A 72,089-nucleotide genomic window follows, 5' to 3' on the forward strand; every position below is an offset into this window, starting at 1 on the left:
GTCATTCATCTGAAGCACGGGGCTGAGCCTCGGCAGGCTGTCAGCGGAGATACGGGTTTGAGCGTTATCTTCAAACATTCGGTCCGTGCTGACTCAGCACGTGCTGGTGGCGGGCACTGCTCAGGAGCTGAACACCGAGACAGACCCAGGTTCCCCACCCGCAGAGAGCTGCATCCTGGGGAGAGACACCAGTCTTCTATCCACATCGGCACCCCTGCTGGCTCAGCTGGTAAAGAATCCCCCTGCAATGCAGGAGACCTGGGTTCCATCCCTGGGTTGGGAAGAGTCCCTGGAGGAGGGCCTGGCAACCCACTCCTGTTATTCTTGCCTGGAGAATTAACAGAGGAGCCTGGCGGGCTCCAGTCCCTGGGATTGCACAGAGTCAGACAAGCCTGAGTGACTAAGCACAGCACACAAGAGTAAACCAAAACGCCCGTAAAGAGGGCAGAGCGGAATTCCCCGGGCTATAGAGCAGGTTTTTGCAGAAGACCATTCTCAATAAAAGAGCGTGTTTCTCAATCCCGATCTATCCCCCCATCCCTGCCTCCTTCACACTTTGGTAACCATAAATTCTTTCTCTAAATCTGCCAGTTTGTTTCTTTCTGCTTCTTATTTGAGTCTGTTTCTGAGTCTGTGTCTTATTTTATAGAAAGGAGTTCATTCGCATCACATTATAGATCCCTCATCCAAGCGACGCCATATGACGTTTATCTTTCTCTGCCAGATTTCCTTCACGTAGTACGATCATCTCCAATTCTGCTCAATATTCTATAATCACCTAAATGGGAAGAGGATTTGGAAAGGAACAGATTCAAGTGTGTGTATGACCGAACCACTTTGCTATATAAACTAACACAACATCATTAATCAACTACGCACCGAAATAAAATGAAATCGATTAAAACAAGATAAAGTAAGCTGCTGCTGCTAAGATTAAAATACAGTATGAAAAGGTACAGCAAACCGTGCTATAAAGTGTAAACCAAGCTTTGCTACCGTTTCATCCTCACCCTTCCTCCTTTCCCTTCCAACCTAGTGACGCCTTTCTCTCCACTACGCCGCCATGAGGACTTGACACTCATCTCCCAAGAAGGACCAGGAAATAATGCCAGCAGGAAACCTTAAGCTTTATGGAAAAAAAAAAAAATTAGTGATCAAGGTTTAGGAGGGAAAAGAAATACTAGGTCTTTTTTTTTTTTTTCTCCAAAGGAGAAAGAGAGTCAAGTAAAATTAAAATTAAAAATAATTTCGGAGGGCTAGAAGACAAAGAATGGAAGAAGGAAGCAAGAGCATCAGAGTCTACTGAGGGTCTCCTGAAAGAGCAAAAGCACTGGGTCTGGGGAGTGAATGGCAGGATGCCAGGAGAGAGGGAGCGACTCAGACAGGAGACTTGCCCTTTCCCCACGTGGGACCAGACCCGTGGAGAAAGTTCCGGATAACCCTGAACGCCAGCAGCAGGTGGTCTGAAGTGTGGGCCTGCCAAATGTCGACAGTTCGGACCTGACTCCATCCCTGGACAGTCCTATGGTCAACTCAGTGGCTCCAGGAGAGAGCAGAGACCACTGGAGACCAGCGGGCTGCACACCCACGGGTGGACACCAGTGACTGAGTTCCCTCAACAGCACTCAAGGCCTTGGCACGCCATCTCCCCAGCTTAGATGCATCCAAGGAGAAGGGGGCTTCCCAGGTGGTACTAGTGATAAAGAACCCGCCTTTCAATGCAGGAGACTAAAGAGACTTGGGTTGGATCCCTGGTTCGAGAAGATCCCCTGGAGGAGGGCATGGCAACCCACGCCAGTATTCTTTCCTGGAGAATCCCATGGGCAGAGGAGCCTGGCGGGCTGCAGCTCATAGCATCAGAGTCAGACGCAACTAAAGCAACTGGGCATAGCTCAAGGAGAAAGAGGCTCGCAGGAAAAGTGGAAATGATGGGGTTAAACTTGTATTTACTGAGTTTCCTCAAACTTAACAACTGCTAACATCTTCTGCAAGGAGATCCAACCAGTCAATCCTAAAGGAGGTCAGTCCTGGGTGTTCACTGGAGGGACTGATGTTGAAGCTGAAACTCCAATACTTTGGCCACCTCATGCGAAGAGCTGACTCACTGGAAAAGACCCTGATGCTGGGAAAGATTGAGGGCAGGAGGAGAAGGGGATGACAGGGTGAGATGGCTGGATGGCATCACCGACTCGATGGACATGGGTTTGGGTGGACTCTGGGAGTTGGTGATGGACAGGGAGGCCTGGCGTGCTGCAGTTCATGGGGTCATGAAGAGTCGGATACAACCGAGCAACTGAACTGAACTGAACTGAACATTTTCTGATATAAATTAAGTAGGGTCTCCAAACAGAGATTTGGTTAAATTATTTTTTTTCTTTTTTTTTTTTTTGGTTAAATTATAAAAATAAAGACCTATACATTTTTTATTCCTAAGCAATTCATTGGGTATATTGTCCATGTTACAAATATAAATCACTGGGTGACATCCAAGTGCATAAAATAGTATAATAAAAGTAGTATTTTTTTATTATTAAAGTTTAGAGAACTGAGTCAGAGGTCATTTATCAATGTTCATGCTTTGATTTGTTTTTAAACTTTACTCTTTTAACTATCTTCTCTTATTTCACTGACAAAAATCAGTGTGAATCATATATTTTTTAATTTCAAAATCAATAGTGTCAGAGAAATTTGCTTTATGGATAGTTCCTAGCAATATTTTAAATTTCCCACTTAGGGAAAGTTTATCACAGCTCTTTTTACATGACTGTGTATAGTCTTTGAATGTTTTAGCTAATAAAATATGTTCAATCCAATTTTTCTAATACTTCAATATATTTCTCATTGTGAAAAAACAGGGTATTTCAAGAGAAGAAAGAAAATGTGCATTTTATTTTCAACGTCTTTGAACTATACCTACTAACACCATGTGGAAATAAGATATTACTTATTAATAAAATAAATTATGCTTTGAAATAAAATCCTTTCACAGATTTAAAACAAGGGGGCGAGTCATAAATCTACAGACATTCAGGCGAGGTTAACCGAGAAACACCAATAAAAGTTCTACAGCAGATCGCTTGTACAGCCCAATGGCCAAAAGAATAAAAGTACTTCTGGGGTTTATATCTTTTGGCTCAGTGGGTAACATATTCAGGTACCACACACAAAAAATGTAACTTTGTGGTTTTCTTAAAAAGAAGTATTGAGTCACTTTAGATTAATAAAAGCAAAGAGGATTAACAGTGTTTTTAATCGGAAAGAGAATTCAGCTCTGCCAGAGCCTCTTTATTACAGAAAATTTAGATCACTTCAGACAGAACTGAACATGATTAAGAAGAAGTCCCTTATTCACCTCACTGCTGTTTCATAATGTCTTGTACCAAACAGATAAACAAGCACACACAAAACTAAAGTGCATGTTGTCCCCAGGCCAAGTAGCTCACGGCCAGTTTTAACAAACACGTGGTTTCGGTCATGATTTTCAGATCCTCTCCCTGCAGATGGTCCTGTGATGGAGGTCCTGTTTTGTGAGGCTGTTGGAGGGGGCAGCCCAGTGCGGGGCAGGCTGGCATCTCACGACGGGACAGAATGCACAAAAGCCGCCCTCGCCCCCGATGCTTCGTGCCTGCTGGTGCAATCTGAGTGGGGTTAGCTTGTTATGAAGTCAAATCACATTTTAGAGACTTCCTGCGGCAAAAAGAAAAGCCCATGTCTTTTCCACCTCTGCCTTGTCCATTGTGTCTGCTTGGGTCAAAATAAAGGACTATATGTTCATAAGCTCAGGTTGTTACATCTATCCAGAATTCTGCGAATTAAACATCAATTTCTGAGAGTACTTTGGAGGGTATTTGAGAGTCCTGAAGATGAAAGCGTAGTGCAGACAGCACTGGGGAAAGAACCCAGAGTTCCAGCCTGGCTCCATCAGGAGCAGGCTTGCTGGGTAAATCCCCTATCTCTCTGAGCACCACTGTCCTCATCCGGAGAACCAGGGGTTTGAACTGCATGGCTTTTAGCTGCAATGCGATTCTAATGTGGAATGCTTCCCTGAATTCCATCTTATTAATTTTGCACTACAATTTAAATCTATTTTTAAAGCTGGATATTTTTCATCTGCCTCTGCTTTGCTGAGTGTACCTTTATTTTCATCTATGTCAGTGATAAAAGTATTAAACGACAGAACCCAAAGCACGTCATAAGAAACCTAACTAGGGTGACAGGGATTCCGAGTGTGATACACTTTGGGAGTGGTTACTTGCTGTCCTATGGTAAGTTTATTATCATCCACTCAACGTTCACTTTTATCTGCAAGAGTTTCACGAGGAAACTTATGCCTTTTAGAAACCAATATGGCATCTGACAGCTAAGTTCAGAGTGCATCATTAGAACTCTGAAAGTTTACCTGAAGAAAATCGAGAGTTACCTTTTATTTGTCTCACGGCTAGAAAATAGTGGACTGGTGAGTCAGAGGTGCTGACTATTAGTTGTAAAATAAGCTGCAAGGATATATTGTACAACACGGGGAATATAGCAGGTACTGTATTTTATAATAACTATGCATGGAGATAAGCTTTAAAAATTGTGAGTCACTGTGTTATATGCCTGTAATTGTATAATCTTATACATCAACTGTACCTCAGTAACAAAGCAAAAAGATCTTGGAGAGACATATTCCACCACAAACACCCCCATCCCACTTCACCTAAAATACACGCACCCACACACGTCTGTTTATTCTTATTCATTTTTTTAACTAAAAAAAAAATTATTTTGAGCTTCACAATGTTGTATTGGTTCAGGTGTAAAGTTAATATTAATACATCCATTCTTTTTCCTGTCTTTTTCCACTGTGGCTTGTCATAGGATATTGGGAATAGTTCCCTGTGTTTCACAGTAGGTCCTCGCTGTTGGTCCAGCCTATGGATCATAGTTTACCTCTGCTAACCCCAAACTCCCAGTCCATCACTCCCCCAGCCTGCTCCCCCTTTGCAGCCTCGAGTTTGTTCTCTACGTTTGTGAGTCGGTTTCCATTTCACAGACAGGTTCATTTGTGTCGTGTTTTAGATTCCACATATATTGTGACACAGGAGATGTCTCTTTCTTTGGAAGACTCACTTCACTTAATATGGTCATCTCCAGGTCCATCCACGTGGCTGCGAATGGCATATTTCATTCAGTTTTATGGCTGAGCAATATTCTCTTATATTTTCGCGTCACAGCTTTATCTGTTTGATGTTGATGGACACTTAGGTTGCTTCTGTTGTTTACTCTTAGTGCTGATGTGGGCACAGGCGTGACCTAATGCAGTGAGCCAGTCGTGGGGAGAGGAAGGGATTGAGAGCGGGTGATACTGTCTCTCGCGAGGAGGACTCTGGGCCTGGTCAGAACCGAGCAAACTGGAAACCTGACCATGAGGTTGGCGACTCACTGGGCCCAGAGCCTGGATTCCCACCCACCGAGAATGGTTTAGCAGCTGCTGCTGCCCAGGGTTCAGTCTGGAAGCCACAGAACCAGTGCAAAGCCCTGACGCGACATCACCCAGAAGGGAGCCGGTGACTTGGTGGAAGGACTGCACTGGAGCTCTTCCACGCTGGAAGGGACGGTGCTTTATCTGGGCTGGCACTGACACATTTTCTAGTTCTGGGCAGCCTTTCGTGCCTGTAGAGCCTCTGCCAGCCCTGCTAAGGGCTTGTAGACTGATTCATCACCATGATTTACGACCCCAAAGTGGTCTGGGTGTCTGATTAGAGAGATTTCAACATCAGAAGTTCTGTGAAAGTAGAAGTATTTTAAATTTACTTCCAGTTTTGCAATTTCGATATCCTGTTAGTACATGTTTGAATGCTGTGAATATATGTATTTCTTCAGATGTGAGACGTGGTATCATCTTTCTGTGTCATGGTTTCTTACTCTTGCAACCTGACAGTGAGTTAGAGTAACTCCTTCTTTGTCTGACAGCCAGAGATAGCGGTGACTTACTCTAAGTTTCTATGTCTTGAATCAACTCTGCCAGCACCCCTACTCCACAAAGGTTTTGCTTCAGAGCCACACCCTAAAGTTGGTTTCTAAATCATATATCAAATCTTTGCTGCAAATATTGAGCCAAACAGAAGTGATAAGAGTTATAAAGCATTATGTTTGAAATTTCACCATATGTTATCAAAGATGTTTTCCAACTCTACCATAACCTGAAACCATAATGTGTTTGGATACTCTGATTTCAGCAGAATAAAATAATAAATTTGGTCGCAACAACTCTGTATTTATTAATGATGTAACAGGTTAGAAACCAGTTCAAATAAATGATTATGATGCAACTCGCTGATTCTAAACCCATCATCATGGGTGAAGGACAGAAATTTGAAAAATATATTCCATATTATGATTTTATTTTTTGAAAAAATTAAAATCCAAACTTCAACAAAACTCAAGAAAATACTTTGTAGGATAAATTCTCTGAGTACCTGCTGATAATTTTTATGACGTTGGGTATAAAGGCTTTATTTGTATTTGAGGGAGGTACAGATTATAAATGTTCAGAAACACTAGTACAAGCTAACTCTACTTTGCCCATGAATGACTACACTGTGGAATCATATTCTATTTTTTTTAATTGCAGTATAGTTAGTTGACAGTGTTTTGTTAGTTTCAGGTGTACAGTGATACAGCTATACACTTTCTGTTATAGGTTTTTTCCCATATAGGTTATTACAAGGTATTGTGTGTAGTTCCCTGTGCTCTCCAGCGAGTCCTTGTTTATCTGTTTTATATACAACAGTGTGTATCTGCTTATCCCAAGTCCCTCATGTAGCCCTCCACCCCTCTTTCCTCTTTGGTAACCAAGAGTTTGTTTTCTATGTCTATAATTCTATTTCTTTTTTGTAAATAAGTTTATTTGTATCATTTTTTTAGATTCCATATGTAAGCAAAATGATCTTTGTTCTTTCTTTTAGATTCCACATATAAGCAATATCTGGCAACCCAGGTGGCACTAGTGTTAAAGAAGCTGCCTCCCAAAGCAGGAGACGTAAGAGACGCCGGTTCAATCCCTGGGTCAGGAAGATCCCCTGGAGAAGGAATTAGCAACCCACTCCAGTATTCCTGTCTGGAGAATTCCACTGACTGATGGCCCATGGGGTGGCAAAGAGCCGGACACGACTGAGCGACTAACACTCACTTTCTCTATAAGCAATACAATACGTGTTTTTCTCTGTCTGACTTCACGCAGTATGATCATCTCTGGGTCCATCCATGTGGCTGCAAAGGGCGTTATTTCATTCTTTTTATGCCTGAGTAATATTCCATTGTATGTTTGTACCACATCTTCTGCATATTCTTGTTCTAGACTATATTATAGTGGCTTTCTCTTCAATTAGTATACACGTTTGGCTTCTCTAGTTCACAGGTTTCACTGTGCATCTTTTTAGAACATCCTTGGAGCAGCTCATTTACTAGGTCCTTCAACACTCGGAAACACGCTCTTGTGCTGTGAAAGAAACAGAAGCTCTGGCACCTGTCCTCCTTGCACACACGTGTTAGCTGAGCGGCAAAAAGGGCAAAAGATCGAGGCATAGTTCTCCGGTATCACAGCAGGTAGCCTCGTGTTTCCTGAGTGAGTGAAGCTTGTATTTGACCAGCTCTTTATCTGAGTGTAATAGAAAATAAATGCCATGAGCAGGAATCCTGCAGTAAGATGCCCACCCTTCCTGTCGACTCCCATTCCAAGCAATTTAACTCCATCAACCAAAGAGATGTTGGAACTCACGGATAACTGGCATAATTGGGGTCTGGCATCTGTTGAGATCACAGCACAAAGAACTGGGTCAGAGTCAGCTACTGGGGAAAGTGATTATTGCCTGGGGGAAAAGACCACAAAGAAGTAGGTACTAGGATAACCCTACCTTTTAGAGGTTCGTGTGCCTACAGGTAGAAGGTTGACATCGTTATATCTTCTGGACTTAGTCTACAATTCTCTCATTTTTTTCTCTCATGGTTCCTTTTTACATTTTGGGAACTTATAAAAAGAAGACTGAGATCGTTCTGAGTATGCAAGTGTGTCCCAGAACCCTGGAAGATCAAAGAGGAAATCCACGTGTCTTGAGGCTGGAATAGTTCAGTGAAGCTACTGAGTGAGAACCTTCCTCCAGGTGCTTTGGCAAAGGTATCCGTGCCTCTAGGCTGGGCACCAAGCTCTCGCTTTTCTTATCAATGGGAGTCTAATCGTTTAGGCAACCCTAACCTCTAGTCTTGAGATGCACGAAATAGCAAGGAAAAAATTACAACCTTTTCAAAGTTTCCCAGCAGCCGGGGAGACAATATCAGACAGAATAATGAGGGCACATTTGCAGTGAGTTAGAACTGCTGGTGGAGACAGATGAAAATCTGCAATAAGAGAACCATGTTCGGAGCACTCGATATTTAAATGTTTTCTCATTCTGCAGCAACAACAAAAAGAAATAAGACACAAACCATTACTTCACAGTAAGCAATATATTATCTAATTTGAAAAAGAAGATGGTTTGTATAGTAATCACAATAAGTGGTCTATGAGGTCAAGTACAAATATTATCTCAAATCACAATGCAAACATATATAGAGAGATGGCAATCATGAGAGAAAAGGTAAAGAATTTAAGGCAAGATCTGAAAGATGAAATATAAATGATAGAATTTCCAGAAGAAGAAAAAGAACAGAAAGTGAGGAGAGGCAGCAATTAAATAGACTTGATTAGAGAATTTTCCTGACAGGGAGAACGGATTGAGTTGGCAGAGTGAAATGACTTTCCTAGTTCTAAACCAAAGTGATGAATATGGAAATGCATCAAACACATCCTTGCAAAATTCTAAAGTCAAAGGGTTAAAAATACACAAGCCTCCAAGCAGAAATAAAAGTTTCCTACAAGTGGGGAAGTGTTTGGCACTGTTTTATTATCTAATTAATAATGATCGAAGCATCCAGAAAAGAGGAAAAAAAAAAAAGAGCTATAACTCAAGAATCCTGTAATCAGCTGGGATGTTATTTATTTGAAAATACACAAGATCCTGACGCTGGGAAAGACTGAGGGCGAGAGGAGAGTGGGGAGACAGAGGCTGTGTGCTTGCTAAGTCGCTCCAGTCGTGTCCGGCTCTCCGCGACCCTGTGGACTATAGCCAGCCAAGCTTCTCTAACCTGGGAGTCTCCAGACTGGAGTCGGTTTCCATTTCCTTCTCCAGAATGAACGTGAGTTTGAGCAAACTCTGGGAGAGTGTGAAGGACAGGGAAGCCTGACATGCTGCAGTCCATGGGGTTGCAAAGACACGTGTTAGCGGCTGAAAAATAGCAAGAAGAATTTAGAAAACATATCACCCAAGTACCTGCATGAAAAAATACTTGGAAAAAAAAAGTCTCTAACCAATCAAAAAAAATTCTGTAGAAAGGAAGATTAAGAGGAAAGAGGGTGGTGATCTATACACTTAACCATCCATCAGTCCATGTATCTCTTTATCAGTCCATAGCTTTATACCTTAATACATAAACATTTAGAAGTGAGTGATTTAGTGCTAGATAAAAAAAAAAGTCTTGAAACTGAAACAACATATTTCAAAGATGGTAAAGACCTGGTATAATTCTTCTAAAGTTTTAATATTTTTGTTGGTATTGTGAGTGATACAGGTGAAGGCAAAGAGCATTGAATACTGTGCTGGGTAAGAGTGCATCTGGACCAGGAAAATAGTTGGTTGTCTTTTTCACATAACGGTAGCGGCACAGGTATCTAAATAGATGAGCAGGGAAAAAATACATTTATTATAAGCTGAATGAAAAATGTGATTTAAATACAAACTGACAAAATAAAAATTGAAATAAGTAGCAATTTGATGAAATAAAAAAGAGAAAGGGGAAAAAAGACAATTTAAAGTGAGTAATAAACGTGAAATATATTGATCTTCATTCAAAATGTGAATGGAACATTAATTTTGCCAATAAAGGCAGATTTTTATAGTGTCTCAGTGGTAAAGGATATACAAAACAGGAGAAATGGGCTCAAACCCTGGGTCAGGAAGATCCCGTGGAGGAGAAAATGGCACTCCACTCCAGTTTTCTTGCCTGGAAAATCTCACGGACAGAGGAGCCTGGCAGGCTCCAGTTCATGGGGTCGCAAAGAGTCGGACACAACTTAGCAACTAAACAGCAACAACAAAATATATAATACCTGTGTACATCATATTTACATGAGACCCATCTAAAACAATTGACAGGGGAAGTTTGGAAGTAAAAATTTTGAGCCAAAAATAGGAAAAAAACACACTAAACAGCAGAAGACTCAATATTGGAAAAGGTGTCATTTGGGCTAAAGAAAGATATGATTCAAGGAGGAGTACCGTATAACGATAAAAGCTACTACATGCTGAAAAGTTTTACCATTAATCAAATGGTGAGTAAAGAATCCACCTGCAATGCAGGAGACATAGGGGATATAGGTTCGATCCCTGGGTCGGGAGGATCCCCTGGAGTAGGAAATGGCAACCCGCTCCAGTATTCTTGCCTAGAGAATGCCATGGACAGAGGAGCCTGTCTGGCTGCAGTCCATGGGGTCAGAAAGAGTCAGATAGTACTGAACGACTCACACCAAATATTGGGCATCAAAATTCTGTACCAGCATGAACCGAGAAGTAACAGTTCTGAAATAAGAAGAAGGATTACAGAGCAGCTCTAGGGCGTGGGCCAGACAGACTCCTGTCCTGGTGCAGTAGAAGCTCCAGTTGACTTGATGAGATGTTTAAGGCAGCAAGTTAGGTTATTTTAATTAATCTGCTCTGTAGCTGCATACAACCAAGGAAGGAAAACATGTTAGAATCATCTTTTTTATGCATGTCTGGTTGAAGCGTGCCCAAAGAAAATGTGTCCTAAAAGTCTAAGAAGAAGGACTGTTCGCTCATGCTAAGGGAAAATAGAACTGGCAAGGCTTCCTTCTGTCACTTCTTCCTTCTCTTGTTGCGTGCTCCTACCCACCCACCCCCGTTCTCCCACTCTGATGCTGAAAGCGACCAGCTCAGAGGGCACCTCCAAAAACTGCTCTGAAAATAACTGAGTCTTTATTCCAATGGTCAGAAACCTAGGAGGGAATGGAAACTCATCTGATTAATTAAGTCATAGTTTATGGTACTAATTTATCTTCATTCTTACAAGTACTTGGATAATACAGTTGGAGAGGTGGCATTAATTCACTCTGATTTACAGGTAACCGGACTAAAATAAGGGCTTCCCAGGTGGTGCCAGTGGTAAAGAACCTGCCTGCCAATGCAGGAGTCATAAGAGGCATGGGTTCATTCTGTGGGTTGGGAAGATCCCCCGGAGGAGGGCATGGCAACCCACTCCAGTATTCTTGTCTGGAGAATCCCACGGACAGAGAAGCCTGGCAGATTATGGTCGATGGGGTCGCACAGAGTCTGGCACAACCAAGATGAACTTAGCAGGACCACAGACCAAACTCAAATCCTCTGAACCCATTCATTTAGTTGCTTGATGTGATCCATGACATACTAATTGACTTTGGGTCATAATGAAGAAAACGGTGAAGATTAAAAAAGGGAGATGTAAAAAAAGAGAGAAAGGAAGAAAGAGAGGGAAGACAGAGGAAGAGAGGGAAGGAAAACTAAAAAGCAAGAGAAATGAAGAATCAACAGCCTCCGTGGTGGCTAATTTGTGAGACAGTGTGTTTATGTAAAGTGAATAAATTTCCTTTCATGTTAATTATTTAAAATCATATTTAAAGTATATCCGATTGCCAGATGCTTGAGAGGAGTTGATGGGAAGAAAGTTGTACATGTTATATGATTCAAGTCATTTTAATTATGAATTGCATTTGAAAACTTGAAGTGATATTTAAAAAAACACTATGGAAAAAGTGCTAATGCACATTGTATGTTTCTGAGATACTCACGTATTATAACTTGTAAATGAAATAGAAAAAATACAATGGATTTCCGGTGGATAGGAAGATGAATTTTTAGAGATATCAGAATGTACGTGTAATTGAAAGTCAGAATCAATCCAGACTACTGTCATCACCAGCATTATAATACTCCAGAGCTACTTTTCTAGAGGAAGTAAAGAAAAGATCAATGTCAGTAGAAGAGTTAAAATACATGCCGCTTTCATTATCAGGAGAAGTCAGGCAGCCAAGGGCAGCGGTCCTCTTTCTAGATGCCAGATGTATGGGTTCCGTTCCCTCTCTCCCTGTCAAATTGTGAAGTAGCCTTGAACGAGAAAATGCATCGACCTGAGCCTCAGTTTCTTCCACTGTTAAATGACAGGGTTGGACTGCAGAAAAGCTGTCATTCTTTCTAGTCCTAAAATAATCATGGTTACAGTATTATAGCTAAGTAGAGACATTGTACAGACTTTAATTATGGGTTGTCCTATCATACTCCAGCCATATGGAACTTCTGTAAGTGTTGCCATATCCACAATAGAACAATAGCCTGTCATTTAAAAGAGAAATATCTCCAATTTTTCCCATCTTTGCTATTCAATTTTTTTTCCCAAAATGAACCGGAACCCAGTTTCCATCATTTTATGAAGAACAAGCAACAAATTCCCTTCTCAAACATACACGCAGACAATATATACAATGCTCCCTATATGTACTTTTGAATTAATGATTGAACATAGCCTGATGTAATACAAGTTGAATCTGAAGTGTTTGTAGTTTAGAATTCGGTTCTACTACACTCATTGAACTTGATACTTTTGAAATATCTCCTTGTAACCCAAATGCCATGAAGTGAATTAGCATGATTCTTTAAATTTTGTGAGGAGAAGGAATGATTAGAGATGATTAACCAAAACTCAAGCAAATTCAATGGCTCTTCATTTTGATCTTCTTTTCAGTAAAACCTTTCATGCTTCATTTGGCAAGAGGGGAAAGAAGGATGCCAAAACCCTTATGGCTCCCTCTGCAGTCAGACATATATTTTCCTAGAATAACAAGTGTAGCTAAGAACTTTCCCTGAGTGGGGTAAAGGAGTCAGGTACTTGGTGTCAATCTTTTTTTATAGCTCTGTGCTACACTTTTCCTAAAAGATGCCATATATGATGTCTCAAAAGTGGCATGGCTTTACATAAATTCATATTTATGCATAAATCAGCCATACATATACTTCAGTTCAGTTCAGTTCAGTCACTCAGTCGTGTCCGACTCTCCGCGACCCCACGAATCACAGCACGCCAGGCCTCCCTGTCCATCACCAGCTCCCGGAGTTCACTCAAACTCATGTCCATTGAGTCGGTGATGCCTTCCAGCCATCTCATTCTCGGTCATCCCCTTCTCCTCCCACTCCCAATCCTTCCCAGCATCAGTCTTTTCCAGTGAGTCAGCAGCATCAGAGTCTTTTCCAGTGAGTCAGCTCTTCCCATGAGGTGGGCAAAGTACGTACACTTAGATCCCCTCTTTTGTGGACTTCCTCCCCATTCAGGTCACCACGGTGCCTTGAGTAGAATTCCCTGGGCTGTACGGTACGTTCTCGTTAGTTACCTATTCTGTACATAGTAATATATATACGTGGCGGTCTCAGTCTCCCAATTCCTCCCAGGCCCCTAGATTTTAAGATCCACATTCTAAGTAAATATGCAAAGAGAATCTGTTTCTAGTGATATTACAAGCAGAAGACTCTTACAGAAGCATAATAAATTCTAAATGTGAGATAATTAAATTTTCTGGGGGAAATGAGAACACAATATATGTAATAGAAACATAAATTATCATTTAGTCATATTTTAAAACAGTTAAAAAGTAATGCGATTCTTTTTTTTCAAATGACATTTATTGTCTGCCCACCAGCCACTTAATTTAAAAAATTATGTTAATCTTCAATAGGCCATGAAGTAATAAAAGTAGTAGAGCATTTGAATCAACATGCTTTCATAAGACCATGAACAATATAAGATGTAGCTGACAATTATGCAATTAAGTGGGAATGAGGTACTTTTGAAAGTTTATTTCATACACTTCTGTACCATTTGATTATTTTATATTTGTAGTAAAATACAGACAAAATTTAATGAAAAAATAACTTGAAAATAATTTGATAAAATAATTTCAAAATCATCATACAGCCTTTAATGTTTCTTCTACAAGTCGAAATGTAATCTTTTGTCATGCACTATTTTTTAAATCTTAAAATACTTGTGAATGCCGTAAATGCCAGCTTCAGATGCGGCATCACCGTGTGTTATCTCGGGAACGAGCCTCCATCTCTTCCTCTGCCCTACTCAGGCTGTCTCTGTCACTGTTTCCATATATACATCTGCGTATATGCACATCTAACGTACAGTAATGAAATGGTAGCCAAGCTTTGACTTCTTTCTCTGTGTCAGCCAACAGGTTAAATACTGAATATGTATTATCTCATTTACTACTCAAACAACCCTTAGGGACTGTATCAAATATTATGGTCTCGTTTCTGCTGATGGGCAATCAACTTGGAGAGTTTGAGCCGTCGCCTAAGTGACCCAGCAAAGGCAAGAGAAGGCGGGAATAATGCTTCACTCATTCCTTCTGAACACTTGCTTGATTCCAGGCCTTGCGTCTGTGATTAACTGGCCGTGACTGATGACGAATACTTACCCACGTACACAAGGGTGACAGCGTAAAGGAAAATTAAGCAGGGTGAGCCCCTGAGCAATGGCTGGGTGATGGCACCTATGTTAGGGTTGAAAGTGAAAAGTGAAACTGTTAGCCCCTCAGTCATGTCCAGTTCTTTGCAAACCCATGGACCGCAGCCCTCCAGGCTCCTCTGTCCATGGAATTCTCCAGGCAAGAATTCTGAAGCGGGTAGCCTTCTCTGGGGTAGCTTCCCAACCCAGGGACTGAACCTGGGTCTCCTGAATTGCAGCCAGCCCTACATTAGGGTTCAGTTCAGTTCAGCTCAGTCATGTCCAACTCTGCAACCCCATGAATCACAGCATACCAGGCCTCCCTGTCCATCATCAACTCCTGGAGTTTACCCAAACTCGTGTCCATTGAGTCGGTGATGCCATCCAGTCATCTCATCCTCTGTTGTCCCCTTCTCCTCCTGCCCACATTCCTTCCCAGCATCAGGGTTTTTTCCAATGAGTAAGCTCTTCACATGAGGTGGCCAAAGTATTGGAGTTTCAGCTTTAGCATCAGTCCTTCCAATGAACACCCAGGATTGATCTCCTCTAGAATGGACTGGTTGGATCTCCTTGCAGTCCAAGGGACTCTCAAGAGTCTTCTCCAACACCACAGTTCAAAAGCATCAATTCTTCGGCACTCAGCTTTCTTCACAGTCCAACTCTCACATCCATACATGACCACTGGGAAAACCATAGCCTTGACTAGACGGACATTAGGATTGGTGACCCACAAAGACTTTTCTGAGGAGATGACATTGAAGCTAAGATTCACATGTCAAGAAAGAAATAAGCACAAGAAGATAATGTGGAGGAGAATCTTTGGATATTCAGGGACCAGAAGGTAGGCCATTGTAACCACTGCATGCCTAAATGGGGAAGAAACATAGGAAATGAGATGAGAAAGACCAGGGAGGGACCAGTCATATGAGATAAATTTAGATTTATTCACAGTGTTGTGCAGAGATATTGGAGTATTTTAAGTAGAAGAATTGTGAAATCTGAACTTTATTTTAAATGGATATCTCTAGCTGTTATTTAGGAAAAATGAATTGTAGGAGAAGAAAGCATATGAAATCTATATTCATAAGAATTATATGTGGATACAGATATGTGTAGAGTCACAGACAACTATAAGCATATTGGCTTTAAGCTATTTACTTTTTAAAGGATGCATTTTATTATAATGATAATCCTGAAATTATCACCTTGTGGAAAAGCACAAAATTAGGGTATATCATTTTAAACTCTCCCATTCAGTGTAAAACTGTTAAATTGTTGAAAACTGTAAGATATTTTATAAGTATTTTAGCAAACACCATTATGAAAAGCATATTTACAGTAATATAGAATTTAATGTGCTCTTTTAAATATCACGTTATGACTTTTTGACAATAGAATTTCCTATTCTATAGGATGCATGCTTTAAAGTAATTTTCCAAAATGACAACACAAATTCTTGCAAGCGAAGACGCTTTTGATGTAGACCGATTTGATGACAGTTTCTGAATGCTAATGGCATGTTTCATGCTAGACAGAGGCGCATTAAGGAATAAAGCACCAGTTTGTTGTGAGGCTTTTCTTTCTTTTGTTTATCTTCAGGGATTTTTGAGATGAGGAGTCCCACTTTGAAATCTCTGATCATCAACGGTCACTTTCATCCCGACGTTAATGCTTCAGGTTCGTATGTAAAATGAATTTGCTGTGATACGAGTCCTTCCTGGTTTACATGGTGCAGATCTGAAAACATTCTTCTGTTGAACCAGAGTCCCGCAAAGGATTAATTTTAAATTGCAGAGTGTTTAGAACACTGTTCTGAATCTCAGTTACATTTAAACAGGTTTTAGAACAGTTTAATACCTCTAGATACACTGGCACTTGCTACTGTTAGGGAATTAGCCAATTAGTGTAGAATACGGATATCATAATCACACATTCTTACTACGGGCAGAGCTGACACAGGAAATTACATTCCCAGCAGAATACATACCTGAATCCTTCTCGTGCTATAATAGTACTACCATATGTAATATTAAACATTATTACAATTTCTTTAATATTTAGCAATTCTAATAAAAGCATAGTTATCTTTCATGAAAAAATTGATGGTCCACAAAGCATACAGACAAGCCAGACTCTCTTCATGTCAAATAGAATGTTTGTTTCACATCACCTTCTACTTCTACACAATTTTTGAAGAATTGAAAAGAATTAAATGATTAATCAATATTTTTGCGTTTGCTAATTGACATCACCCTTTAGATACAGACGAGAGTTTTGAGTAGGGCAGATAAAAACTTCATTATCAATAGAAAACTGAAAAACCATACACCATGAGGAAGTGAAGCTAAACTGCTTCACCTTTATTTTAATACTTAGTACTTTGCAAAAACTTTTAGGAAAACTGTTATCATTAGTGTGAACATTAGTTTCTAAATATCCACATGCTGTCTCCAATACCATACATTTCCACCTCTTCTGAAAACTTAATATATTGCACAGTGCAAAGCAGTTTGAGAAGATTTAGAAAATATAAATGATGGAAATTTAAGTCTATTTCTCTGCAATATTTTCTGGCCCAATCAGATACCCACTGAACTATGTCTTTCTTTGTGAAACAGAAAGTTAAGTATTTTAATATTCCCAGTACCTAAACTTTGAGGCTGTTATTTTCTAAAGTTTTATTAATTTATTAAAATATGTATTAATCTACTGACATAGGCAAGGCAATGTTCTAGGTTTCTTAACACTTTAGATGAATCAAACACAAATTCTGCCTTTTGAAAAGTTATGGCCTAAAAGAGAAGACACACATCCAAAATAAAAATATGAAGGATCCATCCCATTGCAGCAGGTCCAATCACATGGTGCTGGGGTTAAGAAATGGGAGAGATTGCTTTCTCAGACACGAGAGTATTTCTCAAGGTAAGTGGGGCTGAGCTATAAGATATGGTGGAATTAAAATTCCTGATCATATAGAGAAAGACTTTTCAGGCCTGAGGACGTGTATTAGTCTTCTGTTGCTGGGTAAGAAATCACCACTGATTTGCAGCTTACAGCATCACGCCTTATCTCATGGTTCACTTCTTTGGGTCTCGAATCTGGGACTGGCTTAGTTGAGTCTTCTGTTTAGTGTGTCACGAGATTTCTGTCTCAGATTCTGCCAGGGCTGCAGTGTCATCTGAGATTCAACTGGGGAAGAGTCTACTTGAATTGGCAGAATTCACTTCCTTGTTTTGAAGGACTGAATGCTTCCATTTCTTATCAGCCTTCAGCCTAAAGGGGACACCTCTGTTCCTTCCCATTTGGACCACCCAGCATCTTCCATGCCTGCAGCGTGGCCACAGAAGTCTTTAGATTCAGTTGGAGAAAGATGGGGGTCTGGCAAACTATGGACACTGTCTTCACATGTCATCACAGATGTGTTGTCAGAGACCTCTTGTGCCCAGTGCTGCATCCTATTAGAAAAAAATCTTGAGTCATAACTATGTTCTTGGGGACAGTCCTAGGCTAGGCTGGGAACATCCGGAGATGGGATTTCGAGAAGCCACTTTAGAATCTGTCTTCCACAAGTTGGGAGGTGGAAATTTTGCTTTGGTGTAAAGTATGACACATAACACCAGTACAGTCAGGCTGGAAAAGAAGTCTGGATTCAGACCATGGGGTGGGGAGTGAATGGCCTGCTCTGAAGTTGGACATTATTTTATGTGCAAGAGGAGAGCATGGTGTTACATTTGAACAGGGCAGAAAGATTAATGGAACTAGGCTTCAGAAAATGTAATTGGGAAATGGCTTCTAAAATGAATAAGGAGAGAAAAGAGTAGGCTTAAGGAAAATGTGTATAATTTATTAACTTGTTGAAAGAATGAATTAAATAATGAGTATTAGTGGAGAATATGTGGAAAAATCTGAAAGATGTGGGAACACCAGATCACCTGACCTGCCTCTTGAGAAATCTGTATGCAGGTCAGGAAGCAACAGTTAGAACTGGACATGGAATAACAGACTGGTTCCAAATAGGAAAAGGAGTACGTCAAGGCTATATTTTCACCCTGCTTATTTAACTTATATGCAGAGTACATCATGAGAAATGCTGGGCTGGATGAAGCACAAGCTGGAATCAAGATTGCCGGGAGAAATATAAAAAACCTCAGATATGCAGATGACACCACCCTTATGGCAGAAAGTGAAGAACTAAAGAACATCTTGATGAAAGTGAAAGAGGAGAGTGAAAAAGTTGACTTAAACTCAACATTCAGAAAATGAACATCATGGCATCTAGTCCCATCACTTCATGGGAAATAGATGGGGAAACAGTGGAAACAGTGTCAGACATTATTTTTTGGGCTCCAAAATCACTGCAGATGGTGACTGCAGCCATGAAACTAAAATATGCTTGCTCCTTGGAAGGAAAGTTATGACCAACCCATCAGCTCAGTTCAGTTCAGTTCAGTCACTCAGTCGGGTCCGACTCTTTGTGACCCCATGAATCACAGCATGCCAGGCCTCCCTGTCCATCACCAACTCCCAGAGTTTACCCAAACTCATGTCCATTGAGTCGGTGATGCCATCCAGCCATCTCATTCTCTGTTGTCCCCTTCTCCTCCTGCCCCCAATCCCTCCTAGCATCAGGGTCCTTTCCAATGAGTCAACTCTTCGCATGAGGTGGCCAAAGTATTGGAGTTCAAGCTTCAACATCAGTCCTTCCAATGAACACCCAGGACTGATCTCCTTTAGGATGGACTGGTTGGATCTCCTTGCAGTGCAAGGGACTCTCAAGAGTCTTTTCCAACACCACAATTCAAAAGCATCAATTATTTGGTGCTCAGCTTTCTTCACAGTCCAACTCTCACATCCATACATGACCACGGGAAAAACCATAGCCTTGACTAGATGGACCTTGGTTGGCAAAGTAATGTCTCTGCTTTTTAATATGCTATCTAGGTTGGTCATAACTTTCCTTGCAAGGAGTAAGCGTCTTTTAATTTCCTGGCTGCAATCAGCATCTGCAGTGATTTTGGAGCCCAAAAAAGTAAAGTCTGACACTGTTTCCACTGTTTCCCCATCTATTTGCCATGAAGTAATGGGACCAGATGTCATGATCTTAGTTTTCTGAATGTCGAGCTTTAAGCCAACTTTTTCACTCTCCTCTTTCACTTTCATCAAGAGGCTCTTTAGTTCCTCTACAGCTTATTAAAAAGCAGATACATTACTTTGCCAACAAAGGTCCACCTAGTCAAGGCTATGGTTTTTCCAGTGGTCATGTATGGATGTGAGAGTTGGACTGTGAAGAAAGCTGAGCGCTGAAGAACTGATGCTTTTGAACTGTGGTGCTGAAGAAGACTCTTGAGACTCCTTTGGACTGCAAGGAGATCCAATCAGTCCATCCTAAAGGAGATCAGGCCTGTGTGTTCATTGGAAGGACTGATGTTGAAGCTTGAACTCTAATACTTTGGCCACTTGATGGGAACAGCTGACTCATTTGAAAAGGCCCTGATACTGTGAAAGACTGAAGGTGGGAGGAGAAGGGAACAGCAGAGGGCGAGATGGTTGGATGTTATCACAGACTCGATGGATATGAGTTTGAGTGAACACCAAGAGTTGGTGACGGATGGGAGGCCTTGCGTGCTGCAGTCCGTGGGATTGCAAAGAGTTGGACACGACTGAGAGACTGAACTGAACTGAACTGAATGGGACCACAGATTCAGAATTTTAAACTTTAGTCTGTTAAAAAGGAGACATGGGCTCTGAGAAGCTCAGGGGTGGGAGTGAGCCCCCGTGATACTTGACTGGGAATGGAAGATAGACTGTGCACATATTAATTAGAATCTTCCAGAGCTATACACTTTAAAGGATTGGTAGGAGCTTATCTCTGCTCAGTACTCCCAGTTGAGAAATGGGAACCTAAATGGGAAAAAATTGGAAAGAAAATAGATACATCTATAACTGAATCACTTTGCTATAAAAATGAAACTAACACAGCATTGTTAATCAACTCTACTCCAAGACAAAATAAAAGTTAAAAATAAATAATTAGAAAAATAAAAAATATTGGTAGTAGTTGGTCTAGAAAAATATTGGGTAATGTATTATTTCGTAGAGAATTTGAACTTTCATTTGGTAACTACTGACAAAGGACACTATCAAAATAGGATAAAAATAAGGAAATAAGTCCATAAAGAAATGCTGTTTTGTATGTGCATCGTATAAAGGAAATGCAATTCTGGATAAAGAAGAGTAAGATGCGGAAATAAACAGACTTTAACAACAAAGGGACATCAGAGAAAGAAAAATAATCGATATTTTAATCCCGGGTGATTAAGAGATTAGCAATAGATAGAAGAAAAGGGGGTATTGGAAGGGGGCTAGGTTTTAAGGCTAAATGGGAAAAAAAGATAGCTTACATGTATTGAATTTAGAGGATATTTAGAACTGAGAGTGAAGATGTGAAGCGCACGGCAAAGCCCGTGGACCAGCAGACTCTGCAGAGTCACCAGGTCAAGGTGGCCACTGCGTGTGCAAGACAGGGCGGGGTGCCCAGGGAGTGGTGTGAGGTGGAGACTGGTGTTCACACGCATCTTTACAAAGAATGTGCAGTTCAGAGATGTCACAGGACAGCAGAACTGGAAGAACTTGAGAGAGAAGGAGCACAGTGGTCATGAAGTTAATTAAAAGAGCAAAGCAACAGCAACACCCAAACCTGGAAAGGTACCTCGAAGGAGATACAGTTCAAATAAGAATTGCAATCACAAACCAGTTGAAAATACAGGAAAATAATCTTGGAAGCAAGTCACATGTAAAGTAATAAGGAATGGCGCCAGAGCATGATGAAATAGGGGTGCCCTGTATCAAGTCATGAACTTGAAAAAAGACATTATGTAAAACAGTGTCCATGGAGAAAATGCCCTTGAAACCTTAATTTCATCTACAGGATGCCACTTCGTGATCTCTGGTCAAAAATAAGAAATGATTCAGAGAGGAGAATGATGAAGGATTTGAAGACTATCATTGGTTTAAAAACACTTATTGGAACAGAGGCATTTTGCAGTGTTGTGTTAGTTTCTGTTGTACAGTGAAGTGAATGAGCTGTGCAAATACATATGTCCCTTCTTCTCGGATCTCCTTCCCATTTAGGTCCCCGCAGAGCGCTGCACAGAGCTCCCCGTGTTGCACAGCAGGCGCTCATCAGCTACCTACCTTGTACACAGTGTCAACAGTGAATATATGCCAATCTCCGTCTCCCGACTCTTCCCACCCCACTTTTCATGCCTTGAGGTCCACATATTTTTTTTTCTCTAGCATATCACTGATTTCAAAATTAAGAGGTCATTGGTTATCTTAGATATAGTCCATTGATTGGTGAAGGCAGAAACCAAAGTATAAGACTTAAGGAGAAAATAGATGGTCAGGAAGCAAAATCTTTGTCCTATTTTGTCAGCAACTTAAGACTGGGGGAAAACTGCTTCAAGGAGTTGCAAGGGCAGCCAGGAGGAAGGTCGTAGCTGGTTACGGGCCACAGGGGAGTGACAAGACTAATTGACAGTGTCCCAGTTAGGGACAACACAGAGCTGTGTGAGGCCGACCCTAATCAGAACTCTGAACTGGAAACTCCTGCTCTGAACTGGCAGCGGTTCCCGAGGAGGAGAGTGCAGCCAAGCCTAGGGGCTGGCATCTTGCTGTTTCACGGGAGATGGCAAAAGATGCCCTCCATCTGCCTTGCTGGTCTCCCCGGGGCTTTAAACACCACTCAGGGTTTTTAAAGTCCGTTTTTATGGGGGTACAGTCTCTTTGCAGTGTTACAGTAGTTTCTACTGTACAGCAAAGAGGATCAGTTGTAGAGACACATGCGTCTCTTTCTGAATTTCCCGCGAGGTCACCGCAGAGCACTGAGAGTTCCCCACTATCCAGGAGGCTCTCACCGGGTGTCTCTTTCACACGTACTATCAATAGTGCACATACGTCAACCTCAGGCTTGCGAGTCATCCCACCCCCTCTCCCGCTTGGTGTCCACGGGCTTGTCCGCTCCGTCTGTGTCCCTATTTCTGCTCTGCACATAGGGTTATATTTACCGCTGTTTCTAGATTCCACATGTACGTGTTAATATACGATATTAGCTTTTCTCTTTCTGACTCACTTCACTCTGTATGTCAGTCTCTAGGTCCATCCGTGCCTCTACACGTGACCTGGTTTCATTCCTTTTATGGCTGAGCAGTATTCCATTGCACATAGGCCTCACATCTTCTTTATCCATCCCTCTACTGACGGGCACATAGGTTGCTTCCGCGTCCTGGCTATTGTGAAGAGTGCTGCCGTGGACTTAGATTTTCAATGAACTACTAACCTTTGAAAGGTGGAGGAAGTTTGTTCAATGGGTTACAGTTTGATCAACTGTCTGAGCGCCCGGGTGTCTGGGTTTGTATTTTTAGGAGACATGCGTCATGCACGGTTGTCTTCTGAATGACAGCGGCCTTGGTGAAGGAGCTGCGTTACAAAAACAAGAGGGATCTTGAGAGAATTTGGGCCATGTACAGGATGGAGGGGCTGGAACCAGGGTCACAGGAGAAGGGATCAGCTTTGGAGACCACGCACTTCTTTTTCTAATTCTGGAGGGAAAGGGGAAAGTGGGCCTGGGGATGGAGACACGTCTGGAGTGGAGCAGAGACGGATCGACCAGGCTGTTACCGAAAACCTCTGGGCTCCCAGCATCAGGATAATCACATAAAATCTTGGAAATGGGTGGACCACAAACTGTCTGTGCACGCCCCTGTTGGTTTTGCAATTTTGCCCCGATGAAAGACGTGCGGTTGCACTGAGAGAGAACAGGGACGTTCACCCGGATGTTTTCATGCTCTTCGCTTAGATTCAGTCATTCAACAAAGATTGATGGAGGTCCTGCGGTACTCCACACGGCACATTTACTTTTATCTTGATTTTTATGACCGGAAAAGTGATGTTCGCTCCTTGTGAAACTGAAACAGAAGAAAATGACCACTGTATTATTTAATCAGCAAGTCTTTCTTGAGTTTGAGGCCCTCCACTGCAGCTAGCTTCACAGGCGAACATGCTAAGTCACTTCAGTCGTGTCCAACTCTTTGCAACCCCATGGACTGCAGCCCACCAAGCTCCTCTGTCCATGGGATTCTCCAGGGAAGAATACTGGAGCAGGTTGCCATGCCCTCCTCCAGGGGCTCTTTCCCACCCAGGAATCAAGCCTGCATCTCTTATGACTTCTGCATTGGCAGGTGGATTCCTTACCCCTAGCGCCACCATGGAGGCAAGCAAACAGACATGACTCTTGCCATGAAATTTATAATCTAGTTGGAGAGATTAAATTCTTCCCACATTTTCTCCATCAACCCTCTAACCCAGGTAAACACTCCATAGTTCTGTGTGTGTTTTTCCAACTGTTTTTCAGATTTAACACACCGGAGAAGGCAATGGCAAGCCACTCCAATACTCTTGCCTAGAAAATCCCATGGATGGAGGAGCCTGGTAGGCTGCAGTCCGTGGGGTCGCTAAGGGTCGGACTCGACTGAGCGACTTCACTTTCACTTTTCACACATTGGAGAAAGAAATGGCAACCCACTCCAGTGTTCTTGCCTGGAGAATCCCAGGGACGGGGGAGCCTGGTGGGCTTCCGTCTGTGGGGTCACACAGAGTCGGACAAGACTGAAGTGACTTAGCAGCAGCAGCAGCAGCAGCAGCAGTAGCAGCAGGAATAGTTTTATCACAGTCTGACAGCTACATTTTTCTTCTTTACTAAGTAGAGATTAGGTTTGTTTCAGGCTGTATTTAGAGACTGATTTTGAGTTTTTAGACAAGATGACCCAAAAAGGGTGGCAGAGAAGGATCTTAGTGCTACAGTGGATTTCAAAGGTGATCTCTCTCCTTACAATCCCTCCTTAAAATTTTCTCACTCAGAGCTGTATAATCGAAAAGGTGGGTTTACATGAGGTAAACATATTCATTAATTTATTCCATCACATTTTGAGAGCCTACTTTGAGCAAGATGATATTCTAACTACAGTTCACTCACCAAAGCAAATTTCCATGAAAACCTAATTTTTCAGGAACAAACAAAACCTGCAGAGAAAAGCTAATAATAAAGAGTATTGTGAAATCAGTGTATTCCAGGTTAAAAAGAGAAAATTAGAATTCAGGAAGGGAAAAGGAGGCGAAGCAGAAAGGACACAGCGGCTGATCTGAAGGGTGGGCAGGTTCTCCATCTCTTCTGGCTGTGGGCAGATACTAACTCCTGGGCTTTATTCTCATATATCGATCGGGACGGTGACTGTCTTAGTGGAACATCAGTAGTTACAGTCTGCCGTTGATCTCTGTGGGGAGAAAGGGACTTGTAAGTTGGAGTGCATAAGTAATGGTTGCAAGAGGATAGAGTTTTACAAATGTGTTTATTTTCAGTTGCTGTAACCCTTTTATTCTTTATTCTCATTCAACTCCCTTGAATGTTTTTTAAGTCCCAGCTATAGGAATCTGCTCAGAGAATGTGTCATGGGTGATTTTACTTACTGTTCTATAGAGGGATGTAAGAAATAACCACAGAGGAGGTCGCTATAATTTTTGATGAGGCAGTAATAATAACCTAAAGATGCAGAATAGAACTCAGCTACCCAAAGTTCAATAGAGAATGAGCTAGGAGTACACCCTTTTTTAATGATTTTTTTTAATGTTGATTGTTTTCTGTAAAGTCCTTATAGCATTTGTCACAATACTGCTTCTGGTTTATATGGTTTGGTTTTTTGGCCACAAGGCAGGTGGGGTCTCAGCTCCCCAACCAGGGCTTGAACCTGCACCCCTGCATTGGAAGGGGATGTCTCAACCACTGGACTGCCAGGCCAGTCCCAGGTGTACACCATTGTGTGGGTATTTCTATCTCCAGTGCTCAAACAGGGATTGCCTCTGCAACCGTCTCCATTGTTTTACTTCCTCGGACTGCCGTGTATACTACAGAATAAAACAGAACGTGTGCACTTCCTGGGCTGCCCAGGTGACACTCGTGGAAAGAACTTGCCTGCCAGTGCAGAAGACACAAGAGACACAGGTTTGATGGATCCCTGGGTCGGGAAGATCCCCTGGAGAAGGAAATGGCAACCCACTCCAGTTTTCTTGCCTGGAGAATCCCATGGACAGAGGGGCCTGGAGGGCTGCAGACCATGGGCTCGCCAAGACTCGGACACGGCTGAGTGACTGAGCAGAGCAGTGTGCACTGCTTTCGCAGTTCGCTGCTATGAGACCAGGGTTCCGAGGCCATCAAGGTTTAGTGCTTAAATACTCAATCCACAAGAGCTCAGCAAACGTGCATTGAGTGCCCAGTGTTAGGGCTGTAACTCAGGAAGTTCTCCCGGTAGGTGCTCTACGAGGTAGATTAAACACAGAAAGACAGAAGGGGCTGCCTCTTTGCTGGGCGGGGCTGTTTGATGTCGAATAATTTCTTTACCCGGTGCTCAAAAGCCTCTTTGACTTCTGCCATCCTTCTGAAAGAACATCAAGAGTGAAAAACTAAGACAAAAAGGGCCAAAGAAACACGTGACTTGAGAAACGTTGCCCTGTGGTCAGGCTCACACCGCCATGAGTCAGTAAATAGAGCTAAGTGTTTGCTTGTGTCTGTTGCCGGTGGAGAGTGCCATAGGCCGTGGGGAGTTTTACCCCAGGGTGTTCTCCGAAGGAATCTGGGGACCTTTGTGTGTGCTCCCCCATTTCTCCAGGGGACACGCTGAGTTGTTCCTGTATCGATGGATCACAGGCACGGAGAACATACCATTTCAGGGCCCCCACTCCCAACACGACTGTGGTGTTCTCAGGCCAAGGGGAGACTTGGTATGCCTTCAGGAGTGTCCCACAAAATAGCGTCTCACCCTGTTGGTGTTTGAAGAGCGCTGTCTCGGGGACAGCGAGATGTGGTTCCCTCACCTGGCTGTCCACAAATTCACACTGACGTGTATGAGGCTTTTGGGAGGACAGCAAGGTGTGCAGGAAAACAGGGGAGGAAGGGGTGTGTGTGTGTGAGCTTGTGTCTGTGTGTTCCCAGAGACAGACTTGCAAATGAGTCAGCAGCATATGCAGTGTTTCAGGGGCAGACATGGCACACTGGGAAGACAGCAGCAGGCCCTCGTGCTCTGTCACAGCCGGAACATGAGGTGTAAGTGGCAGAGTCTGCAGTGAGGGGTGAGGCCACCAGGGAGGATGCAAACCTCGCTACACAAACACAGCTAACGTGGCAGATGTGCGCAGACGTGAGGGGGCTGGGATCCATGAGACTGTGGGCTTTTCAAGAAAAGCTTTATTGGCATACCGCTGCTTTACAATGCTGTGGGTTGGTTTCCGCTGTAGAGCCAGTGAATCAGCTATATAAATAAATATGTATACATATATCCCCTCTTACTTGGATTTCCTTCCCATCTAGGTCTTTGCAGAGCATTGAGTAGAGCTCCCTGTGCTGTGCAGCAGGCCCTCCTTTGTTATCTATTTATCGTAGTGTCAATAGAGTATACCTTTCAATCCCAAGCTCCCAGTTCTTTCCACTCCCCTCCCCACACTTGGTGTCCGTAGTTTGTTTTCCACAACTGCTTTGCAAATATAGCCAAGGCATGGAAGCCACCTAGCTATCCATGAACAGAAGAATGGATAAAGTCTACACAATGGAATATTACTCGGCCATGAAAGGGAGTGAACTTGTGCCATTTGCAGAAATGTGGATCAACCTAGAGGCCACCATACAGAGTGAAGTTAAGTCAGAAAGAGCAAAACAAAGATTGTATTTTAACACATATATATGGAATAGAAAAATGGTACAGATGAACCTATTTGCAAAGTACAGATCGTGGTTTTGAAACTCAGTCCAGCCTACAGTGGGGGTTGAAAGTCTATAGAAAGACGGCTCTGCTTCTGACCGTGGTTCTACCCCTGGCCATGTATGTGACATTTAGAAAGTTCCTGCAGCTCAGTCTCCTGATCTTTAAACTGGAGACAACAATGCAGATGAGAGAGGACGTGGCCTATCTTGCCTCCTATGTAAATACTGTATCTTATGACCATTACACTTTAAGTTCTGGAGAAGGGAATGGAAACTCACTCCAGTATTCTTGCCCGGAGAATTCCATAGGCAGAGAAGCCTGGTGGGGTCCATGGGGTCACAAAGAGTCAGACACGACTGAGCTGCTAACACACAAACATGTACTTTGAGTTGGTAGCAAAAATGTGAAAAGAGAAAAATAAATCCTTCTGACTCTGAGATACCCTGATTATCTCTCATACCATGGGGAAGAGTTTACTCTTTAAAAAAAAAAAATTCCCTTCTCCTCCTGCCTTCTATCTTTCCCAGAAAAAAGGCTCTCTTGTTTTGTTTATTTAAGTTTTTTAGTGACTGAGTTTGATGATTTCAAATGTATTTTTTTAAAAAAATATTACTCGTAAGCAATTCTATGACTCTATATTTATATTAATACCATAGATTAACTGATTAGACTATGGCCTTCTTGTCTAATACCCATTTAGGCTAAGGTATCATTGTCTAAATTCAACAAGTTACTACTTATTTTTGTAGATTCTATTATGTGTATTCTCTGAGATGATAATACAGTTATTTAGGATAAATTTAAAAGGTGGCATTTTTTATACATTAAATTACTTTATTCTGAATGCAAGCTTACCCTGTCACCCAGCAATTCCACTCCTAGGTATAAGTTGAACAGAAATGCATATGTTTATTGTCCTGGAATGTTTATAGCATCATTATAATAAAAGATAGAAACTGAAAGCAAAAAAAAAATAATAATAATAATAAATTACTTGATGCTAAAAAAAAAAGGGTTCACCAAGACCCTCTTTAGTAAAACCTAAAAAATAAAAAGAGAAAAAACAAATGCTTGGCACTTAATGGACTAATTTTGTGCTACTCCAGAGCCAAGTTAAAGCAAGTCCATTTTAAAGCAACTAAAATAGGCCCTCTTGCTTGCTTTCATTCTTTTTGAATGCCATGCCCTAAACCCAAGAGCCCAATTCTGCTTGAGAACTGTTCTAAAATATGACCCATTTTTTAAAGTTTCATATTTTATTATTTATCCCCTTGGAGCTCCCAACTTTCAAATAAAAGTGAATGTATTTCTTTTAAATAAGAGGAGGTCTGTGCTGTGCACACATCCAACTCTGATAGTACCAAGGGAATTTTTTTTCAAAGCAGCAGCTTATGTTCAGCCAGTGCCAAACGGAACTTAAAGCTCAAAGGGTTTGTCTAAATTTAGAAACCACAATGTTCAAGTGGTTCTAAATTTGACAAAACCAACGAGAAGCTAGCCAAAACTGTGTATAAAATGATCTTTGCTATCATGACAGCAGAGAGGACAAGATATTATTATCCCTAAATTTAGGGAAAATCAGGTCTATAGCTAACTCTAACAAACTAAGGTTGAAATATAAAACAAATGTGTTGATATTCAGAATAAAGAGAGATCCTCTGAAATATTCTCAGTGGTTTTTCTAGTAGGTTAAGAAGTAGAAAATATTGAAAACTAATCAAATCAAGGGGGGAAGAATAAAATATTTCTATGATGTCTCTACAGCAGTGATTCCAACCTGTGTTTCGATATTGTCACGAGCAGCTGATGTTTGGTACACTTCATAATATAAAAGTTGAATGGGGACCTCCCTGGCTGTCCAGTGTTTAAGACTTTGCCTTCCTATGCAGGGGGTGTGGGTTTGATCCCTGGCTAGGGACCAAAGATCTGACATGTCTTGGGGCCAAAAAACCAAAACATAAAACAGAAACAATATTGTAAAAATTTCAATAAAGATTTTAAAAAATGGAACACATCAAAAAAATCTTTAAAAAAGAAGTTGAATTGTATACCTATCCCACTTATCATTTCTACATATTTCATATCCAATATTGGGGCTTCCCAGGTGCCTCAGTGGTAAAGAACCCACCTGCCAGTACAGGAGACATAAGAGACTCAGGTTTGATTGCAGGGTGGGGAAGATCCCCTGGAGGAGGAAATGGCAACCCACTCCAGGATTCTTGCATGGAGAATCCCATGGACAGAGGAGCCTGCTGGGCTGCAGTCCACGGGGTCGCAAAGAGTCAGACAGGACTGAGCGACCGAGCACACACACATTGCGCAATGATATGCTGTCAAAAGTCATTTTACTTTTAACTGTTTTGAATATTTTGCCTGAAATTCTCAACTCTTGAAAGTATGTTTTATTCCCCGAACCCATTTTGCTGCATTCATAATTCTACCGTCTGGTACCCTGATGAAAATCTACCATTTTTTTTTTTCCCAAGGCAGAAATCTCAGGCTAAATCAGGGAAAGTCAGCTTAACCACTTACCTACTGGTGGCACACTTAAGATGGTAACATAATTACCTTTGAGAAATAGCGAACCACGTAAATGCAAATAATGCAATTTTCAGTTTTATTGCAAAGGAAAATGTAGAATGGGGCAGCCATTAAGTTTTTCCAACAGTGAAATGACAGGCCTTTAAAAAATACAGCAGTTCTGGACTTTACTAATGTGGAAGCTAAGTTAATTTAGAGTTAAGTCAAAGGTGACAGTAATGTATTTTCTGAGAGGAAGAAGTTGGCTGTGTTTCTACTGTTTTATGGTCTGAACCAACCTGTAAAATAGCTACTTTGTCTTCACCGTGTGCTCCCTAACTCTTTAACACTAGCATCAAGTACAACTCCTAATTTTCCTGGGGTCCCTTATTGACGTAAGAGGTTCTTCCTCAGTTCAAAATTCCTATGCCTTGGAACTCAGAAGCAAACATCATCAATAGAAACTGAATTTTTAAATAATGACTCTTTTCAAAATTAGATTATTTCTGATGAGTGCAATTTCTGATTTTTATAACATGCCAACTAAAATTCAAATGGAGACGTCAAAAGGTTTACAACTCCCCTGCAACCTCCCTAAGTGTATATGAGACATTGAAACCAATGAAATTTAAGACCAGAAAGACTTAGTTTTATTTCATGGAATGGGAAAACTGAAACCCTAAAGTTTCTAGTATGCATCCACTTTGCTTCTGAAAATAATTTATTACAACGTTCCGTGAACATTAATTCACCAATAAATCAAGTTTGGATCATAAATTTGTACTGGAAACAGGACTCGGTCTCTGTTTTCTGGTGATTATTCCTCTCTAGGTTTATCATGCTGTATTTGAATCTGCCTAAACTAAATCATCCTGAATAATTGTAGGTAATTGAAGACCGTTCTCTACTGCCTTATGGGTAGGTAGAAACATTTTACTTTAGGATTAAGAAAAGTATGTGGACATTTTTCTTGTTATAGTGTAATTCATTTTCATTATAAGGACTTAGAATATGCAGATAAACACAGTAATGACAATATGTCCAGAGACAACTACCGTTAATGTATTTTGGGGATGTATAATTTTATTCATGTTTATAATCTGATTTGTGTTTATCCAATGTATCTGTCAGGATCCAATCAGGAGAGGGGAACCACACATTGGCTTGAACAGGAAATGTTTTAGTGTCGTTTATAACTGTAGCAGAGGATTGGAGCAATGAGAGATTTGCTGGTAGACAGTAAAGGAATTGCAAACAGTATGAGAAGACTGGATGCAAGGAACAGCCTGGGGTGAGATGGCACTGGGCACTGACCACATGGGGACCACAGGCGACCAGCAGAGCTAGGGGAGCAGCTGGCTTTCAGCCCCTGCAGCTCAGGTGCAGAAGAGAGAGGTTTGCTGAGTGACCGAGTGGGTGCATGGACCTCACCTCACTTCTCTGACGTCTCCAATCGGTCTCTAACAGACGACCGTTTTCCCTCAGCAGTGCTTCCCAATTCTTCCTTATGCCTGTCTATCTACACTCTCTTTCTAGGGATTTCTCATCTCTCATGGCAATGGAATCTTAGTAACATCAAGGAAATAATTGAGTGGAGTTTTCAATAGTTCCAAAATATGAATCTTTAATTTTCCTCATGGCTAGGATGGTACCTAGCATGTTGACGGCACTCAATGAATAATTGTTGAATAAATAAATGAAAATGCAGCTGATGAGCCAATACGTAAATATACATTCAAAAATACATTATTGCTGTGGCCTCCCTGGTAGCTAAGGCCTGGCTTCCAGTGCAGGGGTCACAGGTTCACTCCCTGGTTGGGGAAGTTATGCATATCATGTGGACAAAACAAAGAAACAGAAAGGATTAGCTTTAACAAAAAACGCATTATTGTGAAATATTAGGACACTGGCTTTGAAAAGATGATACTAAAACTTCTAGGGAGGTAAGCTGGATCACCTATAGTGAGAACTCAGTTCAGTGCAGTCGAACAGTCGTGTCCGACTCTTTGCAATCTGATGGACTGCAGCACACCAGGCTCCCCTGTCCATCGCCAACTCCCAGAGCCTACTCAAGATCATGTCCATCACGTTGGTGATGCCATCCAACCACCTCACCCTCTGTCGTCCCCTTCTCCTCCCACCTTCAATCTTTCCCAACATCACGGTCTTTTCCAATGAGTCAGTTCTTCCCATCAGGTGGCCAAAGTATTGGAGTTTCAGCTTCAGCATAAGCCCTTCCAGTGAACACCCAGTACTGATCTCCTTTAGGATGGACTGGTTGGATGTCCTTGAAGTCCAAGGGACTCTCAAGTGTCTTCTCCAACACTAAGTTCAAAAGCATCACTTATTCGGCACTCAGCTTTCTCTATAGTCCAACTCTCACATCCATACATGACCACTGGAAAAACCATAACGTTGACTAGATGGACCTTTGTTGGCAAAGTAATGTCTCTGCTTTTTAATATGCTATCTAGGTTGGTCATAACTTTTCTTCTAAGGAGTAAGCATCTTTATTTTCATGGCTGCAGTCATCATCTGCAGTGATTTTGGAGCCCGAAAAATAAAGTCTCTCACTGTTTCCACTGTTTCCCCATCTATTTGCCATGAAGTGATGGGACCAGATTCCATGATCTTAGTTTTATGAATGTTGAGTTTTAAGCCAACTTTTTCACTCTCCTCTTTCACTTTCATCAAGAGGGTCTTTAGTTCTTCTTTGCTTTCTGCCATAAAGGTGGTGTCATCTGCATATCTGATGTTATAAACATTTCTCTCAGCAATCTTGATTCCTGCTTGTGCTTCATCCAGCCCAGCATTTCTCATCATATACTCTGCATTTAAGTTATATAAGCAAGGTGACAATATACAGCCTTGACTTACTCCTTTCCCGATTTGGAACCAGTCTGTTGTTCCATGTCCAGTTCTAACTGTTGCTTCTTGACCTGCATACAGATTTCTCAGGAGGCAGGTCAGGTGGTTTGGTATTCCCGTCTCTTTAAGAATTTTCCACAGTTTGTTGTGAGCCACACAATTAAAGGCTTTGGCATAGTCAATAAAGCAAAAGTAGATGTTTTTCTGGAACTCTCTTGCTTTTTTGATGATCTAGTTTATATTGGCAATTTGATCTCTGGTTCCTCTGCCTTTTCTAAATCCAGCTTGAACACCTGGAAGCTCATGGTTCATCTACTGTGAAGCCTGGCTTGAAGAATTTTGAGCATTACTTTGCTAGCATGTGAGATGAGTGCAATTGTGCGGTAGTTTGAGCATCTTTTGGCATTGCCTTTCTTTGGGATTGGAATGAAACTGACCTTTTCCAGTCCTGTGGCCACTGCTGATAATGAGAACTAGAATATAACATTTCAACTTCTGAAGGAAAATTCATTTTACTCTAGAATCTGACGCTTCATTAAGAAAAAAATGGGACAGAAGATTAAATAAATTTAACTTCAGATGGGCTGTGCTTCATCGCTCAGTTGTGGCCGACTCTTTGCAACCCCATGGATTGTATCCCACTAGGCTCCTCTGTCCATGGAATTCTGCAGGCAAGAATACTGGAGTGGGTTGCCATGCCCTTCTCCAGGGGAGCTTCCCAACCCAGGAATCGAACCAGGGTCTCTTGCATTGCAGGCAGATTCTTTACCAGCTAAATTAGCAGGGTATCCCAACTTCAGATGTATTAGATCTCAAATTATATACTTAGAAAAGATATCTTCATGGAAGATATAGTTCACCCAAGTAATGGAATAAATACATAAAGACATATAAGCCAGGAAAAATGGTTCCACAACAGGGAGAAGATAAGAATTCCTTGGATAAGGATGACGGGAAATCCCAAGGTAGCAGACTTGCTGAAGGCTTAGAAGCTTCTAGTCTATACATCATGAACACCAAGGATCCCAGAATGAATATAACCCCCCCAAAAAAGAACTGATAAATTAATAATAAATTACTTCATGGGACCCACCATAACCAAACGTAAAAATAGTGTTTGTTGGTGTTTTAGTTTGGGGGGTGTAGCAATGGAAGATAAAGAAATGAGAATTATTACCTCCAGGAAAAACAGAGATATTTAAGGAAGAGTGCAGATCTTAGTAAAGTACCTTGGTCAGAAGACAACAATTCTATATAAAAAAAAAAAGTGTATTGGGGGACAGTGAGGTTTAAATTAAAATTGTGATATAATTTTTACTGAGAGTCAGAAAGGAGTAGGGAGCATTTGGTATCACAATGCAAAAGTGCTAGTTTTAACGTTACATATAGTAAGTCACCGACAGCAGTGCTACCTAATGTTCAGTGATAAGGAGGCTGAAGAAAGAGGTAGTGGAATTTTCTAAACAATATGTATCAGTGGTCACCTTTGCACCATGATCCCAAATGCCCACTTCTCATCTTTGCCTCCTCTCAACAAAATCATATCACAAACCACAATTCCATATTTCTGTTTAAACCACAGGACTGTGTTTGTGCTTAGTCATTCTGCCCTGTCCAACTTGTTGTGACCCCATGGACTGTAGCCCGCCAGGCTCTTCTGTCCGCAGGTTTCTCCAGGTAAGAATACTGGAGTGGGTTGCCATTCCATTCTCCAGGAAATCGTCCCACTCAGGGATTGAACCGGGGTCTCCTGCATTGCAGGTGAATTGTTTACTCTCTGAACCAACAGGGAAGCTCAAGAATACTTTTATGTGTAGCCTATCCCTTCTCCAGGGGATCTTCCCAATCCAGGAGTCAAACTGGGGTCTCCTACATTGCAGGCAGATTCTTCACCAGTTTAGCTACCCAGGAAGCAAACCACAGGAGAGCACCCCTTTATTCCTGGAGGGGAGAATCCATGTCTTCTGTAGAATTGTCATTCTGCGAAGATTTATCTCAATGCAGACACAGAGCAGGAACCCTAGAATTGTTCCTTGACTTTTAAACCAAATATTTAAATATTCTTAAAATGCACACACCTACTTATATTCAGTTCAGTTCAGTTCAGTCGCTCAGTTGTGTCTGACTCTTTGTGACCCCATGGACTGCAGCATGCTAGACCTCCCTGTCTATCACCAACTCCCGGAGTCCATCCAAACCCATGTCCATCGAGTCGGTGACACCATCCAACCATCCCATCCTCTGTTGTCCCCTTCTCCTCCTGCCCTCAATATTTCCCAGCATCAGGGTCTTTTCAAATGAGTCAGCTCTTCGTATCAGGTGGCCAAAGTATTGGAGTTTCAGCTTCAGCATCAATGAATATTCAGGACTGATTTCCTTTAGGAGGGACTGGTTGGATCTCCTTGTAGCCCAGGGACTCACAAGAGTCTTCTCCAACACCACAGTTCAAAAGCATCAATTCTTCTGTGCTCAGCTTTCTTTATAGTCCAACTCTCACATCCATACATTACCACTGGAAAAACCATAGCCTTGACTAGGTGGACCTTTGTTGGCAAATGTCTCTGCTTTTTAATATGCTGTCTAGGTTGGTCATAACTTTCCTTCCAAGGAGTAAGTATCTTTTAATTTCATGGCTGCAATCACTATCTGCTGTGATTTTGGAGTCAACCTTAATAATGCATTCCAGGGGCTTCCCTGGTGGCTCAGTGGTAAAGAATCTACCTGGAAAGATCCCACATGCTGCGAGGCCACTTAGCGCATGTGCCACAACTACTGAGCCACAGCTCTCGAGCCCAGGATCCGTGACTGCTGAAGCCTGTGCTTCACAGTGAGAGAGGCTACCACAGTCAAAGGCTCACGGACCACAACTGGAGAGGAAATCCCACCGTCAGAACTAGAGGAAACTAAAACCCAGCACAACCAAAAGTAAATCAGTGACTTAAAAATGCATCTCAATATACATTGCTGTTGCTAAGTCACTTCAGTCGTGTCCGACTCTGTGCGACCCCAGAGACGGCAACCCACCATGCTCCCCCATCCCTGGGATTCTCCAGGCAAGAACACTGGAGTGGGTTGCCATTGCCTTCTCCAATGTGTGAAAGTGAAAGTGAAGTCGCTCAGTCACATCCGACTCTTAGCGACCCCGTGGACTGCAGCCTATCAGGCTCCACCATCGATGGGATTTTCCAGGCCAGAGTACTGGAATATACATTAGGTGCAGACAAATGCTGTTTGATTCCACTCATACGAGGTACCTAGAATAGTCATGTGCGTGGAGTCACAGAGTTCATTGGTAACTCCCAGGGGCTGGGATCAGGGGTGAGGACAGGGGGGCAGGTGGGGAGGGAGGCTGGGGAGTTAGTGTTTAATGGGGACAGAGTTTCAGTTTAGGAAGGTGAGAAATTTGGGAGATGGCTGATGGTGAGTGTTGCGCAGCAATGTATAGGTACTTGATGCCACTAAGTTCTATAGTTAAATATGGTTAAAATAGTAGGCTTTATATTATGTGACTTCTACCACAATAAAAACATTTCTGTGAATGCGTAGGCCTCTTCACCGTTAAATGAGTTTCTCAAAGGAGGTGGCCAAGATGTTCTGACCAGAAATATGTTTTCTGTTTTGCTATTTGTTAGGAGAAATTCAAGACCCAACAACTAATTGTTTAAGGCTCCAAGGTTCTCCTAAAATTATTTCAAAAGTTCTAAGAATATTTATTGTTAAATGATTTATTCAGAAGTAATTAGGAAAGCCCCAATTAGAATTCCCCAAATACATTAGAATGAAAACTGATGTAAATAAAAACATTCAAGGTTTCATTGGTAACCAGAGTAGGTCTCGTATTAGCAAAACAATCTACTGGATTCCGTGGGGGCACAAAAGTGAGCAAACTTTTCTAACTGTAAGCTGAAGATCTTTCAGTATCAAAGCTTGGTTATTTTTCTTAACCCTCATCCATTATCTGCGTGTTTGTCTTTTTAAATTTTGTTCACTTTCTACGGTTCAGGCTGATGGTGATCTCCAAATAGGGAGACTTCACTAGATTTCTTCTCCACTCACTCTTTGTCTTCCAATAACTTACCAGTTGGCCAAATGAGTCAACTTTGAGGCATAAATAAGAATACTTTTTGTAAATGGCCTTAATTATGTATACATACACCATAATGTTCATTGCAGCACTGTTTACAGTAGCCAACAAATGGAAGCAACCTAAATGGGCGTCAACAGAGGAACGGATAAAGATGTGTGTGTACACACACATATATATATATGAATATTAGCCATAAAAAATGAAATAATGCCATTTCCAGCAACATGGATGGACCTAAAGAGTTTCATACTGAATGAAAAAAACCTTTTGATATCCCTTACATGAGGAATCCTACAGTAAATGATACAAATAAACTTATCTACAAAACAGAAACAGAATCACAGATTTAGAGAATTGAGCTTACAGTTTCCGGGGGGGAAGAGATAGGGAGTTTGGGATGGACATGTACACACTGCTATATCTAAAATGGATAACCAACAAGCACCTACTGTATAGCACAGGGAACTCCACTCAATACTGTGTGGCAGGCTGGATGGGAGGGGAGTTTGGGAGAAAATGCATACTTGTATACATATGGGCTGAGTCCCTTTGCTGTCCACCTGAAACTTTCACAACATTGTTAATTGGCTATAATCCAATATATATATAACAAAAAGCTTTTTTAAAAGTTAAAAATAAGAATACTTTCCCACATAGTCCAGCTGGCTTTGCAGTGACAAACATGTTGATAAAAAGAAACCAAGATGCTTTTCAACCCACTTTGAAAATATTTCCCCTCCGTGGCTGCATCAACTACAGTCATAGCAGAAGCAACCAAAGTATGATCTGCTTGTTCCCAAGGCTCTACCTACAAGTCAACACCTCTTAAAACAAGCAGGGGAGAATTTTCATTCCACTCAGTTTGAAATCTTCTCCAGAAAACCTAAGGAAACAAAGCCAACATGAAAGGTCAGTGCTGAAAGGAAAAATTAAATGTGTGTTGCTTTTAAAAATTTGGAGTTCCTAGATAATATATAATTCAACATTTCCTAAAATTACTTTTTTACTACCTTGCTAAAAATGAATAAAATTGGACAACACTTTCAAAAATATGACTGAAAATTATTTCAAATGTGAAAACATTTGAATTATAGAAATCAAGAAATGAGTAGCAAGAAAAGCATATTAACATCGAGTATTTATTAGTAGCCATTTCAAATATCTCTGCAATAGTTTTCCTATTTTATAAACACCTTTACTGCATACCATCTGCTAATACTTATTTTAATTCATAAAAAGACTATGTTTAAATTAAAACGCAAGTGACAGAATCAGAACAAAAGAGAAAGGACAGGAGAAAAAACTGAATAAATTCCAAATATGACTTCTAAAGGCAGACAATATAAAAGCTATAATCTTAGTTTAAGCCTCACACTCTTTAAACACAGTAATTATAGAACTTCTGCTGGGAACGCAGCTTTGCTTTTGGATAACATTAATTGCCCTGTAATATTTCCTGACACTCCCCAAAATATGCCCCGCTGATAATAACTCATTCACATTTCGGCACCATTATTAACTTCTAATTCAAGCAATCAAGACAGAGACAAGGAATGAATGACCTTGAACAATTACCCTCTCAGTGAATAGAACGTATTTTGAGCTTTTGTAGGATATATATAACTGCTTTCCTGCAATGGTGGACAGCACAGAGAAGAGTATTCCAAAATAAAGCAAATGCAAGCAAGGTGCGGGGTTGGGGAGCTGGGAATGTAGGGCAAAAACCTGATGTTCCTTCCTTGCCATTATCTTTTGAATATGGATAAAATCCATCTGTATATGATGCTTTCTACAGGAAAAAATAAAAAGAAGCATGAAGTTTCACACCAAAAACAAATCCTCTTTATAATGGAGACAATTCAGTCATGGATAGTCAAGTATCCATTCAAACAGCGATTTCTTCTTTATTTCAACCTGTGAGAACATTTAAGAATCCCATCCACTTAGAGCCAGAAAAAACATTCACTTCTCATAGCAAAATGGTGGGAGTTGAATGAACGGCTCCTCAGGGGGCTCCTTGCGCAAAATATTTTCAACACCGTCTGCCAAGCTCACACTGCCTCCTCCACGCCACCTCCTTGTTTCTCAAGACATTTGAATTTTTCAAGCAATGCTGTCCTCTTGGCCTTTTCTAATATGGAATGCATTAAGAGAAAACCCATAAATAAACGCTTACATATGCTCGTGAGAAAGAAAGCAGACACCTCAGATTGATCTGTTTGCCAACAGGAGGGAGCAGGCACGGCAAAGAGCGAAGGCAGCGGAATTCTAAGGGCCAGGGCCAGCCTGCATCCATGCTGCAGTGCTTGCACGGGCTGGGAAAAGTGCTCTGGTGTGCTGTAAGCCAGTTAGAAAAGCAAGAAGAAAGAACACAGAAAAATGCGTTCAGTTCAGTTCAGTTGCTCCTCCATGTCTGAATCTTTGCCACCCCATGGACTGCAGCACGCCAGGCCTCCCTGTCCATCACCAGCTCCTGAAGTTCACTCAAACTCATGTCCATGGAGTCGGTGGTGCCATCCAACCATCTCATCCTCTGTCATCCCCTTCTCCTCCTGCCCCCAATCCCTCCCAGCATCAGGGTCTTTTCCAATGAGTCAGCTCTCCACATCAGGTGGCCAAAGTATTAGAGTTTCAGCTTCAGCATCAGTCCTTCCAGTGAATATTCAGGACTGATTTCCTTTAGGATGGACTGGTTGGATCTCCTTGCAGTTCAAGGGACTCTCAAGAGTCTTCTTCAACACCACAGTTCAAATGTATTAAGTGCAAGTAATTCCTATTGAGAAGAAAGTGTTAGGTTTTTTCCCACTGTTTGAAAGTCCCAGGACAGAAAGTGAAAATGTCCACTGATGTAATATAACCCTCCCCACGCCTAGCCCCAAATAGAAGAGTCTGAATTGCTTCAGTGATGTAAGACCCTAGAAAACCACTGCCCCAGCATTACAGAAATGAGGAAAATAGGCTTCTACTTAAAAAGGCTTCCCTCTGGTTCTTTTTCCGGTCCTTGCCTCCTCTTGAACATTTTACTCTTATGGCATTTGTTTGGGCTTCCCTGATCGCTCAACTGGTAAATTATCTGCATGCAATGTAGGAGACCCTGGTTCGACTCCTGTGTCCAGAAGATCCCCTGGAGAAGGGGTAGGCTACCCACTCCAGTATTCTTGGGCTTCCCTTGTGGCTCAGCTGGTAAAGAATCTACCTGCAATGCGGGAAACCTGGGTTCAGTCTCTGGGTTGGGAAGATCCCCTGGAGAAGGGAACGGCTACCCACTCCAGTATTCTGGCCTGGAGAAACCCATGGACTGTATAGTCCATGGGGTCGCAAAGAGTTGGACACGACTGAGCGACTTTCACTTTCAGGGCATTTGTTACAGTTAAAGCTGATCCATAATGATCTTTTTATTGTGCCATGTTCCTCCTCCACCGGGGTATAAATTCAACTCATTTCAAAAATTTACTGCTGTATTTTTTTTCACATAGGGAAAGCTGCTGGAGCTTCCTGGCAGAGGATCTGATCCTCATTAGCCAACCCCCAGCCTACCTGCCCCGAAGCAGTGTGCCCACCCCCAGCATGTCGCCCCTGAGACCAGGGCCTCCTGTGGCTCTCCCAGGCACCAGGGCCTTGGACCTGGGCTCCCCACCCCGGGAAGCCAGCTGGGTGGCTCATCGCAGAGTGCCATCTCCCCTGCCAGCGAGCTCACGTTCCTGAAGTTTGAACACCATCGTATCCTTGGCTCCCAGAACCAATGATGGTAGGGGTTGGAGCGACTGTGAGGAGATACCCCACCTCCAAGGGCAAAGGAGAAGCCCCAGCAGGATGGTAGGGGGGTGACATTGCATTTAGAATCAAACCCCATTCGTGCCAGAGACACTCAGAGGGCTCAAACACACCTTGTGCACCCCAGGACCCAGAGACCCCACAGAGGCTGAGCCAGAGCTGTGTCTGCGTGTCTCCTGAGGAGGACGGGTCAGCGGTGGCCTGCCGCAGGCCAGGGGCTCTGGGTGCAGCAGACCTAGGTGGGGCATAAGCCCTCTTGGAGGAGGTCGCCAGTAACCCACCATAGAGCCGCCTGAACTTACACAGGACGGGGAAACAGACTCTGGGAGGGCACAAAGAGGGCCTTGTGCTCCAGGACCCAGGAGAAAGGAGCAGTGACCCCACGAGAGACCTCTTGCCCGGGCGTGTCCAGGGGTCTCCAGGGGAGGCGTGGGTCGGCGGGGGCCTGCTGCAGGGTGGGGCACTGAGCGCAGCAGTGCATCGTGGGACTTTTGCGGGAGGTCGCCATTGTCTTCGTCGCCTCACCAGAGTGTGGCCCAGGGAAGTCTTCATTGCTGTGCAGCCTTTTCTCAAGTTACAGGGAGCGGGGGCTGCTCTCCAGTTGCTGTGCTTTGGTTTCTCAATGCAGTGGATTCTCTTCCTGTGGAGCACGGGTTCTAGGACGTGAGAACTTCAGTAGCTGCAGCACGTGGGATCTTCCCAGAGCAAGGATCAAACTCAAGAAGCCTGAGCCCTCGCTTGACATAACTAGAGAAATCCTGCATGTCACGACGAAAACCCAGTGCAGCCAAAACAAGACAAGACTAAATTCAGTCTCTGACATAAGAACGCACTGGTCATAGCAAACACCCTGTTCCAACAACACAAGAGAAGACTCTACACATGGACATCACCAGATGGTCAACACCAAAATCAGATTGATTATATTCTTTGCAGCCAAAGATGGAGAAGCTGTATACGGTTAGCAAAAACAAGACCAGGAGCTGACTGTGTCTCAGATCATGAACTCCTTATTGCCAAATTCAGACTGAAATTGAAGAAAATTGAGCTTCCCTGGTAGCTCAGCAGTAAAGGATCCGCTGCCGTGCAGGAGACATAGGAGATGCAGGTTCAGTCACGGGGTGGGGACGACCCCCTGGAGGAGAAAATGGCAGTATTCTCGCTCCAGTATTCTTGCCTGAAAAATCCCACGGATAGAGGAGCCTGAAGGGTCAGGGTCCGTGTGATCGCAGAGTCAGACCCGACAGAGGGACTAAGCACATGAAGACCCGGCAAAGGCGGTAGACTAATGAAACAGATACGTAGTTTACTAGCCTCAAGGCCAGTGCTAACAGGATCGCTGTCTAAGGTGTACAGATGTACATTTAATTACAGAAAGTAGAATTCTCAGCTCACTTTCCTCAAGGTTTCACCTTGCTTTTTCTAGAAAGTTCAGCGAAGTGCCCTCCCTGTTCTGTGCACAGGCTTCGCAGGTCCTTGAATGCCTGCCCTTCTTCCCTCACGTCTTTCTTTGGGCCTACACCCCTCCGAAGGTGGGGTGTTCCCGTGACCATCAGTCTCTGCCTGCCATGAGAAAGTCCAACGTCCCTTCCAAGGATGGACCCCCCATGCACCCCAGGCTGGCCAGGCTCCCAGAGATTCTGGGGTTCCTACTGCTCTTCCTGTTCTAGAGGGTTAAGGGGGAAATGCCTAGTTCGTCCCATGTGTCACATGTTTCCCCACACAAGACTCATTAGGCCCTGCCTTACAGAAAGCCCCACGTGGGACTGTCCTCTTCACTTAGGACCCAGAGGCGGGTTCATTCCACCTCAGAGACCGGACCACAGGCTGCTCCCTGTGCATTTCACTTTCTGCTGGGTGGCTCTCTGCAAACATTTTCCCTTTATGCAAATGTCCTTCCGTAGTTAGTATTGCATATTATCCTGTTTGAGGGTCCTTATGTCTTTATTTGAGTCACCAAACAAGCTGATGATGTAGGTGTAACTATTGTCTTTATTTTACAGTGAAAAGCGTCAATATAGCAATGGTTGAATGATTTGGCTCAAACCACACAGGTGGCAAATAGTCCTCTGGCCTTAAATATTATGCAAATTGCACACGCGACTCTGAATGAACACTCTTTTAGGAATTATCTCCATTCCTAAATTGGGCAAAATTTGCGGTAAACTGGGAGGCCTGCTAACTTTCTAGATTATAGAAAGTGATGTAAAAGACTGTCTTGGTGATAGGCGCGCAAGAGCAAGGTGTCACTGAGAAGGTAGGCCCCTCCGGAGGGACGCCTGAGTCCTGACTGTACTGAATTCATGCTCCGTGTTTCCCCTGGAAGGACTGTCCACCTCTGGGCACCACTCAGATCAAATGTACGACTGTGCGAAGCTGAGCCAACTCCACAAGCCACCCACTGTAGCCCTTTCAGGGCAGAAGCAAATTCAGGCTTCCCTGGTGGCTCAGAGGATAAAGCGTCTGCCTGCAATTCAGGAGACCCCAGTTCGATTCCTGGGTTGGGAAGATACCCTGGAGAAGGAAATGGTAACCCACTCCAGTATTCTTACCTGGAGAATCCCATGGACAGAGGAGCCTGGCGGGCTACAGTCCATGGAGTTGCAAAGAGTCGGACACGAGTGAGCCACAGTATCTATCTATCTCCTAACCTGAAAACTTGGGCCTGCATCAGTGCAGCAAAATGACCAAAAGCACAGCTCCACCACGTAAGATCTGCTCGGCCAGGAGCAAGTTACTAAACACTTCGTCATCTTTAGAATGGGTCGTATCACGGGGTCCTCATCACAGATTTGATAGGAAAATGAGATACCAGTGTCAAGTGTCCAGAGTAATATGTGGTCTGTGGTAAAGGCCCTTCTACTATGGTTTTACCAGATTCATGCAATAGCCTGCTGCTGACATATGCCTTGAGGATGGGGAGTAAGAACAAATTTCAGACAACAACTGCATTTTATTTCTCTAACTTTGGAACCTACCAAATGGCAGGCCACACCCACATATTCTTACTATTCAATTGTCATTTGCTCTTGGCAAAATATTTGTTTCCCCACATAAAGAAAATGTGCAGAGTTGGACCTCAAATATTCAGCTCTTGCAAAATAGCATTGTGAAGAATGGAAAGTAAATTAATCAGATGCAAGGTGATTAAATCTCTCTGAAATGGCATGAAAGAGAGGGGAAGAAAGAAAGAGAAAAAGAGCAGGAGGGAGGGAGAGAAGGAAGGAAGGAAGCAGAAAGAAGAAAGAAAACAAATCTGGGCAAAGAGAGCAGAGGTTTGTAGAACCCCATTTTTAGGCAAATCCTAAACACTGCTCCATAACATCATGGAATGCCTTGGGTCTCTTTAAATGGACGCTCTGTTTAGCTACATGATTCATTATCACTTGAAGACTCTCAAATACATTTATATGTAATTTGCTTTTGCCTGATTTTATTAAAAGAAGAAACCCTGAGTGAGTTTCTTTTAACATTTGCATAATAAAAATGCTAATATCCATTTAAAGGTCAATTCTCGATGTGCATTCACCTACTTTAAATGATATTTGTGAGCCAATATCCCTATGAGAAGAAGTCTTCTCATAGAAGAATTGAAGGCGTTTTTCTACTAAGTTATCGGAACATGGTCCTTGTTTGGACATAACCTGAAATACATGGTAGAGATTTTAGGATGTTACTATTTTAAGAAATAAATGAATGCATTGGCCTACCGCCCACATTCCATTTTATTTGGAAAATTATATGCCAGAGGCCAGGAGGCATATTTTTCTTAGTAAATAGTTGGGCAATGTCATGACGTTAACTGCATGGAAAGAAAGACAAGGGGGTGTCTTCCTTCCAGGGGAAGTAAAATTTCTGGGAAGGTATGTATTTCATAGTCTTTTTCCATTTTTTACTTCTTTAATATTTTTTTTCAATAACTATCTGTTTAAACTAAAACTGTTTAGATTACATCGCATCTGCTTCCTTGCAGTTTTGATATTTCCTTCTCAGAAATCCAAAGTTTTTCAGCTAAAGTTCAGGTCCTGGCTTAAGCTGCATACTTCTGGTTTTCCCACATTTTATTTCAGATGTTGAGCCAAGCTCAAATTAGCTTCATATTTTCTGTTCTTTAAAAAACACCCCACAAACTCTGTATGGTTATAGATTATGTCTGTTTAGAAAAGTTGGGGGAGACTAAAAAAGATAAGTCTTATTAATGTGAAGTTCATAATTTAGCCTCCAAAGTTCTCTTACTGCCATATAATAAAGTAACAATAAAATTAATCAAGGCTAAGATGAGGATAAAGGGGATTGATTTCAATAAGGAAGAACTCAAAAGAAAACATGGCTTCTAGCAAAATTACCATTGTGCATCATACACCCATTATTGCTGAATATTCAGTGTGTTTGAACAACCCTCAGCAGCACATAATGCAAAGAAAGGATTGTACAAACCTTTTATGAAATATTTAGGAAATGAAAGCATAGTTCCATTTAATAATTATATTCTTCAGGAAAATAACTTGGAAGCATTCAAACTGCTTTATCCAACAAGCAATGCTGATCTTTGATCTCTTTTTTTTTTTTTTTTGCATTCCCGAGCACTTTTTTAAATTGAAGTAGTCACGACCCAGATAATCATGATGGTGTGATCACTCACCTAGAACCAGACATCTTGGAATGTGAAGTCAAGTGGGCCTTAGAGAGCATCACTACGAACAAAGCTAGTGGAGGTGATGGAATTCCAGTTGAGCTATTTCAAATCCTGAAAGATGACGCTGTGAAAGTGCTGCACTCAATATGCCAGCAAATTTGGAAAACTCAGCAGTGGCCACAGGACTGGAAAAGGTCAGTTTTTATTCCAATCCCAAAGAAAGACAATGCCAGAAAATGCTCAGACTACCACACAATTGCACTCATCTCACATGCTAGCAAATTAATGTTCAAAATTCTCCAAGCCAGGCTTCAGCAATATGTGAACCATGAAATTCCAGATGTTCAAGCTGGTTTTCGAAAAGGCAGAGGCACCAGAGATCAAATTGTCAACATCCGCTGGATCACGAAAAAAGCAAGACAGTTCCAGAAAACCATCTATTTCTACTTCATTGACTATGCCAAAGCCTTTGACTGTGTGGATCACAATAAACTGTGGAAAATTCTGAAAGAGATGGGAATACCAGACCACCTGACCTGCCTCCTGAGAAACCTGTATTCAGGTCAGGAAGTAACAGTTAGAACTGGACATGAAACAATAGACTGGTTCCAAATAGGAAAAGGAATATGTCAAGGCTGTATATTGTCACCCTGCTTATTTAACTTATATGCAGAGTACATCATGAGGAACTCTGGGCTGGAAGAAGCACAAGCTGGAATCAAGATTGCCGGGAGAAATATCAATAACCTCAGATACGCAGATGACACCACCCTTATGGCAGAAAGTGAAGAAGAACTAAAGAGTCTCTTGATGAAAGTGAAAGAGGAGAGAGAAAAAGTTGGCTTAAAGCTCAACATTCAGAAAACGAACATCATGGCATCTGGTCCCATCACTTCATGGGAAATAGATGGGGAAAAAGTGGAAACAATGTCAGACTTTATTTTTTTGGGCTCCAAATTCACTGCAGATGGTGACTGCAGCCATGAAATTAAAAGACACTCCTTGGAAGGAAAGTTATGACCAACCTAGATAGCATATTAAAAAGCAGAGACATTACTTTGCCAACAAAGGTCTGTCTAGTCAAGGCTATGGTTTTTCCCCTGGTCATGTATGGATGTGAGAGTTGGACTGTGATGAAAGCTGAGCACCAAAGAATTGATGCTTTTGAACTGTGGTGTTGGAGAAGACTCTTGAGAGTCCCTTGGACTGCAAGGAGATCCAACCAGTCCATTCCAAAGGAGAGCAGTCCTGGGTGTTCATTGGAAGGACTGATGCTAAAGCTGAAACTGCAATACTTTTGCCACCTCATGCGACAAGTTGACTTATTGAAAAGGACCCTGATGCTGGGAGGGTTTGCGGGTAGGAGGAGAAGGGGACGACAGAGGATGAGATGGTTGGATAGCATCACCGACTTGATGGACATGAGTTTGGGTGGACTCCGGGAGTTGGTGATGGACAGGGAGGCCTGGCGTGCTGTGGTCCATGGGGTCACAAAGAGTCGCACACGACTGAGCGACTGACGTGAACTGAACTGAACTGTTGTTTTACAATGTTTTGTTAATTTCAGGTTTAAAGCAAAGTGATTCATGTACACACACACACACACATACACACATGTATTCTCTTTCCTATTCTTTTCCCTTATAGGTTATTACAAAATATTGAGTAGAATTCCCAGTGCTGTACAGTAGTTCCTTGTTGGTTATCTACTTTCTATACAGTTTGTGTTTATTTGTTCTTACATCTTGAACTGTGCTCATGTGAACTGCATGATGCTTTTCATACAACTGTCTCACCATGTTTGTTCCTAGAGTGTGATCATCCCTTGTCTCATTTTAAACATGAGGTTGCCCAAGGTCAAATGATTAAGCTTACACGCTACCACCCAGGTGCACATATTAATCCCTGATATTCTGTGATGTGGGTAAAGGTGGTGAGTGGTATAGGTGGGATTTGAATTCATGACCTGGAGGTCATGAGTTTCTCACTGCACAGACTTCTTTCTGCTGGTTGGTCTTTAAACCATAAAATATATTGACAGTTGTCTGTATTATTGGAAAGAAGCTAAAATGAGCTACAAAGAAGCTAAAACTGAGTAACTAACACAACTCATATTCATCCTGGAGTGTCAAAATTTGCAAAAATAAAATTGCATAATGTGTGTCTGCGCAATTTTATTTTCTAAAGATTTTTACTTACGTGTTAGTGTTTCGTCTACTTGTATTCATCTATATTTACAGTGTGTGTATGTGTCTGTTAGTTGTTCATTCATATCCAACTCTTTTATGACCCCATGGACGGTAGCCCACCAGGATCCTCTATCCATAGGATTTCCCAGGTAAGAATACTGGAGTGGGTTGCCATTCCCTTCTCCAAGGATCTTCCCAACCCAGGGATTGAACCTGGGTCTCCTGCACTGCAGGCAGATTATTTAAGCCACAAGGGAAGCCCCTGCTGCTACTGCTGCTAAGTCACTTCAGTCGTGTCCAACTCTGTGTGACCCCATAGACGGCAGCCCACCAGGCTCCCCCGTCCCTGGGATTCTCCAGGCAAGAACACTGGAGTGGGTTGCCATTTCCTTCTCCAATGCATGAAAGTGAAAAGTGAAAGTGAAAAGTGAAAGTGAAGTCGCTCAGTCGTGTCCGACCCTTAGCGACCCCACAGACTGCAGCCCACCAGGCTGCTCCATCCATGGGATTTTCTAGGCAAGAGTACTGGAGTGGCCATTGCCAGTGCCTTCTCCAAGGGAAGCCCCGATTTAAGGTAATAAGTACCTATTCAGTACATACTTCACACCAAGCACCATACTAGATATAGGAATGAAAAAACGTTAGTGCCAGCACTTGAGGAACTCACAGAATATTTAACACAGACAGATCATAAATATCCGTGAATTTACACCAGAAATTACTCTAGGTTAGTCACTTGGTCATGTCCGACTTTCTGCAACCCAATGGACTGAAGCCCACCAGGTTCCTCTATCCATGGAATTATCCAGGAAAGAATACTGAAGTTGGTTGCCATGTAATTATTCTAGTAGATTTATAAACAAAATACTGTAGGAACACCAATGAGGAAATAATCCGGATGGGACTAGAGGGGAAAGAGTTTAAACAATACACAGAGAAGATCTTTAAAGTGGGCATGGAAGAGTGGAGAGTATTCTATGCATTCTAGAATCATAGAATACTACTGCTAAAGATTTTTGCAATTTTTAATTTTAATTACCTCATTTTAAAGATGAAGAAACTGAGATGAGCTGTTAAGTGTTTTGCTGAAAGGCTCTAAATATAAAGGCAAAGAAAGTAAGAATCCAGGCGACTTGATTTCCAGGTTATTGGACCTTCTTCTTTCTTTGGCTGTACCACATGGCGTGTGGGATCTTGGTTCCCTGACCAGGAATTGAACCTGCAACCCCTGGAAGCATGGAGTCTTAACCACTGGACCTCCAGAGGAACCCCTTGGATTTTGTTTCAGTCGGTGGCCCCTAATCAGTGACCCTCCTCACAAATCCCACCTCATGTCCAGTTCAGGCCAATTAATATAGATTCATTGTTGAACAGGAAAATATTTAAACTTAACTCTCTATTTAAAGGAGTCAGGGACTCAACCAAAAAATCTAGAAGTGATAATTTTAGCCATTGTTCCAAGATATGCCTACTTATTTACTTCATTGATAGGGAATGTGATATTGTTTATTATGGTAAATAAATGGGTGAGCCCTGGGACAATGGCTAAAATATTACTTCTGGACGATATTATCTAGACACTACTTAGTCTGGTGCATAAGGGTGTATAATACCCTTTACCTTTTGGACTGAATGCCAGAAACCCTTAAATGACAAGTGTTATTTATGATTTAAGACATCCCTTGAAACCCGTAACCATCTGACTCCCACTTGCTGGGGTCTGGCAACTTTGAATTGGGCCTTTCGCCATTTCTGACAGATGGTCAGAAATCATGTAAGTAGCCAAGATGCCATATATGTGCACTGGTTGTGAAAATTTGGGGTTGAGCCTCAGCTTAGTCGCCACATGGCTTCCAATGCTCATTTCCACAAACATGATTCGAGAGACGTGCTGGGTAAAAATGGCTCTCCACTAGATAGAGACGCACACAATCTTCTGCTGCCTTGCGGGTCTCTTTATGGAGAGTCCTATTCATTTTTAAAGCTACAGAAAATCGCATTGTGAGTATAGACCTCCACATATTTTAAGCATATGCTCTTATTTGGATGTATCATCATCCCATAGCAGCCAGACAACAAATCTGGCGCTCACGGATGGAGTGCAGCCATGCGATGCTCTGGGATAGAGTGAGCACAACATTGACATCATTTAGATTTAATAGTTTTTATAAGAAGTAGATATTATTGCAATATTTGAAGGTTAAGATCCAGTTGATGGCATTATTGATCAAATATGTACGTAAGTTTTAACAAATTAACAAAATGAAGAAATGGTTTATCACATTATTTGAGCCATTTGAAATAAGGCAATTGATTTGGCCATATGGTGATCAAATGGCAATTATTAACTGCTCATTAATCAGCTGTTATAAAAGCATAAATATAACCATATACGATCGATTTGGTTAGCTGTAGAGACTGCGTTTCTTCATTACATCACTGAAACGGTCTTTTTAAAGAAGCCAGAGATTGAGCTCAGTTTTATTCTCACTTTCAGTGTAACTAATATGAATATAATTAGTCTGTTCATTAAATGCTGATCTATTTATTAGTATCAGCGAATCCACTGTAATGTATAGCAATCCTATAATGCATGCAGGGATAATTTTAATGCATGCCAAATTATATATCTGTATCCTGAAAGTTGTCAAATTTTAAAATGTTCTTTTGGATTTTATTAAGTGTGATTTTTTTTTTCCTTTCAATCATTGGTGAAATATGGTTCAACATTTCAACAATTATTCTGACACAGAGCACAACAAAACATCTATATTTTCCCCCACTTAATTCTAGCTCATTGCTTATGATTAAATGATGATCTTAATGTTAAAATGTTTGAAAATGTTAGGGGATCGGATAGGAAATAAAATTTAGAGTCTTTTATGTTTTCACATTAAACAAGAACGATAAAGGTTTATGATGCACAGTACCGGGGCCTCTTGTGGAATAATATGCCGTAAACGCCGAGAATCACTCATACTTTCTGCAAAAATTACCACGCACCAAAGAAGATAACCATACTAATTGATCTTCCCCTTCAGGGAAATGAAGTGGGGAGGATGATCCTCACGACTATTTCCTTGTCTTCCAAATGCAAGGACAGTAATCATCACCCAACTCCTCCATTCTTTCCCAAGTTTGAAAAATAATGTGTTGGGGGAGGTCTGGACATCATCTGGAATTAAGTGTTATTTACTAATCTTTCTTCCTACCCACCTGCCCTTCAAGAGGAGACATTCCTTGATTAGTTATTGGAGGACTGTGGCAATTCAAATGCAAATAGAGATCCTCTTTTGCACTTGAACTTACAATGACCCACCTCAGAGCTCTTAATAAATAGGTGCTGTTGTAAATCATTACAACCCAACAAAGGAAAGCGGAGACGATCTAGACTCTCGCACATATCTCAGATCTTGACAAAGGTGTAAAAGTTCGGCCTCCCACTAGCTGAATGGGGCAGGGTTGGAGAGTGTGTTTGATTTTCCACTCTTCTTGACTTTGGTTAGCACTGGCTAAACTGGAAGGGGGCTGGAGGAAAGGAACTTTACTTTGTTTTTCTGCCATGAGTTTCCCATAACCCACTCCCTGCGTCTACCGTGGAGTATAATACGACAGACAAGAAAAGAGGTTTGAAGATTGACGGGGTTCTTTTGAGAGGAAACATGTACTCTACCACAAGAGATGTGTGTCATATTCATGTATGTATTAACACTAATTAATTACAGATATCTTTATATATAGTTTTGTATATGTGTTGTTGTACTTTACCACAAGAGATGTGTGTCATATTCATGTATGTATTAACACTAATTAATTACAGATATCTTTATATATAGTTTTGTATATGTGTTGTTGCACTTTACCACAAGAGATGTGTGTCATATTCATGTATGTATTAACACTAATTAATTACAGATATCTTTATATATAGTTTTGTATATGTGTTGTTGCTGCTCAGTCAGGCACTCAGGCGTGTCCGACTCTCTGCGACCCCGTGGACCGCAGCACGCCAGGCCTCCCTGTCCATCACCAACTCCCGGAGCCTGCTCAGACTCACGTCCTTCGATGATGCCATCCAACCATCTCATCCTCTCTCACCCCCTTCTCCTCCTGCCCTCAATCTTTCCAGCATCAGGGTCTTTCCCAGTGAGTCAGTTCTTCACATCAGAAGGATTGATGTGAAGGATTGGAGCTTCAGCTTCAGCATCAGTCCTTCCAGTGAATACTCAGGGCTGATGTCCTTTCGGATGGACTGGTTGGATCTCTCTGCTGTCCAGGGGACACTCAAGAGTCTTCTCTAGCAGCACAGCTAGATTCTTTGGTGCTCAGTCTTCTTTATGGTCCAACTCTCACATCTGTTCATGACTGCTAAAATACATTCTCTGTAGTTGGGTAACTTTACTGCCTTGGGTATAAAGACATAAAGTGTATAGAAGTACGGACAAAGTTTTAAATCCAATCACAGAAACAAAGTGTATTTCCGAATGAATCTGGGGCAGAGTTGATGCTATATCCTTGTGGGAAAGTTATTACATAGAAATAAAACGAGAGAAACATAAAAAGAATTATCATGCCAGACTGCTATGATGCTGTGCAATATTTTATGACAGTTTCCAAGTGGACTGTCTTGGTCTTGCTGTTTTCCAGACAAATGAGAGAATGAAGCTCTTCTATTAGATGTTGGACAAAATGGAAAAGAAAAAAATGGCTAATATGAACATCTGTTCATTTCCAGATGATCTTTTGTATCTAAACTTGTTTCCTTTTCTTACAGAGAAAAGGAATAAAAGGTCAGGATTTTTAAGGGTCATGGTTTATAGCAGCACAACTAATAATGCAGCTATAAGCCTACATACAGAGTTTGTGTCTGTGTGATGTGACATCAGAATAGAAAGATAAAATGGAGTGTTAAATGGTGGTTTTTTAAAAATCAATTTATTGCAGCGTATAACCCTCACATTCACTAACATGATGAAAAGGCCACCTTTTTGTTGTTGTTTGTTTGGTTTTGTTTTTATTGTTTAAGTCAGCTTTGTGGGGAGAACCATAGTTAATATGACTTACAGCTCTTATCTTTGGTATTCGGAAATGTTAGTTTTTTTTGAAATCACAGCATTGACTTTTCATATGATCAGTTTTATTTGAATCTATTCTATCAAAAGGACATCCCCAAATTTTGGCTAATGATGTCACTACTATTGATGCCCAGCTGGCCACTGAATGCTGCCCACGGTCTCTGATCTTTGTTTCCTGAATTCCAATGTCACAAGTCACATTTCCTGAGGACATTAAAATCGATGTCTTTCTGCTTCTCTCCCTGCAGTCTACTCTTTCACAATCAGCAGAGTATCTTTCTAAACCAAAACAGAATCTGTCGCTTCAATAACTTTGGTTGCCCCTACCCTCCCCCAGGCTTAAAAGTAAAGCCTTGATTTCTCCGTGTATGAATGGGAAACTTTCAAGGTCTGCCTCTAATGGTCACCTCTGGGCTCCTCATTGGCCATTCTCTCCCACAAAACGTAGGACTCCAACCATGTCAAATTCCTTCCCGTTGCCAGTGAAAATGCTACTCTTGATAATTTTGTGTTTCAATCACACACAAAAATGTTAAGCTTGGAATAAAAATATTTCCTAACTGGTAAACTTTTTTTTCTCTTCTAGTTCCCTAAGTTCAGTTCAGTTCTGTTCAATTGCTCAGTCATGTCCGACTCTTTGTGACCCCATGGGCTGCAGCACGCAAGGCTTCCCTGTCCATCACCAACTCCCGGAGCTTACTCAAACTCATGTCCATGGAGTCAATGATGCCATCCAAGCATCTCACCCTCTGTCTTCCCTAAGTTAGGAAAGCCTTTAGACTGTTGACGTGAATGTATTACATAGGACTGATGTTATTATGAACCTCCAAGGAGGTGATCTTTGATGCAAAATGCTTGTAATGTTCCCACAATGTAGTCCCAAGTTTCTTAATATGCATCAATATTAAGAAACACACTAGCAGGCCCTCTGAATCATAGCGATACTTTTACTTGACTCTAAACAGAAAGGCAAGTGGAGGGAAGCTCCAAAAATCTTGAGAGCAGAACAAGCCCCCGTTCCCACCTCATGCTTCTTTATTCCTTAGAGGAAATGGCAACCCACTCGTTTTCTCGCCTGGAGAGATCCATGGACAGAGGAGCCTGGTGGGCTACAGTCTGCGGGGTCGCACAGTTAGTCACGACTGAGGCATCTTAGCACACACGCACTCATGTTTCATGACTGGACCAGGCAGACCTGCCTCTGTTGTCTCAATAAAACACCGAGAAAGGCAACCAAAGTTTAAAATGAGAGAATAAATGCACAGGTGTATCAATTAAATATCATATTCTATTCTCCTAAAGTCAGGTGATGAGTGATATCAGATCTTCTCTAAGAACGAAAGTCACACGAGGTAGGGACGTCTCCCTGTAGATTCACCATGTAAGTGAAGTGCAAGTTGCTGAGTCATGTCCAACTCTTTTCGACCCCATGGACTATACAGTCCATGGGATTTTCCAGGCCAGAATACTGGAGTGGGTAGCCTTTCCCTTCTCCAGGGGATCTTCCCAACCCAGGGATCCAACGCAGGTCTCCTACATTGCGGGCAGATTCTTTATCAGTTGAGCCACCAGGGAAGCCCAAGAATACTGGGGTGGGTGGCCTACCCCTTCTCCAGTGGATCTTCCTGACCCAGGAATGGAACCAGGGTCTCCTGCATTGCAGGCAATTCTTTACCAGCTGAGCCACCAGGGCAGCTGGTAGATTCACCATGTCCTTGTTTAAATCCCCAGCATTTTCTACTCTGTGTTAGGCCATATCTTCCCTGATCATCACGCAGTGTTTCCTGTTGATTGGTTAGGACTCACCAGCATGTGCAAGTTGCTAATGTTCTAGAGATTCACATTGCATTGGGGTTGACTCAGGTCACTGATGGCCTGTAAGTTTTAAATATCATGAATTTGCGGGACTTCCTGGCGGTCCACTGGTTAAGACGTCATGCTTCCACTGCAGGGGACACAGGCTCAACCCCTTGTTGGGAGACTAAGATCCCACTAGCTGTGCAGTGCAGAAAAAAAAAAAAATTAGATAGGGGGCTTCCCTGATAGCTCAGCTGGTAAAGAATCCACCTGCAATGCAGGAGACCCCAGTTCAATTCCTGGGTTGGGAAGATCCGCTGGAGAAAGGATAGGTTATCCATTCCAGTATTCTTGGGTTTCCGTTGTGGCTCAACTAGTAAAGAATCTGCATGCAATGTGTGAGACCTGGGTTCTATCCCTGGGTTGGGAAGATCTCCTGGAGAAAAGCTACCCACTCCAGTATCCTGGCCTGGAGAACACCATGGACAGTCTACGGGGTGGCGAAGAGTCGACATGACTGAGCCACTCTCACTTTCATCATGAATTTTGGTCCTTTGGAAATATTTATTTTCACTACTGTATGATTCCATCCTTTTTTTTTTTTTTTTGGCTTGGTTTGACTTTCCCCTGAGTATTAATACCACTGCCACCCCATTCATTTTTTTCTTATTTTATCACTTTGGCTGAAATCTATTCACGTATGTGAGTTAGATTCTGAACATCCTCTGCATGATGGACTTTTTGTTGTGTTTCGTTGCTGCTTTCTTGAATTCTCTGCAAAAGTGTAAGTCACTTTGTACTCCTGAGTTTACTAATTACTCACTGCACTGCTTAATGGGACTATCGTTCCAAATTTTATCATTTATCTGTACAACAATAAAGCTTTTTATAGACAACTAAGGCACAACAGCTATCAATTCAGTTGCTGCTTTCACTTCATCCAAATTTCTTATGTATCAAGAATATATATGTCCTTAGTTCCTTATTGCTTTTTAATAGTCATTTAAAAAACCCATTTAGCAACATGAGTTCTGTTTGAATTTTATTTCTTCTTTTCATTGGTTGCTGTGTCCTGTGCCACCTGTGATTATGCTATGAGCAAAATTTCTTAAAGTTGGTGGTTCTTTAAAACCCTGATGTCCTTGGAATGTGTTGCTGTGCGAACTGGCAGAAGTCAGCTGCATACGTAATCAATTTTTAATAAATGCCTTCTGAAAATAAATATGAGTAACTTAGGTTTAATCTACTGTACCTACCACACGCTAGATATTTCTATTTAATGAGAGCTTTTGAATTGCACTACCAACGTTAAACAATGTTTGCTTCTTTTATCGTCGCCTTGACATTCATTGGATGATATGATGGCAAATAGACACTTTCTTTCGGAATCTGCTGTAATCTCTGTGTGAACTTCAGAATCAATAAATTAAGCAATGCCTTCGATTTTACATAGTGTCTGACGGATACACCTGCAGGCTTAAAATGGAGAGTGGGTTTCGAGCTGCTCTGTCTGCTCCTCCTGTCCGGCTCTGCTCCTCACTCCACAGCCGCCACGCTCTGTCCCCTGTATTTGTCCCTGATGGACATGGATGCCCCACGTGCCATCTGATGACCCATCCGCTTGCATGGAGAGCGTACATAAAAGAATGTGTGGGCGGACGCATTTGGAATGGATATTTACATATACTTGTTTAACTTCCATTAACATATTTCTTAAGTGTGAAAAACAACATACTCTCTTAAGGTTGAATTAAAAGCAAAAATGGCTTCGTGTTTTATTCTGTATTAGCTCTGGTTATGTGTGTATATATTTATGTGTTAGCTCCGGCTGTTTTTTACTGGAGAATAATCGCCTCGCAATGCTGAGTTAGTTTCGCGCACCAGCGTGTGGTCCGCGCTGAGCATACATACAGCCCCCCCTCCGGAGCCCCCCGCCCCCGCCCGCACCCCACGCCTCTCGGGCATCGCGGAGCACCACGCCCGGCATCGCGGAGCACCATGCCGAGTCTTCCTGTGCCATCCGGCAGGTTCCCGCTAGCTCTCTGCGTTACACAGGGTGGTGTGCATATGGGCCAATCCCCTCCCGACTCCGCGCACCCTCCGCTTTCTCTCTCCCTGTGTCCACACGGCCGTCCTCTGCTTCTGCGTCAGTCTCCATCCCCGCCCTGCAAGCAGGCTCCTCTGCGCCGGCTTTCTAGATTCCATTCATACGTGTGGCTATATGATTAACTTTATGTGTTCATCCTTCTCCTGCCATCCGTAGGAAGAACCCGTATGCTGGGGAATTAAACTGCAGAAACAGGTTGAGGCAGTCCTGCATTTAACCTTCTCTCCATGAAGCTCTGGCGGTGAAGGAAGTGCAGGGAGGAAGCAGCCAGGGGTACCTGAAGAGCCTTCCGGGAAAAAAGCAACATTTTGCTTTATTATTTAAAGAAGCAAAGGCAACACTTACGTCTTCTGAGTTTGATAAATGCCCGTGTAATACTCATAGCTCCTGTTTCTTGAGCTGTGAGTCCTGTCATGCACTCCTCACTGTCACCATCCTGTTACCCCTATTTTACAGATGGGGCAACTCAAGCCTGAAGATTTGTCATGATTTGCAAATGTAATACATCAAATACATCACATAAAGGATATGTCTGAGAACCCAAGCCCGTTTAACCAGTCTCAGATCTCATTTAGGTCCTTTCGGTCATGACACCTGCTTAATGCTCGTATTTAAATCTTTGAGGCTAGCCTCATCCATTGTGATTTTCCAAAACTCACATTTTAGACCCGCTTAGATGCTCTTCAGTCATTATTCTGTTACCTGATATCTGCCCAGCGCTGTGCTGGGTCTGGAAAGTATCTTCTCTACTTAATTCTCACATAAGAAAACGCTAAGCTTAACTTTTGACGGCCCAAAATTCCTCCTCTTCCAATATTTTCTGAAATATAGCAATAAAAGATAATGGATACGAGCTGAGAACATTCTGAATATTTATGACATAGTCTGAAGACAGTACATTTTACGTTCCTAGGTTGTCCGATTGAGATGCCATAAGTCAGAGTTATATCAAATATTTGAACCGTAAAAGGGATCTATTTGTGTCTTTAAGAAGGTAGCTTGTTTCTCTTAATAGAATGATCCTGATGATTTTATTATGTGTTAGTTACAAAGATGAATCTTCTTTTCCTTTTGCTGCTAATAAAGTGCTTTTAGAAATAAATTACTTCAATTTGGGTGTAATGAATGAGGGCATTATGCACAATCCTGTGAAATGTTAATCATGACTGCAAGTCACTTATTTTTACCTAGGCATTATCTCGTAAATTGAGGAATTGGGCACTGGCTACTAAGTTTGGCTATATTTCTCACTGTAAGCCTATAATAAGTCGATGTGTTACACTAAATTAAATGATAAAAAATTGAATCCAAGAATCTCCTCCATCAGCGGTTCTATAATTTAATTCCAACTGATCCCCTGCTTATCCCCAGGCTTTTTAAATTTTCTATTTATTGAAGGAGAGTTGATCTGCAGTGCTGTGTCAGTTTCAAGTGTACAGCAAAGGGATTCACACACACACACATATATATTTCAGATTATTTTTCTGTATAAGTTATTACACAATATTGAGTATAGTTCCTTGGGCTACACAGTAGGACACTATTCCTTGTCAGTTTTATATATAGAAGTGTGTTTCTGTCCATCCCAAGCTCCTAGTATATCCCTTTCCTCACCTCTCCCCTTTGGTAGCTGTAAGCTTGTTTTTTTATGACAATGAGTGTGTGAATTGGAACATGGATCCCATTTCAGTGAAGGAAATAGACATGCTTTTTGTAATTGTTGTACAGACAGAGATTTAGAAAGACACCTCTTTCAAACCTGTTGCAAGTGCTCCTGGGGTATTGGGTTCCATGCTGGTCTTCTGGGAATGACTGGCAGACACTGGTTTATCAGAGGAGCTGCTTCCCACAATCAGCGAGGAGGGGATCGGGAGGCTGTGACCATAGCTGCTGAGTCTGAGGAGATGTGACCTGGCCGTGACCTGGGATCAGGAGGCCAGAAACAGGCCGCCCCCACAATTGCTCAGACCCTGACGTTGTCTGAGCATGGCTGCTAAAATCCCATGACCACCCAACGACCCAGACACTAGGTCCCGACTGGCCCACACTGAGCACCGGCATGTCTCTCAGCATCCTTAGAGCTTAGCTGGCACCTCCTTGGCTTGCCGACAGGAAACAGCCAAAGTCATCAGAAAACTGACATCAGCCTCTTGGTGCATCTAAGGGGAGGAATCTAATTTTCATTGCAAATCTTGCTTGTAAGCGGAACTGGGGAGTGTTATATTTTAACTTTTGTATTCTGCACAAGAGGCGGATACACAGAAGGAGGCTGGATACTAATTAACCACATCTATCACAGATCCTCAGTTCAGTTCAGTTCAGTCGCTCAGTTGTGTCCGACTCTCCGCGACCCCATGAATCACAGAACACCAGGCCTCCCTGTCCATCACCAACTCCCGGAGTACACTCAAACTCATGTCCACAGAGTCGGTGATGCCATCCAGCCATCTCATTCTCCGTCGTCCCCTTCTCCTCCCGCCCCCAACCTTTCCCAGCATCAGAGTCTTTTCCAGTGAGTCAACTCGTCGCATGAGGTGGCCAAAGTATTGCAGTTTCAGCTTTAGCATCAGTCCCTCCAATGAACATCCAGGATTGATCTCCTTTAGAATGGACTGGTTGGATCTCCTTGCAGTATAAGGGACTCTCAAGAGTCTTCTCCAACACCACAGTTCAAAAGCATCGATTCTTCGGCGATCAGCCTTCTTCACAGTCCAACTCTCACATCCATACATGACCACGGGAAAAACCATTGCCTTGACTAGACGGACCTTTGTTGGCAAAGTAATGTCTCTGCTTTTTAATATGCTATCAAGGTTGGTCATAACTTTCCTTCCAAGGAGCAAGCGTCTTTTAATTTCATGGCTGCAATCAGCATCTGCAGTGATTTTGGAGCCCAAAAAAACAAAGTCTGACACTGTTTCCACTGTTTTTCCATCTATTTCCCATGAAGTGATGGGACCAGATGCCATGATCTTTGTTTTCTGAATGTTGAGCTTCAAGCCAACCTTTTCACTCTCCTCTTTCACTTTCATCAAGAGGCTTTTGAGTTCCTCTTCACTTTCTGCCATAAGGGTAGTGTCATCTGCATATCTGAGGTTATTGATATTTCTCCCGGCAATCTTGATTCCAGCTTGTGCTTCTTCCAGCCCAGCGTTCCTCATGATGTACTCTGCATATAAGTTAAATAAGCAAGGTGACAATATACAACCTTGACGTACACCTTTTCCTATTTGGAACCAGTCTGTTGTTCCATGTCCAGTTCTAACTGTTGCTTCCTGACCTGCATACAGGTTTCTCAAGAGGCAGGTCAGGTGGTCTGGGATTCCCATCTCTTTCAGAATGTTCCACAGTTTATTGTGATCCACACAGTCAAAGGCTTTGGCATAGTCAATGAAGCAGAAATAGATGTTTTTCTGAAACTCTCTTGCTTTCTCCATGATCCAGCAGATGTTGGCAATTTGATCTCTGGTGCCTCTGCCTTTTCTAAAACCTGCTTGAACATCTGGGAGTTCACGGTTTACATATTGCTGAAGCCTGGCTTGGAGAATTTTGAGCATGACTTTGCTAGCGTGTGAGATGAGGGCAATTGTCCGGTAGTTTGAGCATTCTTTGGCATTGCCTTTCTTTGGGATTGGAATGAAGACTGACCTCTTCCAGTCCTGTGGCCACTGCTGAGTTTTCCAAATCTGCTGGCATATTGAGTGCAGCACTTTCACAGCATCATCTTTCAAGACTTGTAATAGCTCAACTGGAATTCCATCACCTCCACTAGCTTTGTTAGTAGTGATGCTTTCTAAGGCCCACCTGACTTCACATTCCAAGATGTCTGGCTCTAGGTCAGTGATCACGTTATCGTGACTATCTTGGTCCGGAAGATCTTTTTTGTACAGTTCTTCTGTGTATTCTTGCCACCTCTTCTTAATATCTTCTGCTTCTGTTAGGTCCATACCATTTCTGTCCTTTATCGAGCCCATCTTTGCATGGAATGTTCCCTTGGAATCTCTAATTTTCTTGAAGAGGTCTCTTGTTTTTCCTATTCTGTTGTTTTCCTCTATTTCTTTGCATTAATCACTGAGGAAGTCTTTCTTATCTCTCCTTGCTATTCTTTGGAACTCTGCATTCAGATGCTTATATCTTTCCTTTTCTCCTTTGCTTTTCGCTTCTCTTCTTTTCACAGCTATTTGTAAGGCCTCCTCAGACAGCCATTTCGCTCTTTTGCATTTCTTTTCCATGGGGATGGTCTTGGTCCCTGTCTCCTGTACAATGTCACGAACCTCCGTCCAGAGTTCATCAGGCACTCTATCAATCAGATCTAGTCCCTTAAATCTATTTCTCACTTCCACTGTATAATCATAAGGGATTTGATTGAGGTCATATCTGAATGGTCTAGTGGTTTTCCCTACTTTCTTCAATTTAAGTCTGAACTTCGCAATAACGATAGCAGGTAGTGAATGATACCATTTCTCTGCATGCTCAGTCGCTAAGTTGTGTCCAGTCCTTTGTGACCTCATAGACTGTAGCCCGCCAGGCTTCTCTGTCCACGGGATTCTCCGGGCAAGAATCCTGGAATGGGTTGTCATTTCCTCCTCCAGGGGATCTTCCTGACCCAGGGATAGAACCCACGTCTCCTGTGTCTCTTGCATTGCCAGGCAGATTCTTGACCACTGAGCCACCTGAAAAATCCATCATTTTTCAGTAACAATAATTAAAATAAAGTGTTGTCACCAAGAATGAGAGAAATTGTGTTACAAAGGAGCAGACTACTTCTGGGAAGTCGTCTCTGAAAGTAGCTAATAGTTTTCAAATCACTATATTTGATTTGAAGAATGCTTGCTTGCCTATATTATTATGCTATTCAAACAAGCTGGAGTTGATATAAGAGCCTAACAATTTGCTTTAAGATCTTTTCTGCACCACGTCAGCTGCAGAATAGGGAGAAGTTTTCATTTAACTGCAAACGCTGCTCCTGTCCTGTTACCAGGTTTCTTTCCGTTTCTACACGCTTCGCCCGAGTTTCATTATCTGGCCCTCTCCCTTTACTTCTATTTAATTGCTTATTTTTTGATGTGGACCATTTTTAAAGTCTTTATTGAACTTGTTACAATATTGCTGCTTCTTTTTTTTTTTTTTTTTTGCCACAAGGCATGTGAGATCATAGCTCCTCAACCAGGGATCAAACCTGTAGCCCCTGTATTGAAAGGGGAAGTTCTAACCACCGGACTGCCAGGGTAGTCCCGTATTGCCTTAAATAGCATTTCCCTATTTTGATTCCAAAATGAATAATCCAGCCCAAGTCTCACCTCTGCAGGTCAGCCTTGCAGGCTTCGGTTCATACTCAGCATCTCCCCTGCAGTGTCTCTGCCCTGAAAACCACTGGGTGTAAGACAGCCTCAAGGATATACATGGGCCACAGGGAACACTGCTAATATTTTATACTAACTGTAAATGGAAAGTAACCTTTAAAATTGTGCAAAAATGTTTTCGTTTAACAGAGAAAACTACACAGCAATAAAAAAGAAACAAACTACTTATACACACAGAAACATGAGTTAATCCTAAAATCACTTTGCTGAATGACAAAAACCAAACCAAGCAGTAATACACACACTGTGATCTCATATACTATAAAATTCTAGAAATTAGCAACACACTTTTAATGAGAGAAACCAAATTGGTGATAGCCTGAAGATGGTGAAGTTAGAAGGAGTGGAAAGATCTTCCCGGCCCAGGGATTGAACCCAGGTCTCCTGCATTGCAGGCAGATTCTTTACTGTCTGAGTCGCCAGGGACACCCAGAAAGTGCCTAGAGGGAGGCATTAAAGGGGCTTGAGAATACCTGGGGGGAAAGGATGTTTGTTATCTTATTTTGCTGACGGTTTACTGGGTGTGCATACAGGACAAACAGATGACTCGTTGGAAAAGTGCTGGATGCTGGGAAACAGTGAGGGCAGAAAGAGAAGCAGGTGTCAGAGGGTGAGAAGGCTGGGTGGCATCACCAATGCAATGGACATGAACTTGGGCAAATTCCGGGAGATGGTGAAGGACAGGGAGGCCTGACATGCTGCAGTCTGTGGGGTTGCAAAGAGTCAGACACGACTGGGAGACTGAACAGCAGCAACAATTCCATGAGAAAACCCCCGGGATTACACTTCAACATGTGCAGTTACCATGTGTCGATTGTCCCTCGGTAAAACTTTTAAACCAGAATAAAAAGGAAAGAAATAAGTGTCCATTTTCAAAGCAGCAGTGGGCTTCCACACAGGCATGGCTGCCTCAAGCTCGAAATACCCACTGCCCATTTTTTCACTGAAACCTGGAGATAGTTCACTTCTATCAAAAACTGTTGTAATTCTGCTTTCCTGTGGAGACAGCACAATGACAAATCCTAAGAATAAAAACAAGATCTCTACTGAACAATTTACACTAACATGCATCCTTGTAAGCATGCATATATACACACACCTGCCTGCCAGCCCTGCTTGTGTATAGAAGTTGTTTTTGCTGTATGCATGGTTTTAAAATCAAGCTATCTCCTAAGTTTTCTATTTCAAAATGTTTAAGTTGTACATTTTAAAATGTTGTAAGTACAAATGTATTCTATTTTAGGGGGAAAAGAACCCTCTGTGCAACACAGTTTCACTGAGTTGTGAATTTCACAAGAGCTGTGATGCTCCACCTGCGCATGTATTTGGAAAGCGTTAGTCACTCAGTCTTGTCCAACTCTTTGGGACCCCAGAGACTGTAGCTCACCATGGTCCTCTGTCTCTGGAATTCTCCAGGCAAGAATACTGGAGTGGGATGCCATACCCTGCTCCAGGGGATCTTCCTGACCCAGAGATTGAGCCCGGGTCTCCTGCACAGAGGGCAGATTCTTTACCATCTGAGCCACCAGGGAAGCCCATGATGTTACTGTCATTTTGAAACACTGTTGATACCTACACAGAAGCAAATACTGTGGTGTGTTAAAGCGTTAGTCGCTCAGCCGTGTCTGACTCTTCGGGACCCTGTGGACTAGCCCTCCAGTCTTCTCCATCCATGGGATTCCCCAAGCAAGAATACGGAAGTGGGTTGCCATTTCCTTCTCCAAAATGCTGTGGACTTACATATGAAATTAATATCTACTTGAGAGCACAAGACTTTATAGGACTTCTGGGCCTCAGGTCCTCCAGTTAAAGTTCTGTCCTGGAGGGCCACATGTTTCCTGGCCTTTGAGGTTGAGCGGCCCCTTTAGTCATATTTCAGGAGTTCATTCTGCATGGCAAATGAGCTCAAAAATGCAGAGCTTTGCCTCAGTAACTATTCATTGTCACAGCAGACACCAGGGGCTGCAGGGAGACTCTGTGTCTTTGCTTCTGTAAATCAGGTCTGCTCTCTGCACTCTTTATTCCAGGAATCAGGCTGTTGGAATGTCATTTTGGAGGATGGTAGCGGACAGGAGCTAGGGCAGAAATGTGCTGCTACTTCTAGAAGCCTCTCCTGCTAAGTGCCTACGCACCAGGAGTGGAACTGCAGCCCACGCCCACTTCTTGGCCACAACTAGTCACCAAGAGTGTATTGGGGAAGGGATGTGTGATGCTCTTGTAAGGAGAAAAGGGAGTTAAAAATTGGGAAGATACTGGGTTGGCCAATATACCGTTCAATCTACCACAGATGCTTTGGAGGAAAGTCCTGGGAAGTCACGTCATCATTCAGCGTTCGTGGGATGTCAGTGGGACTGAGCCCAGCGGTCCCCATCTTGCAGGTCAAGGAACTGAGTCTCAAAGAGGTTAAGAGACGTTCCAGCCCCAGGGTCTCCACCTTCCTCTCCCGGCTCCACAATTCTTACGTTCTTCCTAGGACGCCGTCGAGGAGATGGGAGACTCAGTTTTGCATTCCTTTTAGTACTTGGCACAGTTGCTTGCTTACGATGTTTACTGATTATATTTTATGAAATACGGCTCAGTCATGGATTCATCAAATACTTATTGACAATTTGTCTTGAGTCAGGTGCTATGCTAGATGCTGAGACCATATCTGTGAAAAAGACAGACACATGCTTTGCCTTCATTGAGCTTACATGAAAGGGGAAATAGTTTATTTTTTAAAATAGATGATTTTACCACTTTTCTCATAATTTAAAATTTCCCAATGAATTTATGCTATGCTGTTAGTCTATTTACCAAAGATCGGGACTGGGCAAATTACATACCATTTTATCAAAGGAAGTAATGAGATAAGGTAAGGAAAAATAGATTACAAGTTTTTTATGAAAAAGATCAAGTTTTTTGATCCATGGGATTCATCCTGCAGAGTAATTTTCCTAATTTGCAGCTTCTTCCCCTGTCATTCCAACCCCTTTTCTGTGAAACTTTGAAATTCTCATCTTTTCAGGAATAGGTGATTAGGATTTACTTTCAGATTCTTATGATTAAAATAGAAGATGGATGATCAATGAACTAGTCAAATGTTGGCTGGATTTGCCTAGAAATCTTGTATTCATGTATGGATGTGAAAGCTGGACCATAAAAAAGGCTGAGCACCAAGAAGTGATGCTTTCAAATTGTGATGCTGGAGAAGATTCCTGAGAGTCTCTCAGATTGCATGAAGATTAAACCAGTCCTTCCTAAAGGAAATCAACCCTGAATACTCATTGGAAGGACTGATGCTGAAGCTGAAGCTCCAGTACTTTGGCCACCTGGTGAGAAGAGCCGACTCATTGGAAAAGACCCTGATGCTGGGAAAGACTGAAGGCAGGAGAAGAAGATGAGGTGGTTGGAGGGCATCACCAATTCGATGGACATGAGTTTGGGTGAACCGAGGGAGGTGGTGAAGGACAAGGAAGCCTGGCCTGCTGCGGTTCACGGGGTCTCAAACAGGTAGACGTGTCATAGCAACTGAACAACAACTCATGTGTGTCCTGACTGGAGCGGCCCGAATCAATGGTGGAGATCCAAGTGGAAACTCGGGTACCGGTCGTAGCCTGTGACAAAGGTGCCTGGGTCCCCAGCTCCATTTGGAATCTGTAGATTGAGAGGTATAAAATGGATGGGGCTCTTGTTAAAGTTCTTAGATACTGTTGCCGAGAGTTACAGGTGAAACAGGAACTGTCTGTGCGCTTTCTTTTTCTCCCTTTTCACTCTTTATTTGTCCCACACATTTGCCCTTTGGTTTGAACATCTTTATTTTTACTGCACACTTGACTCCACACTTTTGCGTGTATCTCCTTTCACAGCCTCCTTGTCTACCTCATAAAACTGTCAAGCGGCGTTTCCTGTCTCGATAGTGGAACAAATGTTCACTGAGAGCCAACGTAAGGTGGGCGCTCGGGACAGCACCGGTCAGCTGAAAAAGACGTCACGTGGTCTGAGTTGATGCCCTCCGTCTGTCTCTACGCCAATCCCAATTTCCCTAGGGTTGAACCTTACAGGTATTCTGGACGTGAATTGTTGACAACTGCACGTGGTTCTGACAGTCATTCGCTAAACAAGTCACATTCAAAACTTCCAGTAGCAGTATTTCTAATAAATATTCGAACTAAGATAAACATGACTGATAAAGAAAAAAAATGCATTTCAAAGCTGGAGCAATGAAGTCACAGCATCAGATGTGAAAACCAGAATTTTAGGCAACCTTGAATGTGGTCAGGAGGATTTGAGGAAGAGGAGAGGGCAGTGAGACAGCCTGAAATGGCATTGCTCCAGCATCCCTAATGCTACCTGCATACGTTTACATATATTTGAATCTACTCTCAAGGCTTCCCTAGTGGCTCAGATGGTAAAGAATCTGCCTGCGATGTAGGAGACCTGGGTTCAATCCCTGGGTTGGGAAGACCCCCTGGAGAAGGATTGGCTACCCACTCTGTATTCTTGCCTGGAGAATTTCATGGACAGAGGTGCCTGGTGGGCTCCTTTCCTCTTATCTTAAAGGAAACATTCCTTCTCCTTATATCCAAGGTCAAGTCCTAGAGCGTGCCAGCCTCACCAGCTGTTCTGCAGAGATAGTACCATTAACTTCCTCTTTCCCCCAGGCCATCTCTTTATCTATAAGAACCTGAACAGGGCCAGTAGCTATCATCTTTTTAAAGAATAGCCCATAAACAAGGCAGTCTCCATCCTGTCTACAACCTATTCTCAGCATCTTCCCTTCACCGCCACCCCCTTGAATCAGCTTCAGCCAACTGCCGGCAGCACAGCCTTCTGCGTCCTCCCCTAGGGACGAACCTTACCTCCACCAACAGTGGTCCTGCCCCAGGAACTTCGCCCACAGAAGCAGATAGCCGCAGAGATGAGGGTCAGATACTCAAGTATCAGAAGTACCTGAAGCCACCTTGATGTAAAGCCCAAATCGTTTCTGTTCTGTACTTCACTTAAAAATACGTGGAACATCTGCATTTCATTTATATAGATGGCGATGTTTGTGCCGCTCTAAGTCGCCCCAGTGGTTTCCAACTCTTTGTGACCCTGTGGACTGTAGCCTGCCAGGCTCCTCTGTCCAGGGGATTCTCCAGGCAAGAATACTAGAGTGGGTTGTCATGCCCTCCTCCCGGGAATCTTCCCAACCCAGGCATCAAACCTGTGTCTCCTGCGTCTCCTTCATTGGCAGGTAGGTTCTTTACGACTAGTGCCACCTGGGATGCTCTAATCAATGACTCTTTGCCAATCAGAGCTTCCTGCTGCCTCTCCTGGTTACCTCTCCCACCCGAGTGAAGGTTTCACCATGATGCCCACAGAAGCAAGGCCTCTCACTCTTGTTGAAATCAGCCACAGCATCTCATGTCAGCATCCTTGGCCTCTCGGGAATTTTCAGAAAACTGTTTTTCAAAGATAACAGTATATACCCTCACCATTAAAAGACATGAAGTCCAGGGGAGGGAAGGGTATGTAGCTCTTTGAAGAGGGCAGAATCCCCAAAGTCTATGAGTCTCTTCTACATTTTACTTTTGAATTAATCTTTACTGGAGCATAGTTGCTTAACAAGTTTGTGTTAGTTTGTGCTGTACAGCAAAGTGAATCAGCTACATATATATATATATATGTATTTTTCCCTTTTGGGGGGGATTTCCTTTCCTTTAGGTCGCCACAGAGCACAGAGTCGAGTTCCCTGAGATGTAGGATAGGTTCTCATTAGTCATCTATTTTACACATAGTATCAATAGCGTATAATGTCAACATTTTGTCAATAAGTGTCCCACATAGCAACTGCACTGAGCGCTGAGTCTGGGCGAAGGAGCAAGGAGTCTGAGCCACTCACAGCTGCTTGTCCTCCCCATCGGGTCTAGATTTCCTGCTGAGGGCACTAAAGCTGATGAATTCAGCCTCAAGTAAAATTATCTCTGCCTTCCTCCTTCTGTTACCTCAGAATTCATTCTCATGTGTTTTGCCCAGAGAATTGCCTGTGTATAAATCAGCAAATTCTTGCATGTTCTCTTCAAGGAGAGCCAGAGATCTGGTGTTGAGTGTCAGGTCTAGTATCCACACGATTTCTCTTCCCTTTCTTGGAGTCCGGATGTGTCAGAAGCCCCAGATTCACACAAATGTGTAGCTGCAAATGGCAACCATGCTTGTCCACCCTGTTGCACATGCTCTGTTTCGACACCTCAAGACTGATGCCGTGGCCATTGGCAAGCATAAGGTCTGGTGCAACATGTGAAGCTCCCTCCTTACAGCTTTTAATTAAATATTTGACCCTGTCATTGTAAAGCATTTTAGGAGCCATTATTTGTCATCATAGAAACAACATAATCACCATTTGAGGGCTTTATTTTTTTCAGGTTCCCGCCACCCCAGAGTAACAGCAACTTAATCCTGCATTAAATGGCTCCAACATTTTCTTGCTCAGAAGGCAGAGTCTATCTGACCAGCAGAGCAAGCTTTCAAAGGGATTAGTTCTCCCTTAGTTCTCACTCATCAGTGTTTCTCCTTTTTTTTTCCTGAAAATATAAAATCCAATGTTACTTTTGAGACACAGAAGGCAGCCCCTTTCCCAGAAGGGCGTGTGTCCTTCTCCAGATCTATGTCACGGCACCTCCTTTCCCTGTGCTCGGGATTTAGACGGGCTGCTGATTTAAGAGAGGCCCGTGGGGCCTCCTGCTTCCCTACATCCAAACAGGCTGCCCCGGCTGTCGGGGATGGTAATGCCCGCTCACCTGTAATAACTGCACAGAACAAACAGCGTCCCTTGGCTACCTCCTCATGGGCTGACAGCAAGGAACCCGCTCCTCTCTGTAAGGCCATTATATTTCAATTTTTTTGTATGTATCTTTGAACACCCCAAATTGGTGCCCATGAGTGTCTTAAAATGAAGGCTTATAAAGAAATACCTTAGGGACTTGCCTAGTGGTCCAGTGTTTAAGACTTCACGCTTCCATTGAGGGGAGACCCCACTGCAGCTGGGGGGTGGGGGTGGGGGTAGGGGTGGTGGCAGGGGTTTGATCCCTGGTCAGGGAACTAAGATCCAGCATGCTGTGAGGCTAAGAGGAGAAAATGAAAGACAATTTGTTGAACTGAATAAAAAACGAAAATGCAGCATGTCAACTTAAATTTTTAAAAATTGCATATAGAAAACCAATACCTTAAATGAAGTGGGGAAATGCAGATTAAACAAAATTAAGTAGCAAAGTGGGGCTCACATCTCCTTAAGATTGTAGCATTATTATAATAAAACACTTTTTCTCCAGAATTCAAGTAGAGTTTACTAAATGCCTGAAAGTGAAAGTTGTGCAGTCATGTCCGACTCTTTGTGCTCCCATGGGCTATACAGTCCATGGAATTCTCCAGGCCAGAATACTGGAGTGGGTAGCCTATCCCTTCTCCAGTGGACCTTCCCGACCCAGGAATCGAACTGGGGTCTGCTGCTGCTGCTGCTAAGTCACTTCAGTTGTGTCCGACTCTGTGTGACCCCGCAGACGGAAGCCCACCAGGCTCCTCCTTCCCTGGGATTCTCCAGGCAAGAACACTGGATTGGGTTGCCATTTCCTTCTCCAATGTGTGAAAGTGAAAAGTGAAAGTGAAGTCGTTCAGTCGCGTCAGACCCTTAGCGACCCCATGGACTGCAGCCTACCAGGCTGCTCCATCCATGGGATTTTCTAGGCAAGAGTACTGGAGTGGCTTGCCATTGCCTTCTCCAGAACTGGGGTCTGCCTTCTTTCAAATCCTAAGATGCTTTTCAGTCTTCTTCCAAGGCAGAATTTAGTAGCGCAAGAGAGTGTTGAAAGGTCTGATTATGATGTAGGTTGTTCTGATGGTTATTCTGTTTGACAGCCCTGGAGCTAAATTTTTTTTGTCTGACCTGCTTAGGGCCTTGGAGCATTGACTTCATCATGGGTTTATCATGGGTTCTCTTGGCTGGCTGCTCCCAGTGGGCTTTAGCCCATGGAGTCCACCAGAGCAAGATTCTGAGGAGAATCAGGTCTGAATGTCTTCCATTCTGCATCAGGCCGTGTTTCTGGGTCTTCCAGGACCAAGGCTTTGGCACAGTGTGCCCTGTCCCTTCACTGGGCGGTTAACACAGAGCCATCTCTTAACACCAAGGGCGAGAAAGGCTTCTCACCTTTGCTAATCTCTGGCTGCTTCAGCACATCTCACTGGTTCTTCTAATTCTATTCAAATTGTTCACCAGAGTCTCTTAAACCATCTTAGCTCTGTTTCGTTTCCAGCCTTGGCACTGCTTTCCCAAGTGGCGCTAGTGGTAAAGAACCCATCTGCCAGTGCAGGACACATGAGAGACTCAGGTTCGATCCCTGGGTCAGGAAGATCCCTACGAGGAGGACATGGCAACCTGCTTTGGCACTCTTGCCTGAAGAATCCCATGGACAGAGGAGCCTGGTGGGCTACAGTCAATGGTATCTCAAAGACTCGGACATGACTGAGGAAAATTAGCACATTAGACCAATATAAAGGCTAACATAAGCCATCACTTGTACTTCTTTAACCCTGAAATGTATTATTAGTTTATCCCTTTGCTTCTATAATTGGAAAAAATCCTTGCACAATTAATTTATTTATGACCTCAGGAGATTTGATAATATTTTATAACTTTTCCCCCAAAATTATGTAATCTTTCTTGGTACAGGCAAGAATGTAAATGAATCTCTTTTTTTTTTTTCAAAATAATAAATTATAACTTCTACATATGTCTTTCAAAGCTTCAATTATGCTTCCTAAATTAGTTTTTTTTTTCAGCATTGCAATATGATATATTTTCTAATTATATGTGATCAGACTCCACGGACTTCGTTAGTCCTGAAATGTGGATCAGTTATTGTTCACATTAAAAGGTTTTTATTAGTAATTGTCTTAATTTTAGGCCATCTGTAAATTCCAAACCATATCAAAACTGGGGACTCTTTATTGTGTAAGTGTGATTAGTGATAATTTAGAAACCACCCAGTACCTGTTACTGGATAAAATATACTGAACTTGATTCTTGATCACTCACATGCAGTAAAGAAATTAGTGCAGGCAGTCCCTGTTTTCCACAGGAGTACCGGACTGTGGATAAGATGCACAAACAGAAATTGTACAAAGTGATCTTAATAATCAATGGGAAAATTATGATTTTTTCCACCATTTTCAAAGTTTTTCTCTAAAACATTAACACCTATTTTTATTAGTTATAAATGTGTGGGATATGAAACAAACAGTGCAATTAATATTTATTTGTAACACTGTAATTGAAAACACTAGGAGTGGTAAAAGAATCCACCTGCCAATGTGGTAGATGCAGAGGACTTGGGTTCGATCCCTGGGTGGGGAAGGTCCCCTGAAGCAGGAAATGGCAACCCACTCCAGTACTCTTGCCTGGAGAATTCCATGCGCAGAGGAGTCTGGAGGGCTGCAGTCCATGGGGTTACGAAGAGTTGCATACGACTGAGCATGCGCCCATTTCATTGTAAACCCTCTCCAGCAGTAGTTTGAACAGAGCTTGCCTTCACCCCAGACCATAATGCAGCGTATGTGTAAGGCACAGAGTATCTTTTCCACATCCTAGTGAGTCCTCACATTTCTACGTTTGGTTCACCTTCCGACATTTCAACCTTGACGTTTCCAAAGTCGTGAACTATCTCCAAGAAGCCCTTGAATATGCATTCTTTGCCGGCGTTTCTTCCTGTAGGAAATCTTTACCTTTATCATCTTCACATCCTTTTCACTCGTGTTGGTAAGTTCACCCTTACTAAGCCCTTCCGGATGCACAGTCGTACCCACCCTGCACTTCTGTAGTACTCATCCACACTTGCGTCTGCAAATTTCACTGCCAGTGTGATCTTACTGCATTTTTTTTTAATGAAATGTCACCTTTGGCTGTCTAAGTCTCTCTTTTGATGATTTCCTTTGTCAAACATCACGTGTATTTATGCCTAGGAGGCAAGGAAGAAGCACAGCTACACACTCTCCTTTCTGTGTGTGGACAAATAATATCACAGATGGATGCGTGGTGACCAGATGCCGACCCACAGCTGGGCACTCGTGAACATGATTTGCGTCTATTATTTAGAAAGTGGTTTCTGAACTGAAAAGCTGGCAGCAGAATGTGACTCTGTGCCATTATTCACAGTTAATACGCCCTGGTAACTGAAATTTGAGCCACGTCATTTGGGGACACGTGTTACATAACTAAAC

This window comes from Moschus berezovskii, chromosome 17 (genome assembly GCF_049115385.1).
Source record: "Moschus berezovskii isolate FMDL1 chromosome 17, NW_MosBer_1.0, whole genome shotgun sequence".
In the NCBI taxonomy this organism is placed as follows: domain Eukaryota; kingdom Metazoa; phylum Chordata; class Mammalia; order Artiodactyla; family Moschidae; genus Moschus; species Moschus berezovskii.